Source organism: Hevea brasiliensis, chromosome 15 (assembly GCF_030052815.1).
Source record: "Hevea brasiliensis isolate MT/VB/25A 57/8 chromosome 15, ASM3005281v1, whole genome shotgun sequence".
Lineage (NCBI taxonomy): Eukaryota > Viridiplantae > Streptophyta > Magnoliopsida > Malpighiales > Euphorbiaceae > Hevea > Hevea brasiliensis.
Window position 1 is genome coordinate 60,958,960 of NC_079507.1, and position 51,655 is coordinate 61,010,614.

At 32.7% G+C, this 51,655-nt stretch overlaps 5 protein-coding genes and 1 long non-coding RNA gene across 10 annotated transcripts; 2 read left to right on the plus strand and 4 right to left on the minus strand.

Moving 5' to 3' along the window:
• Nucleotides 1-840: 840 nt before the first annotated feature.
• On the minus strand, nucleotides 841-3,680 carry LOC110671283 (uncharacterized). The gene is made up of 2 exons (XR_002498065.2): nucleotides 3,277-3,680; nucleotides 841-1,139 (listed from the first exon to the last, which is right to left on the minus strand). It is a non-coding gene; the product is annotated as an uncharacterized LOC110671283 (long non-coding RNA).
• Nucleotides 3,681-6,772: 3,092 nt separating this feature from the next.
• On the minus strand, nucleotides 6,773-16,928 carry LOC110671294 (SH3 domain-containing protein 3). 3 transcript variants are annotated; one of them, XM_058136140.1, is made up of 11 exons: nucleotides 15,773-15,901; nucleotides 12,725-13,327; nucleotides 12,088-12,611; nucleotides 10,093-10,162; nucleotides 9,841-9,986; nucleotides 9,333-9,434; nucleotides 9,003-9,200; nucleotides 8,842-8,904; nucleotides 8,653-8,757; nucleotides 7,687-7,761; nucleotides 6,773-6,976 (listed from the first exon to the last, which is right to left on the minus strand). In XM_058136140.1, exons 3-11 carry the CDS (start codon nucleotides 12,208-12,210, stop codon nucleotides 6,857-6,859), a joined length of 1,002 nt encoding a protein of 333 aa, XP_057992123.1. In that variant the 5' UTR covers nucleotides 12,211-12,611; nucleotides 12,725-13,327; nucleotides 15,773-15,901; the 3' UTR covers nucleotides 6,773-6,856. The 3 variants fall into 3 exon arrangements, with proteins under 3 accessions (XP_057992123.1, XP_021689406.2, XP_057992122.1); XM_021833714.2 differs by lacking the exons at nucleotides 12,088-12,611; nucleotides 12,725-13,327 and adding an exon at nucleotides 16,660-16,928; XM_058136139.1 differs by having other exon boundaries at nucleotides 12,088-13,327.
• Nucleotides 16,929-21,996: 5,068 nt separating this feature from the next.
• LOC110644751 (uncharacterized) lies at nucleotides 21,997-25,473 on the plus strand. Its single transcript, XM_021797673.2, has 4 exons — nucleotides 21,997-22,321; nucleotides 23,067-24,043; nucleotides 24,147-24,245; nucleotides 25,104-25,473. The coding sequence occupies exons 1-3, from the start codon at nucleotides 22,216-22,218 to the stop codon at nucleotides 24,237-24,239; spliced, it is 1,176 nt and encodes a 391-aa protein (XP_021653365.2). The 5' UTR covers nucleotides 21,997-22,215; the 3' UTR covers nucleotides 24,240-24,245; nucleotides 25,104-25,473.
• A 773-nt stretch (nucleotides 25,474-26,246) lies between these two features.
• On the minus strand, nucleotides 26,247-27,928 carry LOC110644748 (membrane protein PM19L). Its single transcript, XM_021797670.2, has 4 exons — nucleotides 27,082-27,928; nucleotides 26,776-26,995; nucleotides 26,652-26,697; nucleotides 26,247-26,511 (listed from the first exon to the last, which is right to left on the minus strand). The coding sequence occupies exons 1-4, from the start codon at nucleotides 27,206-27,208 to the stop codon at nucleotides 26,416-26,418; spliced, it is 489 nt and encodes a 162-aa protein (XP_021653362.1). The 5' UTR covers nucleotides 27,209-27,928; the 3' UTR covers nucleotides 26,247-26,415.
• A 12,735-nt stretch (nucleotides 27,929-40,663) lies between these two features.
• On the plus strand, nucleotides 40,664-44,715 carry LOC110644737 (xyloglucan endotransglucosylase protein 1). Of its 2 annotated transcripts, XR_009144061.1 has the most exons (4): nucleotides 40,664-41,006; nucleotides 41,134-41,330; nucleotides 41,453-42,561; nucleotides 44,078-44,715. XR_009144061.1 is itself a non-coding variant. In XM_021797659.2 (3 exons), the coding sequence occupies exons 1-3, from the start codon at nucleotides 40,734-40,736 to the stop codon at nucleotides 41,820-41,822; spliced, it is 840 nt and encodes a 279-aa protein (XP_021653351.2). In that variant the 5' UTR covers nucleotides 40,664-40,733; the 3' UTR covers nucleotides 41,823-43,403. The 2 variants fall into 2 exon arrangements, 1 of the variants encoding a protein (XP_021653351.2); XM_021797659.2 differs by lacking the exon at nucleotides 44,078-44,715 and having other exon boundaries at nucleotides 41,453-43,403.
• Nucleotides 44,716-44,906: 191 nt separating this feature from the next.
• LOC110644736 (transcription factor GTE12) lies at nucleotides 44,907-50,281 on the minus strand. 2 transcript variants are annotated; one of them, XM_021797658.2, is made up of 11 exons: nucleotides 50,068-50,281; nucleotides 48,530-49,279; nucleotides 47,588-47,645; nucleotides 47,379-47,516; nucleotides 47,224-47,288; nucleotides 47,085-47,145; nucleotides 46,907-46,990; nucleotides 46,688-46,809; nucleotides 46,450-46,516; nucleotides 45,484-45,605; nucleotides 44,907-45,350 (listed from the first exon to the last, which is right to left on the minus strand). In XM_021797658.2, exons 2-11 carry the CDS (start codon nucleotides 49,268-49,270, stop codon nucleotides 45,108-45,110), a joined length of 1,701 nt encoding a protein of 566 aa, XP_021653350.1. In that variant the 5' UTR covers nucleotides 49,271-49,279; nucleotides 50,068-50,281; the 3' UTR covers nucleotides 44,907-45,107. The 2 variants fall into 2 exon arrangements, with proteins under 2 accessions (XP_021653350.1, XP_057991840.1); XM_058135857.1 differs by lacking the exon at nucleotides 50,068-50,281 and adding an exon at nucleotides 50,014-50,034.
• Between the last annotated feature and the right edge of the window lie 1,374 nt (nucleotides 50,282-51,655).

Sequence of the window (51,655 nt, forward strand, 5' to 3'; positions counted from 1 at the left end):
GGGCTTCTGCTTGGTCTGCTGAGTTGTTCTCTTTGGTGTTGGGTCTAGGGGTTTGCTTTGCACATTGAGAGGGCGTTCTTTGCTTTGGCTATTTTACATCTTTGGTATTTGCTTTTACACTACAACTGAGAAAGCCTTCTTAATGGCCTATGGAGTGTCAGAGCTTGTTGGTGGAAAGCAGAGCCAATGCTTTTGGTTGAGTTATTGTGATGGGAAGGGCGACTGTGGATTGCTCCTTATGTTGCTGGCTTTTTGTTGGCTTCATTCCTCTACTCAACATCTCGAATGGTGGCAAGCTCTAGTGGTGATCGGCGGCTTCTTCACTGTTTAATGCTCTTCCTCGTAACCTAGGCTTCTAGGTTGGGTTTAAGTCTGATTTGTGGCTTGGAATTTTTGGTTGGAATTAGTTTGATGTATTTTATTGGACCTGTTACTAACCGTATGTGGGCTTCCTTTGTTCTCCAGTTTTTTCTAGACCCAAGTTATTTTCTCTTGCCCTTATGGGTTTTTAATGCAATATTACTTGTTATTAAAAAAAAAAAAAAAGCATTGTTGATGAATGAAGTGGAAATAACTGATAAAAGTAAAACAATCATATGATTATATAATATTTTATTGGCAACAAGCATTATATTAATTTTCTTTTCTTTTCTTTTTAAACAAGGTTTACATTAAGGGAGAGAAAATGAAGTCCTGTACAAAGTGCAATGCTTTCAATGCATATATTGTGTTCCGCGTCAGTGATTTTGGGCCTCAAGTCCACAAACAGATACAATACTCAAAACTTTTGATGCTTTCTCTTATCATATAATTAAAATATAGCACACAACTACTACTGGATTTTGGGAGGCAGACCAATGCATCATACGATTGGAAGATAGAATATATCAAAGCACAACAAAAGTGAAAAAGATTAAAACATTGTTTGTATCAGCTAAAAATTTCAGAACGCACTAAAAATTTACAGTAACTGTCAATTATTATACATTTACCCTATGCTACACGGACCGATGGCTTCATTCCCTACTCCATATCTCAATTATGTCAATGCATAAATTCGGCAGAACTTAAAAGTAATATTTCATGTTCAAAGTTCACAGGGATGATAATCTTCAACTGCATCAATACTGTCTTTGAACCTAACAAGATGAGGAAAAATAAAGAGTTACGATCTAAACCTACAGTATAGCAAATATAAAATACAAAAATCATTTTTTTTCCAGCAAAAATTATCAAAACCCCAAACACCTGGCATAACCCAAAATGCTTATTACAAAGTTTAAGCTGCAAAAGTGCAAGGTCTCTAGCAGCCATTTAGAACAGTAGATGCCAACATATTTAAACATCTCAAGAAATCTTTTAACCAAAATCCCCACCCTAAAAGAAGACAAACAATGGTGGGGAACTGGGGATTGAGACAAGGAGGGCACAGGCCTCCTTCCAACAACCACAACCACAACCACCACCCCCCTTGCACCTTCACCCTCCACACCGTACCCCTTAGTTAGAGAATTGCCACTGTAGAAAAAAGAACTACTTATATTCACAAGGGAATAGACTTCAAATACTTTTTGGGTAATATTTACTCCATCAGTAAGCTGGATAATATAGATGGAAGCTATCTTGTAGTTTATTTACTCCATCAGAAACACAAGACAAGGCAGGAGGGGCAGATTACTTGCAGTAAGCTGAATGATATTGGAGCCACTAGCAAAGTGTCCATTTCATCAAAAGTTTGTCAGAGTAGGATATTCACACAAGTTTGCTACACAAGAAGCGCACGTTCTGTTTATGAAAGGAAAACCTCTCAGTGAGTTACGAACACACCCAGTTCACAAATGCTGTAATAACTATATGTAATCACATTTCAAGGATTTGATATTTCTAATACTTAACAACATCATCTTCTCAAGTCAGTTCACCCCATACATGAAATGCACAACCAAAAATACAAAAACTCCAATCACATTGACCAGGTCCAGCTAGAAGACCAATTGATTGTAAATGGAGTTATGCAACAACCAGTGACTCTACTTCATCCCATCATCTTGCAAATGAGGGAAACCATTTAAACTCGCAGCCCATAAGAAATAATTGAACTAATTACCAGGTGAAGTGGTAAAAGAAACTATGCAAGTGTATCTCCAGGGCCTTATTATTTGCACACTGGTCACTTGTGCATAAAGCCATAAACCAATAAAATAACAACACAACCATTCATTTCCTTAATATTAATTTGCGTAATAAAACCATTAAGATTCACAGTGCAAATGACTCACCATAAAAAAAAACAAAAAAAATGCAATTCATACACATCTTTACCACTGATGATGCTCCATTTTGGGGCCTACTCTCCTAAATATTAACCAATAATAGTTGTTGCTCATCAATTGGACAAAAGGCCTAGACATGCCGCTTTCAAAAGACTGAACATAACTAGATCTCCATTATTTGTCCTCCTTTTTCACTGCTAAAACCACAATATTGAGAATTGCATAGAGAATGAACTGCCTGGTAAAAAACTTCGCTCTGCATGGACAAAGTTTAAATCTCTTTTTTGGACAACATTTTTTACACATTGTTCAATTCCATACAAAGGCTTGTAAGGGAGTTACTTTCCACATTCACTATAGCAGTAACAATGCAGATTACATATATCTTTTAACTCATATAACCTTCTCTCTACAAACAAAGCATATATAAGATCACCAAAATTGACAGGATAATGAACTTGGTAGAGCCAATTCGCACAAATAACACACACCAAAGTCTCCTGGTCTTTTCAATGTGCCACATGGCAAGTGAAAATAACCTCCTTTCTTCCCTCAAATCAACTATACTTTCATCTAAAATAAAATTATTGGAACAAAAGGATAGAATAGTTCAACGCTAGGAGACGGAGTAACAGCATAACGTCAAATAGCAGTTCTAGTGCATTATCAAAACCTATAGAGCAGAAGGAAGAACCCAAATTACCATGAACCCAGAAAAAACCTTAAAGCCCACCACACAATCAAGAGTCACCAAGCAACAGAAAAATGTAAAATTCAAATAAAAATCAAGAGATTCTTTTAACAAATTAAACAAAGCCCAAATTTTTAACATTTGATAATAAGCCAAAAATAATAGAAGCTCAGACACAAAACACGACGACAGTCGAAAAAAAAAGGGGAGCAAAGAAAAGCCTTCAATTCTGCAGTTTCAAAATCCTAACAAAAAATGGTTGAAGCATAAGCATGTACGCGTAAACGAGACCTGAAGGGAAAAAGAAGTAACCTTTTGGGGAGAAACCAGCTCTCAGGGAACTGCACAAGCATGAGAAGAAGACCATGAAAAGTGAGAGCTTGAAGGTTAATCGAAGCGCACATCTTCAACTGTATGACACCTAGTTGTGTAGAGAAAGGGGGAAAAGAAAAAGGTTCAATCTAAAAGAGAAGGATATGGGCTGAAGGAAAGTGAAGAGGATGGTGGCTTTTGTGGAGATAGAGGTGAGTGGGGTAGGGCTTAAAAATTGCACGACAACCGAGGCTGGCAGTGCAGCGAGGAGGATTTGGGACAATGGGGGGGTGGCTTGGTTGCGTATCCGAGGTGTCTTTCGTTGTCTGTTTGAATATGAAACCCCCCCGCCTTTCTCTTTCTTCTCATTTTATCTTCCTCGCGCGTCTACCTCACGACTTCCTTTTTTTATTCTGCACAAATTATCTTTTTGACCACCACAATTTTTTTTTTATTTACATGATTATTTGTGCTGCTTTACGTATTTAAATTAAATATTTAAAAAGACAAATCATAGTTTTATCGCTAAAGTTTGATAAAAAAATTTTAAAATTCACACGTTTTGTCCTTTATATTTTAATAAATTTATATATTAAATCATGTTATTAGAATCACATTTAAGTGGAAGTTAATTTTAATAAAAAAATAAAATATTTTTTTATTATACTTTTAATAAAGTTTAACAAAATCTACGATACATATATTTTTAAAAATTACCTATTTAATTTTTAATATTTTAAAAAAATCTCATAAATTAGTCCATTCATAAAATTTTAATCCAAAATACTGTTAATTTAAAAAAAAATAAAATGTCCTTCATTTATATATTTTAATATGAAATAAAATAGTTCGCGGGTTTTTATTTATTAACAAAATAATCCTTGATGATAAAATTAAAAATTTTAGTTATTTTAATTTTACAAATTAAAAATTTGTAAATTACATGTTAAATTTTTAACATAAGTAATAGCTAATTTACAAAATAACTATTAATTACAAAATTAATTAATAGGTGAAATTTTACAAAAATAACAAATAAATTATATTTGTGTTTTACATTATATTGTTAAAATGTATTGATGAATTTGTAATTAACAAAAATATAAGGATGTTAAAGTAATTAATTCATACTTTAATCATTATAATTGTTTACAAACTAATCCTTATATGTTTATTAATTATAAAAATATATAGACTTATTTGTAAATAATTATAATATTTAGGGATTGTTTTGTAAAATATATGAATGATTTCATAATTAATCAAAATTTATGAGTACTTTAAAGTAATTAATCTATATTTTTAATAATTATAACTTACAAAAATTAATATGTAGATTTTACTAAATCTCATAAATTAAACTGTTTCCAATAGAAAATATTGTAAAGGGTATTTTAATAATTTTTGTTAAAATTAATAGCTATAGGAGTGTGATTTGAAAGATAAGAACTAATCTATAGGCTTATTAAAATGTCAAGGATTAAATATATGGGTTTTAAAATATATGGACTAATCTGTAAATTTTACTAAAGTTCATGGACTATTTGTAAATTACCTATTTAAAAATAATACTTTGTATTTTTTTATTTATTTTTAACTATTAAATTAGTTAGTGTGGGTAATAAAGAGTGTAGAAACATTCACCATTAATGGATTAATGTTAAACTTAACCTAACTTGATTTAATGGTTAAAAATATAATATCAATCTGACAGAATCAGATTAAAAATCCCAATCCCCAATCTCTTGCCTAACAATAAAAAACAAAATTAATGTTAAGCAAAAAAAAAAAAAAAAAAAAGAAACGAAAGAAAGGTAAAATCAAAACTTCACATCTCTCATCATTTTATTTTAAAATTAAAATTAATTACCATAGAATTCAATGAACGCATAAAAAAATTATTGGAAATAGGATTTTTTTTTTTTTAATTATTTTACTCGAATGTAACTAACTTAGGGTTAAGAAATTGTAACTTGCAATGAAGAATTGAGTGCTGATTGGAGAAAAAGTTGTCATAATGAAAATGGTAAGAAAATTGCATGGTTATTTGGGGTATTTGGATTCATATGGTTAAAGGAAGAGCAGAATGTTTGAAGCTAGAAAGCAATAGGGAACACTGCTTTAGCCTTTAAGGTGACAAAATTAGTGGGTGTTCCCTGTTTTTAACAAGAGTACAAGTGCCTTTCTTGTCATGGATGTTCTGTTAGTGACAAAAATGATACTCGTAGGTCTAACCATTTGAAATTTTGGTCATATGTGTTCCTCATGCATGGGATTTTTGTCAACATTTGTAAAAATGTAGATGCAATCACTTTATCAAAATTTCTTATTTTTAAGCTATCTTAGTAATCCTGAAGCAAGGAATCAATTTCTTATTTAATTTTAATTTTATTTATGAAAAAGCAAGTCAAGTGGCAATTGATGCAGCTGGGAGCATTAGCATCATTTTGTGCTGAGAAGAAGGTGATGGGGTTGTACCAAAAAAAAAAATGTGGTGGTCCTCCTCCTGTACAAAAAAGGAGTTGGCCTTAGCCTTGTTTGTGGTGCTGGTTTTGGCTTCTCATTCTTACACTCTACTGTACAAATGCATTATGTAACAACTAGTTCAGCTCCAGTTGCGCATGAAAAGGTGTTGGAGAAAAATTGTCGCGCATAAAATAAGTGCAAAGATATTATTGAGTGACTTATAAGTGAGAAAGTGTGGGCTCTAACATTAGCTAATTGGTGTACGTAGTTTATTTTAAAGCAAAAAAATGAGTTTGGCTTTTTAAATATCATGTTCTCTCGTATGATTCATTCGCTCAGCTTGAATCTGTCTGCAGATAGTTGATTTGGTGGTTGAGAGTGGGAGTGGAAAATCAACGGTAATTAGCCTTGTAGAGAGATTTCATGATCCCGTTTATGGTCACCTACACGTAGAAAATGTGGAAATCAAGGAGTTCTACTTCAAACTAAGCTGGCTGAGACGACAAATGGGATTAGTAGGCCAAGAACCACTACTCTTCAATGAAACCATCCCTGCAAACAATGCTTATGAACTCATAGGAAAGATTTTGAACCCAAGAAAAACAGCATTCTATTATCTGGCGTGTAGCTGAGATTTGCAGTCATGGAAGGTGAATAGTTTAGTACTCTCTCAATTTCAAGCTTGTCACTACACAGGATATATGAAGTACAACTACAGAGCTCTGCACTTAATATAGCATATATGAAGTACGGTGGCTTATCAAAACGTCAGATAGCAAATAATATGACTCAAACACCATAATGTTAGCCGGTAAGAATTCTAAGAGAATTCATTTGATGATAAATAAGGAAGAGCTTTTATTGAACAAACACATTTTTTAAGCTTCTAAACAAGCAAAAGTTTGACTATTGCACATAAGACTTCCAATATTCAATGAAAGAATATACATTCAAATGAAGTAACGAGCACCAGAAACATGAGAATGCAACAAGCTTCATTCTTTCTAATTTGTTCCTTTTTATAAAAAAAAATTTAAATTCCACTCTGATTTGTAGTAGTACTTTTTGAATTTGGTAGGAAAAAGTTTACTAGCCACCGGGCACTCGTGTAAGACTAGTAAACTTGAGCAGCCCCATTGTTGGTGGGAATTCTCTGGCGCTTCTCCACATATTCTGAAGGGAACCAGCCAGCTTTTCCTTTACTTTCTCCTTCTGACCATCCAGTTGGACTCACCTGGAATTACACAAGAGGCCTCAGAAAAATGCCACAAGCAACTAGAAAGTCGGTAAATTTTGATTTCTCATATATATATATATATATATATATATATATATATATATATATATATATATATTCTTCTCATTTCCCTTTCTCAGCCCACCCTTCTTCACTTCCCTAAAAAGAGAGAAAATTATTCTCTCCCTCCCTTCAATTCCTATTCCTCCACTTTCTCCTCCCAACCTTCTAACTTTTTTCCAGACAGGGGTAGTGATCTTTTTGGGTGGTTGGGGAACATGGGTGTGACAGGTTGCATTTGTGGTTTTATTTCTACTTTCTAGTGATAAGAAGGGTTTGTCTGAACAGAACAGGTGACTTTTCTTTGAGGTTTGATTTGACAGTCATCGACTCAAGTATCAGTCGTACAGAGTGAGAAAGAAAATGAGGGAAGCCGGGAAAAGTGTGGAAAAAAAGATCCAGCCAGGGAAAAATGTCTCCCTTCAAAGCATGTCATGGATATTTCAATGATAAGCTGTCAGCCAAATCATCACCGGAAGGGACGCTTGGCTTTTGGAAAATCATTATATAGCACTATCTCAGTTCACCTTTCTTCCATCCTAATTGAAAGAGCGGATGGCAATTCCAACTGCACAACCTAGATCTACCTATTTGTTAGGAAAATGCTGTCCCTATGAAATTTTACATCTCAAATGAAAGCAGAATACCTTTCGCACAACAACATAATCACCCACGGCCAAGCTCAGCTCCTTCTCTGTTTCTGCAATGAAGGGATGTGTTGCCTGCAAGAGGTAAACAAGACATTTACAATCGTGTTCCAAGTGTCCAAATATGCAGTGTAGAGTATGAAGTGATAATGAGGCATCCTACTATTCGCAAAATTCTGACTTTATACCTAATGCTATCTCCTTTCTGTGCTGATTTCATAGAAGCTGCCACATTTTCTCCTTTAATAATGAAAACTCCATACATTTAAGAAGGATTAGGAATACAAAACATTTAAGGATCAAAGTATTACCTGGTGTATTCTCAATGTATCAAGATGGTAAACTTTCTATCCATAAAAGAGGTATAAGGACTTGGCTTGATTTATTCTTTGAATGAGTAAAACTCCTGTTGCTAAATTTATTTTCTTGTTTTGACCATTAGAACTGGTAATTAAAGCTTTTGAGTCTCTACATTTGACAGTATCACTTTTCGGAAATGCAGCAAGATTTCACGAATCTGTCAGTCTGTCTGAGTTTGAGGACTTTATAAATCTGTCAAGAACCTAACCGGCAATACTGGGGCCCTAAGGACAGCATCCATTTCACTCATCCCATTGCAAAAGCTGAGATCATACAAAAGGTCCAACCTATCCTATAAACATCTGTATCATACCAGTTCAATAAACATGAAGGGTAGTCAGAAATGGGATTATATGGTCAATAATAATAACCCCAATGATGGTAAGAGGCTTTTACATTAGGTGAACAGCTCATTAGTCCAGGATTTCAAGCTAAACTCAAAAAGCTCACCACCAAGCCCCTTGATGCTATTTCACCAAACCATCATCTAGCACTTTATGTAAGCTACATGTTATTATGATATACAAGTTGCAGAAGAACTAAATTCCTTTGAAGAGACTTGCACATCCATCCTTCAAAGTTGAAAGTTAGGAGTTGGAAACTTACTTCGGCCAAGAAGTACATGGTTTTCTCTGAGCCATTCTCTGATGAAATTACAGGAGATGAAATCACTGGAGGAGCAGACTCTTTCCGCTGTTTCTCTGAGACCATCTGACACAAATTCCAGGCCAAGACATAAGGTTATATATTCCTCATATGGATGAAAGTTTCTCCCTGAAAACCACTTGAACTAACCTCAGCTTCAACCTCACTGAGAATGGCAGCAATTCTCAGATGGTAATTCTTTTCTCCTTCAACCTTCAAATATGTGAGCTTAAATGAATATCAATTTTCAAAATAGTTGCAAAGCTTCAGAAGTGGAAAATCATATCAAGAAAATTTAGGTGCATGCATACCATGGCGACAATCCTCTGAAAAGTCAATCTTTGCTGTTGTGCTTCAACAGCAGCCAAAGCAGCTGCAGCTTCTTTACCAAGAACAGCCATGTTTGCTTTTAGTTCTTGCATCTTTGCTTCTGCTGCATGCAGCTTTGCAACATTTTCTGGAATTGGAGATTCTCTCACCCTTGATTGTCTTCTGGAAACCTCTGCTGCCTGTTTGCTTTTAATAGTCCACACAAGTTATGAATTTATTTAGGTAAATGCTATAGCTAGGGAGCATAAAGTGAATTTCCAAGCACAAGGATAATATATTACCAATACATAAGAGTCAAGTTTTCTAATTACCTGTGTCTCTGCTTCCTGTCTCATCCGACTATAACGTTGAGCAAGATGGCGTGCATCTTCCAGAGGAGCACCAGTAATCATTGCTCGCAAGGGATCTAAAACCTGGATCAAAACAATTACATTTGAGGTTCATCTTTAATTGAAGTTCAAACAAATATTATGGCACAGTTTCTATATAACAAACTAATCATTAATACAAAACACAAAGCAAAATTTGTCTTAAAGCAGAAAACAAAAAAGTACGAGCAAAAGTAGAATTAAGGATCAAAGTTATTTTCTAGGTTTGAAGATGAGCCTAATTGGGGCGTTAAAGCAACTTTTCCCACTCAAGAGAAGCTGAACAAAGGAAAACAGTCCACAGTGCTAAGCCAGATTAGTTTGAGATTGAGACTCATTAAATATGTCAAAAGCATAATCACTGGAAAAACAATGATTAAATCCGACTAAGAAGTTATCACCTAAAGAATACAAAACTCAGCCCATCTATGTACAGCGTGAAAAAGTCAACCTGTGAAGATAACAATCGATTCAAGTCTTCTTGCTCTTTCTCCACATGTTTAAGAGCATCACCATAGATGGCTACTGCCTTAGCTAGCACATTATCTTTAGCATTCTCAGTTCCATATCTGCAGCAATCCTCAGACAATTTGGTTCCTATCACAAAAATAAATACTTATGAAGCCCACAACAAATTCATTCTATTCAAGTTTAAATTCCCTTATGATAATAAACTAAGGTCAAAATATTAACTGATTTTCACCTGCTTCAATATGTTTGTACCCAATGGCTGTAAATGTTTCTGCTGCTTTAACAATATCCTTCTGAAAATCCTGAAATGAACAATATCACACACATTTACGAAGTGATAACAAGTAAACTGTGAGAAAATAGAACAGAAAAAGAATATTGAGAATGATTGAAGAGCTTGATTATTCCCTCAAGCCAATGATGTCAATTTATAATCTGTATAGGACAACTAAATAAGAAATACAATCCTAATTAAATACGTAATTATAGCCACGATTCTAGCACCTAAACATATTCACACAATCACTACAGATACACATATCCTAACTATTTATAGTACATATCTTAACACTCCCCCTCAAGCTGGAGCGTACAAATCACATGCTCCAAGCTTGTTACAAATATATTCAATCAGAGAGCCTCTGAGAGATTTTGTCAGGATATCTATTAATTGGTCATTTAAGCTAACAAAACTAGTGGCAATACACCCAGATTCAATCTTTTGTCTGATGAAATGACAATCCACCTCTATATGTTTCATTCTCTCATGAAACACTGGATTAGAGGCAATGTGAAGTGCAACTTGATTGTCACAGATTAGCTGCATTTGTTTAAGTTCCCCATACTTTAACTTTTGAAGAAGTTGTTTCAACCATATAAATTCACAAGTTGCCAAAGCTATAGTTCGATATTCTACTTCTGCACTTGACCTAGCAACCACATCTTGCTTTTTACTTTTTCAAGAAATCAAATTACCTCCAATCATAATGCAATATCCTGAAGTAGACCGTCTGTCTGAAGGAGAACCTGCCTAATCTGCATCAGAGTAACTAATAATCTATTAATGACCCCTATCTTCATATAATAGGCTTTGTCTTGGAGCTCCTTTAATATATTTGAGTATCCGAATAATTGCATCCCAATGACTACTACATGATGCTTGAAGGAACTGACTGACCACACTTACAGCAAATGAGATGTCTGGGCGTGTGATTGTAAGATAATTGAGTTTTCCAACCAATCTCCGGTATCTACCAAGATCCTCCAATAGCTCCCCCTGTCCAGGAACAAGTTTGACATTTGGATCCATAGGAGCATCTGCGTGTCTACAGTCTAACATGCCCGTCTCTGTCAGTATATCCAAAGCATATTTCCTTTGAAAAATAACGATACCTGTCTTGGATTGTGTCACCTCAATCCCCAAGAAATACTTTAGCTTCCCAAGATCTTTAGTCTAAAAATGACTGGACAAGTGTTGTTTGAGTTTTGAGATCCCAACATGATCATTTTCTGTAATAACGTCATCAACATAAACAACGAGATAAATGCACTTATCATGGCCATTATGGTGGAAAAATACTAAATGGTCAGGTTCACTCCAAGACATTTCAAATTGTTGGACTACAGTACTGAACCGTCCAAACCATGCTCTCGGAGATTATTTCAAGCCATATAAAGAACGTCGTAGGCGATACACCAAACCAGACTCTCCCTGAGCAGCAACCAACAAACCCTGGTGGTTGCTCCATATAAACTTCCTCAGCTAGCTTGCCATGTAAAATGGCATTTTTGATATCCAATTGCTGAAGTGGCCAGTGATGGATGGCAACTAAGGAAATAAGAAGGCGAACCGAGGCAATCTTAGCCACAGGAGAGCAGGTATCACTATAATCGAGGCCAAAGATCTGAGTATAGCCCTTTGCAACAAGACCAGCTTTAAGTCTATCAATCTGGCTATCAGGCCCCACCTTGACTGTATAAACCCATCAACAGCCAACAATAGATTTGCCCTTCGGTAGTGACACCAAATCCCAAGTGTCATTGTTATGGAGAGCAGTCATCTCTTCAACCATTGCATTACACCATCCTGGATGTTCCAAAGCTTCTCTAACAGTCTTAGGTACAAATATATTAGACAAAGTGATGACAAAAGCATAGTAGAAAAGAGACAAACGATGATAACTCACAAAATTATAAATAGAATGAGGATTTCGAGACCAACGAATACTTTTTCGGATTGCAATGAGAGGAGTAACATCGTCTGTTGAAGGCAAGACCGGAATAGGTGAAGATGAAGGAGGGCAAGAGTCACCAGGAGCTGGTGTTGTACTTGTATCAAGCAAAGGAGCATCAATGGTGTTAGTGGGAGGATGAGAACGACGTGAGTAGACGTGTAGAAGTGGTGGACTGATTGTGGAGGAAGAGTAGGAACTGGTAAGGCGGTGGAGGAAGAATAGGAACTGGTAAGGCAGTGGGAATAAAAACCTTAGATGCTGTGTTGAAGGAAAAATAGGGAGATGTTTCAAAGAATGTTACATCAGCTAACACAAAGTATTTATTTGTAAGTGGATTGTAGCATTTGTAACCTTTTTGAAGTCTAGAATTTCCCAAAAAGACACATTTTATTGATTTGGACTGAAGTTTGTCTTTGCCAGGAGTGTGATCATGAACAAAACAAATACAACCAAATACACATAGGGACAACTGATGGACATCTTGGTCGGGAAACAAAATGGAATGAGGACTCTGATTCTGCAAAACAGAAGAAGGAATTCTGTTAATTAAGTAACAAGCAGTAAGAATAGCATCTTCTCAAAAACGAAGAGGAACATTATGGTGAATGAGTAAAGTGCAGCTATCTCAACTAGATGACGATTCTTTCGTTCGGCAACCCCATTTTGTTGAGGGGTATAAGCACATGAAGTTTGGTAAGTAATACCCTGAGAAGATAAGAAATGAGTAAAGGGAGTAGACAAATATTCTTTTGCATTGTCACTACGAAGTATTTTAATAGAAACACCAAATTGATTACGTATTTCAGTAGAGAATTTTTGAAATATAAAGAATAATTCAGAATGAGACTTCATTAAAAATAACAAAGTGCAACGAGAATAATCATCAACAAAAGTAAAAAAATAATGAAATCTCAAAGTTGTACTGACACGACTTTGACCCCAAATGTCTGAATGGATAATTTCAAACATGAACTTAGCACTATTATTGACTCGCTTGGGAAAGAAAACACAACTTTGTTTCCCAAGTTGACAGGACTCACATTCAAAAGAAGATAAACTAGAAAGATTAGGAACTCATTTTTGTAATTTGGCAAGACTCGGATGGCCCAGACGATTGTGAAGAAGATCAGCGAAACTGGTAGAGGCAAAAGCAACTCGAGAATTTGAAGTAGAAAGATGGCACAACCCTTGTGACTCACATCCTACTCCAATCATCTTTTCCGTACTCCGGTCCTGCACAACAACAGAGTCAGCTATAAAGGTGAAGAACAATTGAGATTTTTAGTCAATTTACTAATGGAGATTAAATTATATGGGCATTCTAGAGAGAATAAAACTGTGATTAAAGGAATAGATGGAAAGATTTTTACTTCTCCTATGCCCTTAACTAAAATTTGTAAACCATTAACCAAAGTAACTTTAGAAAAAACCAGAGGAGAAACTAGAGATGAGAAAAGACTTTTGTTACCAGATATATGATCAGAAGCACCAGAGTCTAGGATCCATGGACCGGTGAGCGAAGATTGCGTTAGAAAAGCAAAGGAATTACCAGAATGAGCACTGTTAGAAGATTGTTGTTTGACTGTTTGATATTGCAAATACTCCTTGTAATCAGCTCCAGTTAATATGATAGAATCTGACACCTGATCCTTTCAATCAGGTAATGGAAGAATACCATTTTTATCGGATTGAGCCATATGAGCAGTTGATCGGCCCACGTTATTTGACTGAATGGGGCGTGGTGGTCGACCATGAAGGGCCCAACAAGTGTCTCGAGTGTGATTACTCTTATCACAATAAGTGCAATGGAGCCTTTTACCCTTGCCTCTCTGATAAGTACCCTGTCTCGGTTGGTTTCCACTTTGTTCAGCTAAAACTGAAGATTCAATTCCGGAGAAATTATTCCTATTAAGTGAGATGCGTAGAAGCCTAGCAGACACATCCTCTAGAGTAGGAATAACCGGACTAGTTAATACCTGGTCTCTAACAGAATCAAGGTAAGGTCTTAGCCCAATCAATGCCAAAACCATCAAGAACCTGTTCCGTTGTTGCTCAGAAATATTATCAGTACATGGCATGATAGAATTAAATTCATCTTTCAGTGATTCTACCTGTCCCAAATAACTAGACATATCTTGTTGATTTTACTATAGATGAACCATATATAAATACGCTGCACATCATTTGTATATAAGGTTTTCTCCTTAGTCCAGACTTTGCAACAGGTTTTACAAGACTGAAAAATATTAAGTAATTTTGGGTCTAGAGAATGCCATAAGAGACTACATAATTGAGCATCAATCTTAGTCCAATTAGCTCTATTTGTTAAAGCTATATCTATGGCATTTTTAATCAAGTGGTCATCATACCCCTGCCCCATAAACCATAATTCCACTGATGCAGCCAAAGACATATAATTTTGAGTTCCTACTAATTTAACAATAGTAATAGCTGGTGAATTACCAATGGAAGAAAATATGAGTTTGAGAATCTCAGAACCTGTGTTGGATATGGGTGTGAGAATCTCAGAATCTGTGTTGGAGGCTGTATTGGAGGACTCCTCAATCTCAGACATGTTAGTAAGAGAAGCACACTGAAATGTCGCTTAGAAATACGTCAGAAAAGCCTACTGTATGAAGAGGTAGTGACAAAAAAGTGAGAATCGGGTGACGGGATCAGCGTGGTTAAGGCTGATCCTGGGCTTGGCAATCCACTAGGCTAGGCTGTGACAGCCACGGACTCCCAAAAAGTGACCGGAAAAAGAGGAAAAGTTCCTCCCTATGAGGACTTTGTTTCAGATTTCAAATCAGACACACCAAGGGCTCTGATACACCATTTGAGAAAATAGAACAGAAGAAGAATATTGAGAATAACTGAAGAGCTTAATTATTCCCTCAAGCCAATGGTGTCAATTTATAATCTGTACAGGACAACTAAATAGGAAATACAATCCTAATTAAATACGTAATTACAACCACGATTCTAGCACCTAAATATATTCACACAATCACTACAGATACACATATCCTAGCTATTTATGGTACATATCTTAACATAAACATTTGCAAGGAAATGAAACAATTAAAGCATATTCAATATCCAAGAAAGCCAATAAAAGAACTTCATGGAGTTAGTGAACCAAGGACAATTGGACAATGTTCTACAGAATAAGGACTCATATAAATGTAGACCCAATTAACATCAACAAAATCAACGCATGCAGCCTCCATCTAAATAGCATTATCTTATTCCTTAAGCCTCACATGTTGCATTGCAAAGTAAAGCAAGAAATAACCAGTTCAAGGAGCATAACATTTAAATGAATTTTTCCATAACAAAAGCATCCTCTCATCAGTGTTTCCATTCTTTTGAGCAAAATTCTGAAAGGCTAAGCATTAATTTTCACTAATGAAATATCAGCGTCATTTTTTAAAGAGTATAACATATGATTAAAGTAAAAACCGTTCAACCATGTTTCCATTCTTTGAAGAAAAAATTATCAAAGGCTAAGCACTTCCCCTTAAGAATTAATGTTCACTAATGAAATATCACCTTCATTTCTAAAGAAATTATGTGAAATAATAAAACCTGAAGCAGAATCAGCTGCTATATTGGTGAAAGATAACAAAAATAACTTTTATATCAATATTTAATCTCGCGAGGGTAAAACTAACCCACCTTCCCTGCACGAGTCAACCTGTACAATTTCTCCAGCTGTTGATGCCTCTGCATCTCAAGCTCATCAATAACCATAACATCTGAGCTTTCATAACCAGTCCCACTGAACTGTTTTATAACAGCCTGAACCTGAAATCCAAATTATTGAATTAAATGAAGCTATTTTTATAGTAAAAATATATAAATATTCTAGAGTACGCAAAAATAAGAAAACAGTAGCACTGCCCGGTGTTTACTAATTCATTTAATACTTTCAACACATACTTAAACATAAGAATATAAATGTAACATATTAAGCTTCTAAATGATAATCACGCAAAGTGTGTCTCGGCTTGTGGATTCACAAGCTACATGCTTAATCAAAGTAACTTGGAATCAGAATTAATTCATGAAATGAACACCGTCAATGAGCTCAAATCAATAAAATTCCAATTCCATCACACACAGAGAGAGAGAGAGAGAGAGAGAGAGAGAGAGAGAGAGAGAGACCACTGGAAATGCATTCTATATTTAGTACCACGAAGTGTCTAAGCTAGACCAAATTACAAGATATTAGCACTTGTTCTAAAGAAAATCATCTCACTCTCTGTTTCGTTTCCATGTGGAGCTATCATATTTGGCCCAGAGCGTGTACTAAATCACAATTAACTACGATCTTTTAAAATTTTAGCCCATTTTTTGACAAATCCTTAGTTGAGTCCAATTATTTCTCATTCTTTAATAGAAAACCCAAAACAGCAAAAACTAAAGCATGCCCGACAATTTCCACTAATTCCTCTCCCTTTCCTCGCATCTTCCCAGGAACCAAGCATTAATCAAACAAAAAGCATGGACCAAAAGCATGAAAATCAGAGAGTGAAAAGAAAAGGGTATGCAAAAGAATTTACTTGTTGTTGCTTAGCTACTTGTTCTCTTAGCTTGCTGGCTTGTTTCCTTAATGCATCCATTTCTCTGGTTTGTTGCTGTTAATGGTAAACACCCTCTTCAAGATAACAAAACTTGGTCCTTTTCAAGTGGGTTTTATCTGGATTTGGATCAGAGAAGGATTAGATCTGAGATGGGTAAAGAAAGAGATAGAGAGGCTCTTTTCATTCCACAGTTGAAGCAGAGCATTTCTTCCTCTTGCAACCCATCATTGGACCTTGTCATAAAACGGCTGTGTTTTTTTTTATTATTATTATTGTTGAATAATATTTATATGGGCCCAATCGTGGGGCCATTAAAATAGTGGCTTTTCACTGGCCTTGTATGATCGGATGGGCCTAAGACAAAAAAACCAAAAAATAATAAAAGAAATTATTTATTCCTTTTGTGAAAAAGTGAACATTCTTACAAAGGAAATAAAGTTAATTTCATATACTGTCACTTAATTTTAAGAATTAGTTTTTTTTTAATTATAATTTATATCATAAAAATATATAAATTTTAATTTAATATCATTAAAAGTTTCTCTAACTAAATTGTGCATTAAGTATTCTCGTAAGCGGAGCCACGTTAGGGCCAAGGAGCACTGAGGCCCCCTAGAATTTATGAATTTTTTAGGGGTATATTAGTAATTTTTACTAAATTAAAATGAATATATCACTTTTTTTTTTGTCATAGACTTTGATAAGCTAATACTTATTATTTTATACTATTAATGTATAGTTAGTGGACTAAATAGCTCATTTTCTGACCTAGAGATAATCATAGATTATTTTATTTTTTATTTATTTTGTCTCCAATTCTTGTCCTTTTAAGGAGATAAAGTTATTGACTGCTTGTCATTATAATTACATCCTTAATTATATTTTTTTTTAATCAAGAAAAAAAAGTACAACATATATCATAATTATAATCAAATAAAAATATAATTATAAAAATAAAATCTCTTTTTTTAAGGAAAATAAATAAAGTATATACTTGTACACCAAAACGTATGATAGGAGATTAACCATATCTTTTTTAAATTTATATTTTAATATACCAAATAAAATTAATGTTAAATTTATATTTTTATGTTATTAATTATAAAATTAAATTATCAAAGAAAAATTGATCATTAATCTTATTAGTTACATGAAAATCTACTTTACAATATAATAAGTGATGAATTATTATATGATTGTTTGATGAACTACATTAAAAAATATATATTTGTAAGTATTGACAAAAAAATTATTATGATTAATTATATTTCAATTAATCAAAAATAAATGATAATCATTATAATTTACTTATAATATCTTATTAACTTCTTATTATAAATTCTCTTTATCAACTTATATCTATTTCATATATGTTATTTTTATAAATTATATATTTTAATTTGACTCCCTTAAAGGAATTCCTGCATTCGTAATTGAGTATTTTAATAAATATTGATTTGAATAATATCTTAGATGGATTATACAAAATAAAAAAAAAAATCAAAATTTAATATGTTAAAAGATTAAAAAAAAAGGTGAAATAAAAGAAATACAGATAATATTTTAACCTTACAGAAAAAAATATTTTATTTTATCATGTCTAATCTATTTAGGCATGTTTAAATTAATTTATGATTAAGATATGCAATAAAATATAATAAAAATGATTTAAATTGTATTAAATTAAAATTTAAATATTTTTGATATACAAATTAAAATTAATAGACAATGATGAAATAATTTTAATGTGAAGTGAAATTTGATTATTTAAAAAAAAAACAATATAATTATTTTTATTTTTTTTAATTTTTAATAATAAATATCTATAAAAATATTTCTAAACGTGCTGGAAGGGGGAAAAAGATAGGAGTATTATATAATTTTGGAATGGATGTAATATTGGCATGTTGTTACACAGCTTCCACTTGAATAATGAGTTGAAATATTCCCAATAATTTTGGATATTTTTGACAAAAATGCAAGGAATGTTTTTTTTTTTTTTTTTGTCATATAAGTTATTGAAAATTTACTTTATCCACTGCTTCCAATTATTCAAACTTTCTGTCTCCTCAAAATTAAAAAAAAAAAAAAATCAAACTTTTTGAAAATGAAAATGAAATCTGATTATGACATTTTTCACTTTCTATTTGCATTGGACAATATTATACCATTTATTTGGCATTTTTTAAAATTATTATGAAAATTATTGTTATAATTGAATATTATTAAATTTTTATTTGAAGTTAACTTTAATATATTTTAATTATAATAGTTTTAAAATAATTAAATAATTTTTAATATTTAAATAAATAAATTTAAATTCCAGTATCAAACCTGCTCTGCTGCAAGTTGGAGCGGCCGATTTATATATTTATTATATATATATTTTAATTGATTATGTATAAATATTAATATAAATATATAATTTAATAATTATTAAATTAAATATTTATATTTAATTTTATATAATTATTATATATACTTTAATTAATTTTATATAAATTTTAATATAAATATTTAATTTAATGATAATAAAATTCATTGTCATGTAATATCAACTTATATTAAAAATTAACTTATTTAATATGTTTTAGTAGTTAAATATTAATTAAAAAAATATGTGCTTATTATTAAAATTATGTTTTAAATTCACATTTCTAATCTATTTTTTAATAAATATATATAAATAAAAGAAAATCTCTATGGAAAAATAAATTATGAGGAAGCTCTTGCCCTGAGCTTGATTCTTTGCAAGCTGAGGATGGGGAGAATGACCCTCACCCCTATTCGCTATGTTATTATTCCTAAAAATATATAAGATTTTTTAGTATTATCATTAAATTTAATTATACAGTATTAAAATAATAAAATTATTTTTAATAATATTTACAAGAAATTCACTTTAAAAAAAAAAAAAAAAAAAAAAACCTTAAACTTGAATGCCAAATCAAGCTATAGAAAATCTCAACCTCTTAATCAACTTGAGAGCTGAGGCAAAATAGTTAAAAATATTCTTATTTCCTATAATTTCCCACTAAAAAGGAATTGTTAAATGTAATATTCAATAACTATAACAAGACCTATTGAAATTAAAATTAAGGAAAAAAAAAGGAAAATCTTTTTTTTTTTTTAAATAGGAACAGAATTGGTTACATCTAAACTTATTATGGCAAAATTATAGACCACCACCCACCTTCCTTTATCAAAAACCATGCCATTAATAATTTTAATATATAAATAATTTTAATTTTAATATATAAAAAATAAAATAATATCTTCTTTAATTATTTTATATTTTATTTTTTATATATTTTATTTTTATTAATTAAATATTATATCATATTTTTATTAATTTTTTCTTCTCTCAAAATTTATGATAAAAATTTCGTAATAAAAATATAATAATATAATGAGAACATTGTTTAAAGATATAGTTATTTTTTGTATATTTTAATTTTTATTAATTAAATATTATTTGATATTTTTTTAATTTTTTTTATCTATCAAAATTTTTAAATAAGAATTTCATAATAAAAATATAGTAATATAATAGAAACATGATTGAATATGATTAAATTACACGATTATTTTTATTATTTTAAATATCAAAATTTCTCTCTATATATGTATATATAAAGCAAATAAACTCTTCCAAGATCTTATCATATGGTATTCTAAGAGTATAACTTGCTATGTGACACTATAAGTAGAAACCTATTTATTCCTCTATTATATATATATATGAGATATTGCCATGTGGCATTTTAAGGGTAAAGTTTGCCATGTGGCATTATAACGAAGTCTCACATATTTATTTTAATATTTTATTTAAATTTACATTAATATTCAATTTTACATTATTCTCTTATTTTTTTTATTGTACAATTAATAAATAATTAATATTATTAAATCACTTAACATTGCATTTGTTATTGTTTACAAAAATTTATGCATAATTTATATTTGTATTAATATTTGATTTTTATTTTTTTTGATATTTTTTATAATATAATTAATAAACAATTGAAATAAAATTTTATTTTTATATGTTACTTTTTAGCTATTTTAATATTTTCACATATATATATAATTTATTAATTATTATTTTTTCATTTGATATTATTATATTAATGTTTTATTTTTTTTAATAAATAATGTTATATGTATGATTTAAAATGATAAAATAATAAATTATATTTTGTGGCCATTGATTATAACTTATGGTTACTATTTTTATAACTTATGACTACTGAATGGCCAAATTTTAAATGCCAAAATTAATTGTATAATGTTTTTGAATTAAAATTATTTAATGATTGAATTAAATTTATTTTGAATTTTTCTTCATATTTTTTCTATAAATAGTAAGTATTTTGTATCATTTATAAACTACAAAACTTTATTCTATCATCTAATGCTTTCATATTGTTATTTGATTTGTTATATATTATTTTTTTTTGCATATATATATAAATATGAGATTCCAATTTTGATTCTGCATATATTTTCTTTTTATCTTTATTTTTTTATTTGTCTGTATTATTGATATTATGATGACACTTTTATATTTTCTTAATAATTTTTATTTATTTATTTTTATGAGCAATGACATATTTTAATTATATATATTAACTAATTTATTTTTTATAAAAAATAATTGCAAAAAGTGATAAAATTGAAATTTAATTGAAAATTTAAATTAGATAAGTTTAATTTAAAAATAATGTATTAAAGTCACATGCTATAAATTTTAATAATTAAATTATACAAAAATATTAGATATAGTTTTAATAAGAAAGTAAAATTTAAAATTTAAATTACATATAAAAATTAATTTTTATTAAATTTTTGTTATACACAAGTATTTAGTTAGTTTTGTTATATAATTAAAAAAAAGAGTAAAAAAAATTAAATAAAAAATAATATGTGACAATATTATCAACAGTATCATATAATAATATCAAGAAAAATAATGTGGCGTGCCATTTGAGAACATATATATATATATATATATATATATATATATATATATGTGTGCCCCACGCCCAAAGGCTCTCCTTTTTGAATGCGTTCACATTCATTTGAATTTTGAGTAAAAGCTCACAGACGCACAAACGCTAGCCCTCAATCAAACAATTGATTTTGAAAATATAGATTTTGTCAAGTTTTAATGATTAACTTATTTTATTTTAAAAATATAAAAATTAAATTATAAATTTTTACAAATTTTAAGGATTGAATTGAAATTTGCCCTAACATTAATCCCTTACCGTTCTTTTGTCTTCATCTCTACCCACATAAAAACAAAACCCAAACAGTGCTACTACAATCCAGCAAGAGACTGAGAGGGAAACAGAACAAATTCTAAACGCCATATTACTGGATGGTCCTTATCTCCGCTCGTACTTGTACCATTTTTGAGCTTTTACACTGGATACAAAGAGGGAGAGAGGAGGCTAGGGGACATCACACGATCCGGTCATAATCTTTTTATCGCTGTTGCCCCACGAGAAGAGAGAAAGGGGACGATCAATCATGCCATCGGGTGCGAAGAAGAGAAAAGCAGCTAAGAAAAAGAAGGAACAGCAGTCCATCAATAACAGCAACAATTCTTCTTCTGTCGACAATAGTAGCCCTCGAGGTAGTATTTTAAAGGCCTTCACTTTTTTTTTTTGGGTACAAAGGACCCATCGCTGCAATCCAGTACTTGCCTATCTGTCACTTTATCATTCACTCGACTAGTATTTCTTTTAGACGTTTGATTTAGTGTGTGCTGTGAATCTGAGGCAGTGGCTATTTTTTAGGGAGCCCTGTTCTCCTTGCGTTTGATAAGATTCCTCACAGTTGGATTGATTTAATTTGCTTTGTTGATTTTTACCAATGGGTATTTGCTGATGACCCTTGTTTTGGTGATTTTCTTGTATTTATGGTGGTTTTGCTTTTTTTTTTTTTTTTATCAGTTAGGATTAATGGGTGCTTGTTGATTTTTGGGAATAAACATTTTTTTGAGTCCTTTGTTTTGCTTGATTTGATTTGAATTATGAGCTTTCCTTTAATAGCTACTTGCAAGTGAAAAATGACCCCCTCTCCTTTTTTCCAATCGATTGTGATTTGTGATTGATTATTCGTGTTTAATCATCTTAACTATCTTTACTCAGCCGCATTTGCAACCCTGGCCTAGTGATTAATTTGGGGTAATTGGTATTTGTTAATCTCCCTGGCTTGACGAGACTTTTCCTTAGAATTCTTTTACTTAGTACCTCCTACTTTACTCAATATAAATATTCACAAGTATAATTGGAATTTCTTAGTTCCTGTTCTTAGAAGTTTGTTGAAACTCTTTTCCTTCTCACGAATTTGTTGTGTTTTTGATCAAATGGTATTAGGAAATGATGATCCAAAAAGCCAGGATGAGAGGGAGAGCGATGGTGGTGAGGTTGGTTCCCCTGCATCACGGGAACACAATAGTGAGCAGCATTCATTTAATGAGGAGAATGAAGAATCTGAGAAGACAGACTCATCGTCATTTGCCTCTGAATGCAAGCCTGTTGAGGGAGTCGCTAAGGATGCAGAAGGAAGCCAAAAAGTTGGAGTAGAGGATGACACTGTTGTTACAACTGAGAGAGAACTGAACCGTGAACAGTATATGGAGAGTAAAGAAGTTAGCGTGGAGCATGTTGAGTCTGCAAAGGAGTCGCATGATGGAGATGACAAAAGCTCTAGCAATAGTAGTTCTGATGATGAGTCTCGAGTTTTTGACATGAAATGGAAGGAGGAAGCCCATAATTCAGCTTCCGGTAACATGGAAAAGGTATTTCCTGAAGAGGAGACACAGGTTTTGGAAATTGAAAAATCAATTAAGGAAGCAACTGGTAATTCTGTTGCAGATACTGCCCATACTGTTGTTTTGGTTACACCTGTGGTGCCTCTGTCTGATGTGGCAAAACATGTGATGGAAGGTGTTGAAGTTGAGAATTCAGAGGTTCTGTGTGTTGTTGAACCAGGGTTAAAAGAAAATGAGGATAAATTGCTACTGGAGTCCAGTGATGTTGTATCTAGTTTGGTACCAAAGAAAAATAAGGATAGCTTTTTCTCCCTTTTGGATGAAAATGTTGGGCCATCAACAAATGTTGTTAGTTCTACTGTAAATGGAAATGAGAATAAGGTATTGACATCGCCAGGTGCTCATAGTTCTGAAACTAGCATTTATGCAGAAAATGTCAATGACTTAGGGACTTTGAATGGTACTGTAATTGGAAATGAGGCTAAGACGTTAACATCATCAGGGACTTGCACTTCTGAAACTAGTAATGAAACCAATAATACCAAAGATACAAGGATTTCTGAGTATACTGAAACCCAGGTATTGCCTCTGCCCTTGCTCTTCTTCGGTTATATCATAATTTTTCTTAGTTTGAATTGTTCCATTGATGACAACTGTTTTGCTTCTCCAAATTGGTATGCAGCCTCTTGTACCTCCAGCTGCACAAGTATCACAGAGAACCTCCTGGACAAGTTGCTGTGGTTTATTTGATGTTTTTACTGGCTCCAACAGATAATTTCAGGTTAGGATTATCTATCAATTTATGTGCATCAAAAACCATCCTTTCATTTTTGCATGACTTGTTTAGTTTTGAGAGTATGTGATTATTCAAGTACTGGGATTGGTTGATGTCCACTGCATAATCTTGTATACTAGGTTATAAATTTTGCAGATACTTTATGCTTCTTGTTCTTTTCTTTCGTACCTTGTTAAAGATGCAAGAATTTTAATTTTATTTACCACCTGCTTTGTTGGTATTCAATTGCTTAGTAATGTTAATTTTGCAAATCATCATTTAAATTTCATGATTGTTTAATGTCACATAAGATGTTATGGTATTGCAAGTAACTCTGGCCTAGTTTTCATTGTTTTGTGGTTGTCACTGTTGACCATCCTTCGTGGCACTTCCCTCAACTCAATCCTTTTCTGTCACAACTGTGTTGTATGGGCTGCCTGGTCAGTTCGAAAATGATGTTGAGGGCCATTTGTCACCATATATTCAATTATGCAGCTTTCACAATTTTTTTTTTTTTGGCTTTTCTCCTTTAAGAGTTATTGAAGAAGTAGACTCCTCTTCGCTTTTCTATTTATTATTGCTTAAATTTGCTTCAAAAATCATCTAAGCTCTAAAGGGGTAATGATGTCTTGGATTTATCATTATTTGCATAGGGCATAGGTGAACAATGAGTGAATATGCTCCAGTTCTGAGATCTTTTCATTCTCCTCATATTACATATTGCCTGTGTTCTTTTTAATTTTTTATATGCTATGTATTAATTTCCTTATCCTTTTTATATGATAACAATTGTGCTTATCTAAAAAGAAATCATTTGGATTGAATCACGTGTTAACATCCTCTATAAATTTGCTTTTGATGCAGAAACAGAGCATGCTAGTGCTCCAATGGACTGATAAGTTCATGAAACTTGAGAAGGATTTAGCTAGTAGAAGTTTGTAGTAGCTCAGATTGGAGTCTTGTCAAAAAGTTTTCCCTATAAATAATGGGCAAGAAACCTGGATAGACATACAATTATCGTACACTGCAAATAGTGATATTGTCATCATTGGTCGGCTGCTTGGTTTACTGTGCTTAATTTTCTTTTCTATTGATTTTCCGTGTGTTTATAGACAGCGTGTTGTACGTATTTCGTTTTGCATTTCAGGCGGATGTATGGCTTCAAAACTAACACTTTTAGTATGAGATCAATGTTGTCTCTTGATTATTGCAAATTTCAGTGGCATCAGTTGAAGTTGTGGACTGATTATTGCACTTTTTTAATCTACTGGATACGTAATCTACAATATATTGTGTTAAGAGATGGATTACGAATGTTTTTATGTTTGCTTTCTTTTTTCAAGCATTGAATTATGAGAGCTGGACAGCACAACAGACTAATGAAATGAATGTTTTAGTTAGTATACTAAACGAGGGGATGCTTTCATAAATTATAATCCTCATTGATAAAAGTGAGGAGCACAAATGGACAGGAGGCGGTTGTAGATAATACATATTTTGATGAGGTCTGATGGCTCTGATACGTTACCTGATTTAATAAATCATTTATTAACCAAGGAATCAGTGCTGCTAGTCGATACATAAGTCTGGAGATTTGAATGGTTGTACAAATGGTAATACTATCTTTGGTTAAGGTGCTTTTGGGCATTAGTAGTTATCAGTTGTTAACCGAAAGTAATATCTAAACGCTATGCCACCACAAAAAATATAAGTAAAGAAGATGGTGTTTTGACTGGATCAAAATACTAAACGTTATATTAAAAGTTGACATCAAATAAATATAAACAGTTTCCTTGAATATAGTTACTTTATAAGATCTTCAACCTTGTTTGAGAGTGCAAAGAGCATTCTAGGCTAATTATGCTCAGCTTGGTTGGTCTTCCACGATCTTTAAATGTGGGTTTATCCATTAATAAAATGTTAAATGGATTTATTAAACCATGATGTAGGCAACGAAACAAGCACACATTGGAATAAAGTAGTTGCACACCAATTCCTTTTTATTTGATGATTAATACCAATTCAAATCACACCATCTATCCATAGTATACCGATACCCTTGGCTATTCTTGTACTTCTCACGAGGGTAGAGAGGGAAAAAAAATTAAAATAAAAAAAAGAAAAAGAAAAATTTTGGCAACACATCGTGCGTACATGCATCAGGGGACTCAAACTTTCATGTTGTTCCCCTGATTGCTGAGGCACCATGAATGGCTCCTATGTACAGAAGCTGTGTAGCTGAAAGGATTATCAGAAATGCTTCCATGGTTCTCTGCAGAAAGAGAAATGTGTCAAAAATTGCATTACTTTGACGTAAGTAACGTGTCAAAAATTGCATGAATTTGACGTAACAAGTGCAGTTGAATCTTGTAATAAACTTGGAATCAAAACAAGGCCGTCTCTAATTCTTACCAGACGGGCATTCCTGTTATGGAGTTCAATCTCTTTGCAGCCAAACCTGTGCGAATATTGCTACAAGTTAGCGAAAAGATTATGTTATATAAAATTGAAGTTTGCAAGTTTAGAAATTGCTTACCCCATGGCGAGAAGAGTGAGACTCCAAGCAATGGTGGCAACCGAGGCAGCAGCTGGCAAGCTATCAGCATTCCAAGAACGGATGTGGTTAATACCAGCTAATGCTGAAGCAACACCAACAACTCCAGCGATCAAAGCAAATGTGACAAAGAATCCGGTGGCAGCATTTCCCATTGGGAAGTATATAGGCGAGAAATGCGCCGGAAGGTCAAATCCAGGTCCTGCAGTGTTGTTCACAGCATCACATTCATGAATAAAAACATTACCAAGATTTTGAAATCTTTCAAGTAACTAGGTATTGATTTACCTATGATGAAACCATGATCAATAGCTCTATTCATAGCCCAACCGCCAATGCCTAAGATTATGACATATATGCAGAAATTCAAGACCAGAAGCAGAGAGGCAACAGGCTTCAGCTGGCTATTGGCCATTATTTTCTGTACTAGAAGATATGATTAATGATGAAAAAGCTGTGGAAAGAGGAAAGAATTAGGAGTTTTTTTCAAGACTAAAAGTGTAATGCAGGAAAGGCTAATTATCAGGTACATGTGTTTTGTGCCAGGGGATGGGTCTTATAAATGGCATTGCATCAAGGAGCGAGCGAGCTTCAGGTTCTTTGCTTGTTAAGGGTGTTGGTTCTAAAGGCTTCTGTGGGGCATAAAGGTGATCATACTTCATTCTCGAGGCAAGCCTCAAGAACCCAGATGCTTGGTTCATTTTAGTTGTTCACGGGGGGAAGTAATATTCTTTACCAGTTGGCAAGGGGCTCAGGGTTCGGTGCCAAATTATGTGGACCCCATTTCATTCTCTTGTTTTCTTTTGAACGAAAGCAAACCAGAATAAATGTCTCCGAAAAACAAAAAGTTCAAGGTGTCGTTGTTAAGTTGGGATATTGCTTTGGTGAATTTATCTCTGCATCATTGATAACATTTTATTCAAACTGCAAACAGGTGCAGAAAGCTGACCAGGTATTTAGTGAGACATTGTGGTTATATGGACTGCTCTTTTTAACAGGATATGATTTGAATTTCTGAATATTTTATAGCTCCCACCCTCTCTGTTAGAAAATTTTTTAAAAGTTGGACAGGTTGGGAAGGAAATTAAAGCAATTTGGTTATGTTCCTGATCAAAGATTTGCCTTGCATGATGTGGATGATGAGCAAAAAGCAATAGATGTTGTCTTATTGATAGTGAAAGGTGGCAATTGGATTTGCTTTGGTTAGTACCGTGGAGGGAAGTACAGTAATAGGGATGAAGAGTCTCCGAATATGTGGAGATTGCCACTATGCCATAAGGCTTATGTCAAAAATTGTAAGGCTTGAGATTGTTGTCACAGATTCTAGTCGTTTAAAGGGAGAAGAAGGCGAAAATGAAAATGGGAAGGAAGTGATAGTTCTCTGATTTAACGACTGTTAAAGAATGACCGAGGGCCATATTTTTACATATTTAAATCTTGATAAATGAGGTGGAGGGTTTCTTTCTTGAATTTCTCATGTTCTAGAATCTCTGGGTTTGGCAGTGTGCAATGAAACGTGCTATAAGGACCCTCAGCAGACAGTTTCGTCAAGTTGTTGCTTGAATTTGGGAGTAATCGTAAGATAGATTTGGTTTGGTCTATGGCTTATTTTTTATTTATGTAATTATAAAATAAGTTAGAAATTTTTTACTGTGATACATCTTAATTCACTTTGAATATATATAATGAAATTATGAGTAATTTTTATAGTTCATCATTGAACTTTATTATGTATTTCATTTTTATTCCTTAACTTTAATTTGTTATTAAAAAATTTCAAAATTTTAATTTTGTTTTATAAAAATTCATTTGATCTGCCATAACAGTTTTCATATTCAAAACATAATGAAATTATCTTTTTATTTCCTTTATTTTCACAATAAAAAATATTAGCCGTTTCAATCATGAACCTATCTAAAAAATATCAATATTATTACAGTGAATTGCTTCTTGGAAAGAAAAAAGATTTAACATTCACTAGAAAATATTGAAACTATATTTGTAGGTATTACATTGTAACTTAGAAGGACCTTTTAATCTAAAAATCTATTGTTGTAGGTTAAAAAGATTTTTTATAAAATAAAATTAAAGTTTAGAAATTTCTTTACTAACAAATTAAAATTAAAAAATAGAAGTAAAAATAAAATAAAATTCAAGAATGAGCTATAAAATTAGCCCGAAATTATTAAAAGGTAAAGGGACATCATGCTTCATATATATACTTAAATTCAACACTGCTAAATGAGTAATTTGCATTCAACTATTAGACTAAGTCATACTAAATGATGCTTCAAATGAGTCTTAATCTCTTGTGACAATTGACAAGACTAATATTTGATTATGTATTGAGCTATTAACGTAATATGATTTAAATTTTTTTTTTTTACATAATGTATAAACATATATAATTATTTTAAACAAATATTTTTGCTACTCCTAAGGTTGGTAAAGCTAAAGGTGTCCACGGTCCGGTTTTGAATCGGAATTGAATCAGAATTGATTTAGTCAAAATTAAACCAAAATAGTCAAAATTGGAACCAGCTTCAAACCGGACGGAAACCGTCCTTCTGTGGTTTGGTTCAGGTTCATATTTTTTAAGAACCATGAACCAACGGTTCCGAACCGGATTAAACCGGGATTTAAATATAAAAAAATTCAATAAATATGTTACATCACTCTTAATTCATTTATATACATCATTAATTCTCTACATAATTATTCTCTGCATTTTGTTCAATTCTTAATATTTTTTCGATTTTCTCAAATTCTCTAAATAATTATTTTCTACACTCATTTTAATTTTCAATACTCTCTCAATTTTCCTACTTTATTATTTTATATGCTTACTGAAATTTTTAATACTATCTCAATTACTTTGTTATTACTTTAAATCCTCAACAAAATTTTCAATACCCTCTATTTTAATTTTTTTTCTCTTTTATAATTTTTTATTATAAATTATTATATAATTTTAAAAAAAGGCAAGTAATAGAACTAGAAATTTTTTTCCTCTAAACCCTAAAGGGATATATAGGTAAAATTAAATTCATACACTTTTTACTAATTTCTTTAAAAAAGATTAATTCATCTCTAATTTTTTAATCAGGGTCAAGTCTTTATTTATTAAATTTTTCTTAAAGATAAATTATTTTATTTCTTTTTTTTTGTCTTATTTTATTTTGATTGAAAGATTTATAAAAAAAATTAAAATATTTTTACAAATATAACTTAAATTTTGAATCAATAAATTTTTTTTCTAATTTTTTTTGTCTAAGCTACCATTAAACCATCCCTAAACCGCTTTCAAACCGTCCTCCAAACTGTTTTGAACCGTTTTTTTTTTAACCACCCTTAAAACCGTTTTAAACAGGGGCTCAAACTGAAACCGGCAGTTCAGGAACTGTCCTCCAAATTGTCCCCTGACGATTTGGTTCAAGTTCATGATTTTATTGAACTTAAATCGACGGTTCGAGAATCAAAACCAGTGATTCCTGAACCGTGACCACTCCTACGTAAAGCTATCCAAAGAGGCTCGGTTTGGTTCTTGAAACTACAGAGGTGTGACAATGATGACTGGTGACATGATCTCTAACGGCGCTGTGCTCCTCACTCTAGGGTTCTGTGGTTTATGGCTAGGCCTTTATCTTTGGGTTGGGTAGCTGGAGTGAATTCCATTGAATTGGGCCTATGAGCGGAAATCCTTACATGTAATTGGCTGTTGACTTTTTTTAATTGAACATATTCTGCTTTTTAGTTATTTTGACATACTTATTATTGTATATATAATTAAAATATAATATAATTAATTTAACTTCATTAGATTTCTCAATTTTTTATTAATAGGTCATTTAATTACTTTAAATTATGATTAGATTATTACTTTTTCATTATTTATTTGTAAGTTAAAAATTATTAATGATTACTCTCTTAATGCTATAATAAGTAAGCATTATGACTTAGTAAATTATAATATATTTATTCCATAAACATATCTATAATTTTATTTTCATTTTATTCCTTTTACACTACCTTTATATTTATCAGATTATTAATATTAATATTATTTTTAAAATAATATTAATATTATTAAATAAATATAATGTTTGAGTGTATTATATTTTTTAATATATTAAAAGGATATTAAATAATTTTAATAATATTAAATTATTCCATATCTGCAATCAATATTTTATTATATTGCTATAGTTTTTAATTATTTTATTATGAAATTTTAATTGAAAATTTTGAAAGATAAAAAATTTAGTTTACATAAAAAAATAATAAAAATAAAATATAAAATAATCACCAATAAATATTAAATATTAATTTATTTTCATAATATAATAAAATTAAAATATATATAAATTAAAATTATTATTGGTGACGTGCTTTTGCACTAGGACCATATAAAATGGGCATGTGTGGTCGGCTGACCACAGATAAGCATGCGCTAATTGACAATTTTGAAAATGGTTGCATCTTTTCGGACGTGAAACTTTTCTACATGTCATGCCGTGGAAAGTTGTCATTTGTCAATACAGTCATTCAAAGTTTGTTTGTACGGTTGGCTGCTTCAGAATTCGGTATGTTGTCTATAAATCTTTCTGGGTTTAAGCTCTAAGCTTTCCTTTAAGGACTGGTTCATAACAGCTCTCGTCGTTTTTTATTAACTATATTTTCATGCTTACAGATAGAATTGTCAAAAACAGGACGTCCCATAACCCGAAAGCAGGAATGATTGCTGGCTCTGTCTCAGTAAGCATTATTATTATTATTGTGCTAATTTTACATACGGGGAGAAATCTTAGAAAAATGGTAAATATGAATATAGACACAGCTAATATATGTTGTTTTATAGTATTTGCTCTCCAGATATTTATGTTTCATGTTTTATATGTCTGGTTTGGGTCATGTTCGATGGCCAGTTAGTTTGTTCCATTTTAACCTGGGTACTAATTATGCCCAATATTAGGGATGGCAAGCGCCCCAACGGGACTGGGATAGGTAGGGAACCGATAGCAACGGAGTGCTACTGGAGTCGTGTGGGGGAGAGTGTCAGGTCTCAATGGGATAGAGATAGACAAGGGTTTCTCAATCCCATATCAAATAAGAAAGGGGTCGATCCAAGAGACAAGTGCGGTCTGTTATGTAGCTTATTTGTGTCTGGCTAGCAATATGAGGAATCTTGGCAAGGCATTTTAGAGGATGTCTACGTGTGGAAGTGGGCGAGTGTTTTGGCAAATTGGTGGCCAACAAGTTGCTTAAGTGTTTGCGTTGGGCGAGCACGACAAATGGTGTGTGGGCTCCTATGTGCGAGGGAGTGTGACAAGTTGTGCGGGGAAGCGACATGAACGCGCACAAATGAGGGCGTTTACGAGATGAGGTGCGGGAGAATGTACGGTTCGGCAATTTTCCACTCCTGTTCTTAGCAGTTGGCAATGTCGTCACAAGTTAACTCTTGCCCTATGCAGCTGACAATTATGAATCTATACAGGTACATGCGAGAAACCTCGAAGATGTTTAATATTTGGGCCTAAGTGAGCTTGTGAGTTGCAGCCTGTGGATGTTAGGCCACATTTTATAGCTGGGAATTGCTTGTGTGTTCTTAGGAGGTACAAGGAATCTAAAGAGAAGTTCTTGTTGGCCCTGGAGGCAGCTGAGGTGAGTGGGAATCAATGGGCTTACTTGCTTCCTCAGATATATGTCAATCTTGGTATTGCACTAGAAGGTGAGGGTATGGTTTTAAGTGCCTATGAATATTACAGAGAAGCTGCTATTCTTTCCCTACTCACTTAGAGCACTGAAACTTTTGGGTAGTGCTTTATTCGGGGTAGGGGAATATATGGCGGCTGTTAAGGCCTTGGAAGAGGCTATTTTTATGAAATCGGATTATGCTAATGCCCATTGTGATCTGGCTTCTGCATTGCACGCCATGGGTGAAGATGAGAAGGCCATAGAGGTGTTTCAAAAGGCTATTGATTTAAAACCCAGCCATGTGGATGCTTTGTATAATTTGGGTGGACTTTATATGGACTTGGGCAGGTTTCAGAGAGCTTCTGAAATGTATACCAGGTTGTTAGCTGTGTGGCCAAACCATTGGCGGACACAGCTCAATAAGGCTTTCTTGTTGTTGGGGCCTGGTGAAACTGAGGATGCTAAGAAAGCTTTGAAAGAAGTTTGAAAATGACAAAGTGGTATCAGAGCAGGCCCCAGATGATCCGAATCACGCCAAGCACCCCAACTGGACTGAGGTAGGCAGGGTCCACACTATTTTGTATTCCATACATATTAACTTTCAAGTACAAGGTATATATATAGGAGTTTAGGCTACCTCTCAAGTTCTAATTACGTGAACGTAAGTTAATATCCATTCACGAATCATCCAAGAAACCCAAAAAAACACATACTTTGAACTATTACATTAATTATATTTAATCACCAAGAAAAAACTAAAGACAAATGAACCTAGACATATATAGGAAATTACAAATTATTTTTTCAACGCTCCCTCTTAATTTGCAATTTTCTTTTTCACTCCAAGACTAGCACGTAATCTTTGAAAAACCTCAAACTTGAGTCTCTTGGTAAAGATATCTGCAATTTGATCTTGAGACTTCACATACTTGAGCTCTACTTCCTTTTTAGCAATGCATTCTCTAATAAAATGATACCTTGTATCTATATGCTTGCTTCGATCATAAAATACCGGATTCCTAGTGAGAGCTTATGCGGACTTATTATTAATGCAAATCTCTGTGGCTCCCTCTTGAGTTAAATGAAGCTCCTTTAACAATCTTCTAAACCAAATAGCATGACAAGTACAGGAAGTTGCCACCACATATTCCAATTCACAAGTTGACAACGTAACAATGGATTGCTTTTCAGAACTCCATGTAATTGCACAATCACCCATAAAAAATACAAAACTAGTTGTACTTTTTCTATCATTAACATCTCTAGCAAAATTACTATCACAAAATCCCACAAGCTTGAACTCATTAGATGAAGAATAAAATAACCCAAAATCAATGGTACCTTTAAGGTAACGTAGAATTCTTTTAGCAACATTCATGTGAGAGGAGATAGGAGCTTCCATAAAACACACTTACTAACCCAACTGCAAAGAGAATATCGGGTCTTGAGAATGTCAAGTATCTCAAGCTTCTCACAAGGCTTTTAAAGAGAGTGTAATTTACCTTTTCTCCACTATCGAATTTTGACAACTTATTTCCACATTCCATAGGTGTGTTCACAAGATTGCAATCAAGCATTTTGAATTTCTCCAAAATTTTCTTTGCATATCCTTCTTGAGAAATAAAAATGTCATCTTCCATTTGCTTCACCTCTAGGCCTAAATAGTAAGTCATGAGACCAATGTCGGTCATCTTAAATTCAAGAGTCATTGTTTTCTTGAATTCTTCAATAAAGTTTGAATTGTTGCATGTGAAAAATGAGATCATCCACATATAAACAAACAATTAAAATATCACCATTAGCATACAGCTTCACATAAAGAGCATATTCATGAAGACAACGTATAAACCTATTATCTTGAAAGTGCTTATCAATCTGGCTATTCCATGCTCTTGGTGCTTGTTTTAGCCCATACAAAGCTTTCTTTAATCTCAACACTTTATCTTCATACCCTTCAACCACGAAACCCAATGGTTGTTTTGCATAAACCTCCTCTTCAAGATAGCCATTGAGAAAAGCCGACTTCACATCAAGTTGAAAGATTTTCCACTTCATTTGTGATGAAATAGCTATGAGCAAATGAATAGTCTCCATGCGTACAATTGGTGCAAACACCTCTTCATAATTTTCTTTTGTAAGGCGAGGGAATTGAAAAGAAAGAAGACCATTGCTAGCCATTTCTCAAATTGTTCAAGATTAAAGAAAGAGGCTCTGATACCACTTTGTTCGAAAAGAAAGAGGAGAGAAAACACTATTTTGTATTCCACGCATATTAACTTTCAAGTACAAGGGGTATATATATGAGTTTAGGCAACCTCTCAAGTTCTAATTACATGAATCTAAGTTAATATACATTCATGAAAACCCAAAAAGATACATACTTTGAACTATTACATTAATTATATTTAATCACCAAGAAAAAACTAAAAGACAAATGAACCTAGACATATATAGGAAATTGCAAATTATTTTTTCAACAAACATGGATTTGTGATCGTTTAACATGACCACCATATCTGAAGCAACTAATAGCTTTTCAAGCAGCAACAAGCTTGGTAAAGGTGGTTTTGGACCTGTTTATAAGGTGACAAAATAAATGTGCTTCTTAAACAAGATTTATCTTCTCTTTTTTACTATTATTTTTAAAGAAATAAAAAATGTCTAAGCTCTTTAAATGTTTAGGGTACATTGGTGGAGGGGCAAGAAATACCAGTGAAAAGGCTTTCCAAGAATTCTAGCCAGGGATTGAATGAGTTCAAAAATGAAGTTATATTAATTGCTAAACTACAGCACCGCAATCTCCTAAAGCTTCTTGGTTGCTGCATTCATGGGGATGAAAAAATGTTAATATATGAATATATGCCCAACAAAAGCCTGGACTACTTTATTTTTGGTTTGAACCTTCCAGATTAACAACATTTATCTTTTTTGCACTAATTATTTTGTTTTCAGCTCAAGTAGGTGTTGAACATAGTAAAATAGATGGGATATTGTTTAGATCAAACAATAAGCAAATTGCTAGATTGGTATAAGCAAGTTCACATTATTGGCAGAATTACTACAGTACTTCTTTATCTTCATCAAGACTCAAGACTGAGGATTGTTCATAGAGATCTAAAAGCCAATAATATTCTATTGGACAGTGACATGAACTTAAAAATTTCAGACTTTGGCCTCACAAGAACATTTCAAGCAGATCAAATTAAGGTCAATACAAGAAGAGTAGTTGGAACATAATATCTTTATAATTATTTTGTGGCTCTCATTAGCGTGTTAAAATTTTTTTTCTTTCTTGTAATTTGCAATGGCTACACGTCTCCTGAATATGCAATGAACGGACTCTTCTACATGAAATCTGATGTTTTTAGTTTTGGCATCTTGGTTTTGAAGATACTGAGTGGAATGAAAAATAGAGGATTTTGTCATCCAGAGCATGACCTTAACCTTCTTGGGCATGTAAGCAAAGCATATGCATAGCATGCACTTCATAAGCATGAAGAACAGACACTTAAAATAGCGTGCCATAAAACTGAGACAATTGTAATGTTTAAATGAACAAAATTTTACAAGTTAAGGCAACATTGTCAGAGATCATATGCAAATTAGATTGACATCAAGCCTATGCTGATGCATCACTTTGACTTGTTTCAGGCATGGATGCTATGGATTAAAGGGACTCCACTGGAACTAATTGATGAATATTTAACAGTCTCTTGCACTTTATCTGAAGTGGTAAGATGCATTAATGTGGCTCTAGTATGCATGCAAAAAAGACCGAATGATAGGCCGAGCATGTTGTCTGTGGTCGTAATGTTGAGCAGTGAGAATCCATTGCCTCAGCCGAAATAGCCTAGATTTTTTATGGAAAGGATTCCTCCTGAAGCAGACACTTCATTAAACAAACACCAACCTTGCTCTGCTAATGAAGTTTTTGTGACATTGTTAGAACCAAGGTAAACTATCAATACTGCCCGAAACTTAAAGTGAAAATGGGAACATTTTGTAATCAAACAATCACTCAAGACTCAAGTGATATTGTTAAGGATGATGAAAGATGGTTTTGAGAAGAATATAATAATATCAAATGTTTGATAAGCTTCTGATTATATCCATAATGAAACCTTAGAAATCAAGTATTTCAAGTGTCCTATAGTTCACCTTGATACTGGAATTGTGATTATGGCGAATATTACTGGATTCTTATCTTTTAATGACTGAATCGAGTAATATACAATGGTAAAAGTGAGTGTCCGACCTACATATGATAACTCAAGCTTTATCCAAGTATCCTTCCAGTTAGCAAGTACTCAGATGCCTGCCCATAAGTAACATTTTCATGGGTTGTAGTAGCAATAACAATTCATATAAACTCTTTTAACTTGCTAACATTTTATGATGAGTTGTGTACACAAAAGATCTCTTCTTGAAGTGAAATAGTAAAATTACTTGTCACTGAAAAACTATCTTATAATTAAATTGTTGTGAAAAAATCATACACACACAAAATAAAGAATATAAAATTTAACATGGTTTGGCGTAAGCCTATTCCACCAAATAAATTCACTATTAAGGAAAAATAATTAAAATCACTAATTATTTTTCTCACCCTCAAAATCACTCAAACAAAAACTCACAAAATTCAACACACCTCTTCACTTTGTGGGCTCTCTACAATACATTCCATATAATGGCTAACCAACTATTCATATATATAGACCACTAAAACCTAGTCCTTTTAGGACTTTAATTATTAAACTTCATAATTTAAATTCTACTAAACTTTCCAAACAATTATACTTCCTAATTCCAATTGGACTTGGACTCTAACAATCTCCACCTCCAAGTCAAATGGAATTAATCTTTACAATTCCTGTAAAAGTCAATTTTCTCTTGGGTACTTCCTTGCACTCTTGATAATTGATGTTGCCTCATGCTTCCACTTGCATTCTTCCAATCAATGTGCTTCCTTCTAATTTGTAAAGATTATTTGTACCAATCTTCTCACCCTTCATGATCACAAGAGCACCTCAGCTAACTCTTATGACTCCACCATGAATTGAACACCCATAACTCAAAGAATCTAATTTACCCAAGGAAATTAAGTTCCTTTAAAATTTAGGAACATATCTCACTTCATTGAACACTTTTACTTGATTACCATGCAACTTGATCTTCACTCTTCCAATACCTTCAACTTCCATCTTATTCCCCTAGTTTCACTTTTTCTCCTTTCTTTTCTTCAATCACATCAAACCACTCATTCTCTGAGTAAATATGGAATGGACAAGCAGAATCCATTAACCACTCATCTTGTAATGGATCTTTTGCCTTTTCCTTATCATCATCCACATTCAAACATTCCCCATCAACACGATCATCCATTGCAATTGCAGCAATTCCTTCTTTTTCTTTTCAATGACTCTTTTTGAATTGTTTAAATTCTGTAAGATCTTCCTTCATCTTCACACAACGGTATTGAATGTGACCCTTCTTATGACAGTAGTAACATTCTCTATCTTGATGGCCTACTCGTGGTCTTGAGTTTGATCTACTATTCCTTCTCTAATTATTTCCACGTGGATTGTTTCTACCATGACTAGAACCAGCAACAAAAGCTCTACCTTCATTACTACTACTTGTCTTCTTGAATTTTTCATCATCCAAGATAACAACAGTAACCTCCTCCACCTTTAAAGTCTCATTCCCAACTGTTAGAGCTGTCACCAAGCTTTTATAAGAGTGTGGGAGAGAGGTTAAAAGCAAGAGGGCTTTATCTTCTTCATTAACCTTCACACCAACACTAGCCAATTGGGTAATTAATTTATTAAAATTATTAAGATGATCCTTTATATCGGTACCTTCATCCTTTCTGAGTTGGTACAACTCCTTCTTCAAGTACAAATGATTTGTGAGTAATTTTGACATGTATAGGCTCTCCAATTTCTTCCACAAAACAACAGATGAGGTCTTCTTCAAGACATTGTACTTCACATCTGGGGCTAATGTCAATATAATCGTACTCACAATCCTTTGTTAAAGCTCTTCTCAATCATCATCTTTAATGGTCGCTGATTTCTTCTCGTTTAATGCTTTAATTAATCATTGTTGTACAAGGACATCTTTCACGGTGCTTTGCCATAAACAAAAATTATTTTTCCAATCGAACGACTCCACCTCAAATTTTGTACTCACTATCTTTAACATCTCAAACCACAGCTCTGATATCACTTGTTGTGTAAAATCACATACTCACAAAATAAAGAACATAAAATTTAACGTGATTTGGCATAAGCCTACTCCACCAAACAAATTCACTATCAAGAAAAAATAATTATAACCACTAATTATTTTTCTCACTTTCAAAATCACTTAAACAAAAACTCACGAAATTCAATACACCTCTCCATTTTGTAGGCTCTCTGCAATACATTTCATATAATGGCTAACTAATTATTTATATATATAAGTTACTAAAACTTAATCTTTTTAAGACTTTAATTATTAAATTTTATAATTTAAATTCTGTTAAATTTTTTAAATTAATTATACTTTTTAAATTAATTATACTTCCTAATTTCAATTAGACTTGAACTTCAACACAGATTTACAGAATGGGCATTTTCAATCACAGCTCATCAGTTGCACTAATCATTAGCATGAATGAGTAATGGCATTCTGTGTGGAGTGTGGAATGCCCGTAATTATTAGGCTGGCAGGCATAAAAGTATGTGTTCATAGTCAAATTTGATGTGTCCACCTACAATTTCTTTGCGCTCGTTTTATAATATAGCAGTCTAATATGCCCTATATGAAATGTTAGATCAATAAATAATAACCATATATACATAAATGGATTGGCTTACTATTTCATGTAATATACTTATATGGTTTAGCTTTATAATATAATTTTTCCTTTAATTTTAAATATTTTTTCAATTTTTTTCTAATTATTTACACAATTATTTTTTACACTTTTTTAATTCTCGATACTCTATCAATTTTATTACTTTATTATTTTATATATTCACTAAAATTTTTAATATCATATACCTCGATTACTTTGTTATTATTTTATACCCTTAATAAAATTTCTAATACCCTTTATTTTAATTTTATTCTCTTTTAAATTATTTTTTTAATTATCAAATTTTATCACATCATTTTTTCTAAAAGACGAGCAATAAATTAGAAACTTAATAAATAGGAACTTAATTTTTACAAAATTAAGTTCAAGCATTTTCTTTTTTAAAATTTTTTAAGAAAAAAAAAATCAATTTCATCTCTTTTTATTTCTCTAATTTTTTAATTAAGTCAAAGTCTTTACTTAATAAATTTTCTTAAAAAGACAAATTAATTTTATTCTTTTCTTCTTAATTTATTTTTATTGAAAGATTTTTAACAAAAATTAAAATATTTTTATAAACATAACTTAATTTCAAATCGATAAATTTTTTCTTTCAATTTTTTGGTTTAAATTACGCTCTAAACTATTTTGAACCGTCCTCTATAATGGTTTGAACTAAGGTTTGAACAAGAACCAACTCTCCTATGGTAATTTAGCTCAGGTTGAACCTAAACCAGTGATTCTTAGACCAAGGCCACACCCCACCGAGCGAATACAAGAATTTTCTTGTTGGAGACATTCCAGATCCTAGCTCTCCTATGGTAATTTAGCTCAGGTTGAACCTAAACTAGTGATTCTTAGACCAAGGCCATACCCCACCGAGTGAATACAAGAATTTTCTTGTTGGAGACATTCCAGATCCTAGCTCTCCTATGGTAATTTAGCTCAGGTTGAACCTAAACTAGTGATTCTTAGACCAAGGCCACACCCCACCGAGTGAATACAAGAATTTTCTTGTTGGAGACATTCCAGATCCTAGCTACGTGGAAAAGGGAAGTAATGAGCAAGCATTGTCAATTATGTGTATGTATCATTGCCTTGTTTGAAAATGTGTATGGGATACACCGCTATTAAGCTCATGACAAAGTTAATTAATCTCTAACCAAATTCTCCCGTCCTACTGGGGATTAAACCATGTTTAATTAGTCTTGTCCCTAATCCTTAATCTCCTATCTATAGCATGTTTGATTATTCCAGCTTAATTTTAAGGCATTATCTATATATATATGCAGTCCTCAAAAAAGTCCTTGTTTAGGGCCAGGGACTCAAGGACTGGCGAGGAGAAGAAGAGGGGGGTCTATATTATTATCTGTCTCTCTCTTCATTCGTTCCTTCCATCAACATGGGAAATGGAGTTGCAGTAATATTTTTGTTTTCCCTCCTTCTGGCGCGTTCTTTCCTTGCAGCTTCTGCAGATAATTTCAATCAAGATGTAGGCGTAACATGGGGTGATGGTCGCGGCCAGATTTTCAATGGAGGAAATCTTATCTCGCTGACTCTTGACAAGATCTCTGGCTCTGGCTTCCAGTCCAAGAACGAATACCTCTTTGGAAGGTTTGATGTGCAAATGAAGCTTGTCCCTCGCAACTCTGCAGGCACCGTCACCACATTCTATGTAATTAATTCTTCCACCTTCCAATTTTAAAAACAAGAATAACAATAATCATATTAATTAATTATATAGGTAATTATTAATTGTAATTTGCATGGGTTTTGTTTTCCTCCATATAATTTGGTTGCAGTTGTCATCTGATCCAAGTCCAACCCATGACGAGATTGATCTTGAATTCTTGGGTAACTTGAGTGGGTCTCCTTACACCGTCCATACTAATGTGTACACCCAAGGAAAAGGGAATAGGGAGCAAGAATTCGATCTCTGGTTCGATCCAACTAAAGATTTTCACACATACTCTATAATATGGAACCCCCAACGCATCATGTAAGATACTGCACAATAACCTAATTAAATAATTTAATTTTAATTGGTCTTAATTGTCCAAAATGTGAAGAAGGAAGAAAAAAAAAAGATGATTTATACATGTTGTACGTGTTGGCATGCAGTATCTACGTAGATTACATTCCCATAAGAGTGTTCGAGAATGAAGAAGCAATTGGAGTTCCATTCGCGAAGAGCCAGCCCATGAGGGTTTATGGAACCATATGGGATGGAGAACAATGGGCAACGAGAGGAGGACAAGTGAAAACAGATTGGTCAGGTGCTCCATTCACTGCCTATTACAGAAATTTCAATGTCCAGAGTGCCAATTCTGTTGGAAACAAACCTTGGCTAACTCGAGGAATCACTACAAAGGATCGAAATTGGCTTCGATGGGCCAAAAGAAATCACATGATCTATAACTATTGCACCGATCGCAACCGTCATACTCCCCGTCCTGAATGTCACCGGCGACGGAAATCTAGATCCTTGTAGACAAATTTTTGTTGCTTCAATTATGAGATTGGAAACCAATTACCATCCATGAACAAGAGAAAATTTGTGACTGAATCACTTGTATGATTCGAAGCACAGACATATTTCCCAGAATGAATATCTAAAATTTGGGTCGCCGAGTCAAGTACTTTTGGAAAAGAGCTTATTAGGTGAACTAATTTCTCACGTAGAGTCTACTTTTTAAAAATAAATAAATAAATAATAAGAAAGGATTACCCTTTATAATATAGTCCAGCCCAATGGGTCTAATCATTTGGGCTTTAGCAAAAAGTTTAGGCCCAAGGATCTTACCCAAAGAGATTTCGATTCCGGGTTATATTTGTACTTGATCCGACTCTAACCCATCGAGATTTGGATCGGATCATTCTGTCAACAATCGAACCTACCGAGAGCAAGAAGACGCAGCTGAGAAAACTAACGCGAAAATGGCGGTGGAAGAGGAACGAAAATCGTCGACGCCAACTACAGAAGAAACACCGAATCCAAACTCTAAACCTAGGGCAAGACGATGTTAACGATGATGCGCTGGAAGAAGGAGAGATTGTCGGAGATGAGGAATCATCGGCCAAGAAACCAAGCGCTGTAAGTTAACAGCCGCACCTTCTCGAGTTCCAATGGACGTTCTGGTTCGATAACCCTTTAGCTAAGGCCAAGCAATCACCTGAGGATATTCTATGCGTTCTGTCTATACTTTTGCTGCTGTCGAGGAGTTTTGGAGGTCTTCTTCTCTTCTTTCATTGCTCTTCTTTTGGTTTAATTTTGCTTCTATTTCTGGATTCCTTTATTTTTTGCTTGGTTGATGATAAAATTGATGGAAGGAAAGGAGAGGGAATTGAGATTCCAAGGTTTTGGTTTATTCATTGAGGAAATAGAGGTCTGATGAACGTACTTTCTCGTAAGGGAAGTTATGGAACGCCTTTGAGACAAAGAATGAGCAATCGTGTTTATGTGGAAAATTGTAGTTTCAGTTCATTGCGAAATTGCAAAATTGCGGAATCAGAAATGATTTAGAGGTGTTAGAAATGCTATCTTGATTTTCTTGCGTAATCAATGATAGATATTTGCTATTAGTGCATTGTGACCTCATTAAGAAATAATTGTCTCCAAATCTATATTTTCTTTGCCATCTGCTTGTTATTAAATCAGATGCTTCCTTTTGTTTCTATTGGATTATCTGACAACAATTAGAGATTCTTTTTCTTTAAGGGGCAAATTTAGTTAGGTATTTGTTAAAATGAATGAAAATTTCTCTTGTGATGTAGTATTCTTCCAGACTGATGGGTGTTAAGTGATGCCTAGAAGTAAACAATATTTTATTGGGAGTTTTTAATTTTGGATTTGTGAAAATGTAGTTCTTGAATTGCCCAAGCGGCGTGACCATTAACTTGTACTTTAAATTGCTGGATATTGTTTGTATCCAATTTTAAGCATACGCCTTCATGTCTGTATGTTTCATGGAATAATTGGACGTGGAAATTTAGGCAATTGGACAGATTTTTTAATTATACAATCAAATGTTCATTGAGGACTAGGAATCTAAACATGGATAATTCTTTTCAATTCGGATCTTTGTTCTTATCATGATCATTCTCTTTCCCCTTCGGGACGAAGGGTATATTATATATATGTACTCCCTGCAAAGAGCAATTTTATATCTGCATAATTGTACTCATGCATATAAAATTCAAAAATTTAGATGAATTCATGGGACTAAAATCTTTTCATTGTATTTGGCCTCTCTGTTATCATAAAGTTATGATTGTTCTTTGAAAACCACTTTAATATTTCATATGAAGACAGAAATATGAATATCTTTTAGGCGTTTTTTTTTCTTAAGTAATTTACCTTATTGCGACATACATGCAACTGAACTGGAATCTAATAAACTGCCGAGGAGTTTTTGTTCATCCTAGGAATGATATGCCATTTAGGTGATAGAATGAGTTTCTAGCAACTCCATTCTTAGCAAGTAGGACACTTGCTGGAATTTGTATTTTGCATTCGAGTTGTGCAATGTTCACAGAAACAGTGAAGTATTCTAAGGTCTTTGCAATCTACTTTGTGTCTCTTGCTCATTACATCTATGATCCTCGTCCACAGAGTGAAAAAAGTAACTATCATTCTGGACTAATGAACCCTTTATACGCACATTTACTCAGAAAAAAAAAAAAAGTTCACATTTTAACCATTAACTTCCTCATTTACCTGTCCTGATATAGAAATCACTCTGACAGTGAAATTATGCTGTATCCATCGTATTCATCCTAGCAAGCTGGCTTTGGGGGCTGACTTTCATTTTTTCAAGAATAAAATTGAGCCAAAGTGAGAGGATCCTGTTTGTGCCAGTGGAGGGAAGTGGACTGTAACTTTTGGCCAAGGGAAATCTGATACCAATTGGTTATATACGGGGTGTTTCTACATTGTTGTGAGCTATTAAATAACACTGACTGCTATACGATGGAGCTTCTTATTCTATTTACATTCTTTTATTAGTTGCTGTCCATGATTGGAGAACAGTTTGATCATGGAGATGAAATCTGTGGAGCAGTTGTCAGTGTCAGAATTAAGCACGAAAAGATAGCTCTTTGGACCAAGAATGCTTCAAATGAAGCTGCTCTTCTGAGGAGAAAAAGAATGAATGCTTATCAAATTCAGTTTAGTTATGTACTTGAAGGTGTTGTATATAGTGGAACTTCATATAGAACTGTCAATTATGTTGTTTGTTGTAAATGTTATTTGTATTAGAAATACTGGATGCATAAGAATTAGGTTATTATAAATAGGGCTTTTAATATCTCTCCTCGGCAGTGAAAAAGCATGCGGTAGTTTGTGAATGTAGGCACACTTGCCAAATTACACATTCTTTTGTTCATTTTTCTCGCAATTTTTCTAAACGGAAACTGTGCCTGACCAGATTTAGCTCGATATTCTTAGTTCCTTGCCTGCATTAATTTCCACAAAACAATTAAAATCCATCGGTGAGACTATGACAAGTGCCAGTACAATGCTTTCCATAATTCTTTTTTTCTTTCCTTTCTTTGCTAACTAAAAGCTATGATCAAGTTTAGAAAGTCAACGATTTAACTATTTTATATTCATCCTATAAATACTGGTGTTAATTACAAAGTCACCCTCACCCCCACCCTTTCCTACAAAAACATACTCATTTACAAATAATGTTTCTCTTTCCCCTCTCACTGCCAACCTTTTAACAGACAGGAAAAGAAAAAGGAAAATAGAAGTTCTTATTAAAGATTCAAATATTCATGGAAATATTTCTCCTTCCTCTTCGTCTCCATTTACTACCATCTCATCCTCATCCCAAATATCATCCTTTATGAACAAACCCAATCGCTCCAGCGGGCTCCCAGTGTAAGCTGCTTCCATCTCTCCGTTTGTCACCCGTTTACTGCCAATGCGAAAATGATAGGAAAGGGAACCTCCACTAAGCTTCTCGAGTTCTTTCAGAATCTCCAGGTTCTGCTCAATATCAGCAGTTTTTTCCATCTATATGGAGAGGGACAATAAAAAAAAAAGCAGGGGCAGAATTTCATTAGACTACCATCTATGTAAAATTTATCAGAAAGTAATTAAACCTTAGAATTTTTTTTTCCAAGACACATTTTGCTAAAGTGCAAACCTTCTGCAATGCAATTCGAGCAGCTTCTCTTTCTTTCTCCCTTTGTTTTTTCAATTCAATTTCTTCCCTCATTCGTGAGGCAGCTTCAGCGGCTCTGATTTGAGCTTCAATCCAAGCCTTCTCTGTAGTGTTACAAAACCATAATTTGTTGTTAATGCTAAAGTACTTGAATATAACACTACACATACAAAGGTCAGCATCCAGCATTGACACCAACATAATCAGAAATTCTTCACCAGCTAATAAAGAGAAATTTCTTGGATTGACAAATATGTTAATGTGATCACTTCACACATTCACATTTTGAATAATTTTAGATTTAAAAGCAAAGCCACAGGTCTTTACAAAATCAAATATCATTAATTGTTAATTTACTCCATTTGGAAATCATCCAAATATGGTATCTAACTGCTTATCTAAACTTACATTGCATTGTATTCCAAGGTCAACCAAACAAAACCTCTAGAAGAACATGACAATGAAGAGAACAGTAATGATAACATAAAAGTCTAGAAGCATAACTTCCACTTGATAGTATGCATACAAAATTTCACATAACTTGCAATTTTAGGACTCCATCATCCCTCAATATTTCATCAAACATATCTTAAATATTCAGGATATCAGGCCTTTTCAATAAGAATTAAGTAGTTCAACAACAAAAACAAAATCTGACAACTAAGGATTTCCTTGCTAAATTTAACTATACTATCATTGCATTTATCAGAAAACTTCAATTTCCACAACATTTCCCCTGCCAATCCATTTAAACACGGAGCAAGAAACATGTTAGAGCACACTAGAAGAATCCTAAAGGAACTAAGAAAGAAAGGTGTTATTGTTTTGTTTGTAATTGTTGTGTCTGAAAGGGGGCCACAAGACAAGAAACAGACAGCAACACCTTGATGCCTAAATAAACCATTACATTCAATTGGTAATATTTAGATAGAAAGTTGCTTAAATCACCTTCACGCTGCCTCCTTTCCAACCTTTCCTTCTCCTGCTGCATCTTCACTGGATCACCCTTATCACCCTTATAACAAGAAAGAGTCCACATGAAAAATTAGGGACTAAACCATTATTCCTTCTTGCTCACATTGAGTAGAGACACTAGACAGTACAATTTAACATAAAATCCAATTCCCTCACCCACAAATGACAAAGAATGAAAGAAATAAGGAATAAGAGGGGCCTTGGGCCTTACATGATCTAGTAGTGTCTTATGCTGTGCTTTTAAGATAGTCTCTGCAAACCGGTGCCTTACTATTGCAGCACGAAGGGCCTTTGTTGGAGACAGTTGTACATCATAAATAGGAGGTCCCAGTCCTAAACCAAATAAGGAAGGAAAAACCTTTAATGTAGCTGACATGATAAAGTTAACAGTTAAGCCTCAACCCTGACTTTATAAATAAGATAAACTGACCTTCTCCAGATGTTACATCAGTTGCAGAAGTCATACGCTGAGAGCTCAGGCATGCATTTTCATCATCCAAAGCACTTACAGCCCCTTTACATAGATCCAAGCAGCAACCCAAATCATCAGGTCACCCAACACTAAGCATTATAATATCAGAAAATCACAAAGCATAAGATTCACTCACCATCAGAATCCGGATCTGACTTGCTCATTTGTGAAGTTGACATGCTTTCACGCTTAATACCCTATATTTGAACACAATTTCAATAATACATTGCAGTGCATACTAAGCAGAAGTCAGGAAAATGGACCCTACGAAATACCAGTTTCGCGACATCAGTGCCACATGCATTATCATCTCTGCCTGATGACCTCTCAGAAGATATATCTACACAAAGGTGAGTTTTAAGTAAGGTTGTCAAATAAATTAATGGGTTTTGAAAACAATAAAACCAAGGGAAAAAGATCAAGTAACAACCGGAGGAAGCATGGGTTGAATCACTTGGAAAGCAACATTGAGAAGCACTCCGACCACTTGCACCACATTCATTAACCACTGGGCTCAATGATGGCTTAACACTGATAGAGCAACAAACATTTCTGCCGCTACTAGTGCCTATAAGACACACTGCCAATTAGCTCCAACAAAGAGCCATAAAGCAGAAACTGTACTCTGCAACTTCATACCTTTGTAAGAATTTTGGTGTAATGCCCTGTGTATTTCCATTGGTTTAGAAAGCTTTACCTATATACAAAGCACAATTAAATGGATGATTCAATATATCCAACAGGAATATATTAACACAAGGAGACAGACAGACACACACACATTCATGATTTTAAATATGGGCCGTTACATTTAAATTTGTAACTGTAAAAGCCGTTAAGTAATGATCATTAAAGGTAACAGTTTTCCAGCTAAATTCTCTGCTTTTTTTTTTTTTTTTTTTTTTGATAAATGGTGTGTGTGTTTTTTTTTTGGGCAAAAAACTATCTTGGCCTTTTCATTTCCTCTATAGGCAATTAATCCATTTTCTCTCAACCAACTGTTAAGTAGTGATCCTAAGCCGGTGCTCTAGATCATCAAAAAAACAAGGTAGAAGTGAAGGAGATTAAAGAGTGAATTAATTTTTTTTTTTTTTAACTTTTAACTATCTTGAAATATTTTTAGGCAAATACATAAATAATTAGAAAATAATATCATAAAAAGTTTTAGGCTTTAATAATATTTGCTAAATATAAATATAGACACTCATTTTGGCGATACTTAGGTTAGTTATTTACTATCCTTTTAGCTATTTAGGTTTTAAATTGATTAATACTAATGTTGTATAAGAAAGGTGAATTTAATGTCTTTGTTTGATATATTTTTGCTCATTATTTAGTAGTATATCTTAGTTTTAATTATATGTTGAATATTTATTCATTTCATGAACTTAGTAAATTTTTCAAAAAAATTTTGCGTGGCGACAGCCATTACCATGAATGACATTTGCAAGCCGGTTTCCTTTACTTGCAATAGCCATCGCGGCTGCTGTTTAAAACCATGACACACATGCACATGCGCACATTCTTTCATAAGAAGGTGATGGAAAAAATACAAAGATCATTATGTAAGAAGCAACTTACTTCTGCAGCTCTTGCATTTAAAGAACTCCTCATTGTCTCATTTTCAGATAGTTTTGACTTCTTGGGTAAACCAGAGTTGCGCAAAGGGGGTGTTTCAGGACAATTCTGCCTTGTACCACTAATTTCCTTTGGCTTCCCACTCAAAATTTTTCCATCACCAGACTTAGACCTTTGGCATTTCCATTTTCCCTCCAGGGACTTCCATTTTGTCTCAAAAATCTTATTCATTGACTCTGCCATTTGGTGAACATAATTTGTTGGAGGATTATATAGCATAGCATTTGAGAAAGTCAGTCTGACATCAGCTGCGAACTCTTCAGCTCCAGAATACTGATTCTTTTCCAGCTTTGATTTTATTGTCCCTAAATCCATAGGATTTGATATAATTGAAAAATAGTCGGGAATATTCAGTGCCACTGGATCCACCGGTTCCCTAAAAGCCCAGCCAGATGGATTATTTATAAGAGATTTTAAAAGGGAAAAACACTGATGGGTGACACTGCGATCCATCTTCCGCTTCTTCTCTGGTTGACCCTCTACCATGCATGATGGGCCACGCTTATTAGCCCCAGGCACCACAGGCTTCAACCTTGTACTCTGGGTGTCACAGGCCCTGGAACCATAATTCTTGTCCGCATTACGCCCAGATTCACATGTCTTTATCCCAGAAACAGCTTCTGTTCTTTGGGTAGAAAACTTTATTTTTAACTTCTTTGCTATTACAGTTTCAGCAGCAATCATTCTTAACAACTGCAAGAAAACAAGAGCAGCACCGCCTTAGATTTCCAGGTTACAGATACCGTAAAATTGAACTCGGACACTAACAATGGATGAGCTGAGAGCTTCTCAACTCCACTCAACTCAACTAAGCCTTTATTCAAAAATTTGGGGTTGGCTTATTTAATTAAAAAAAAAAAACTAAAAATAGAATCCTTACAAGGGAATACGAATACAGATCGTATCAAAGAGGGGAAAAAGACGAAGCTTCAATTTTTATCTAGATAGCAATATTGGATTGGATTAACTAAGCGAACTAGAACGCCATGACCTCAATACCGAATTGGATTAGAGAAACAAATCAAAATCAGGAAGTAGTTTGACATAAGTTTTTACTTCGCTACGAAACTACAAAAGTTCAAAAATCACAAATAAGGACGCCGTAATCTATTAACAAACTCTAAGCACTTGAAAAGAGAGAGAGAGGGAAAAAAAAAACACTTTAAGGTTTGTAAAGGGAAACATAGAGTTAGACTTCCCAGAAAACAGAAACCAAAATCTTTCTTGCAATCTAAAACGTAAATTCTCTCAAAAAATATTACAAAAAAGAAACTCATCGAAATTAAAACAAATCACCATACAGAAATATACCAGCCAACAATCCATTCAAAAATTTATAGATTATCCGTAGTTAACCTACTGAGAACTGTAAACTTCTCGCTACATACTCTTATCAAATCAGGAAAACAAAGAAAGAGATTCAATACCCAAGGTCAACATATAAACGCATCGAAAGCCCCATAGCTTAACAATAAACTTACCGAACTAGAACAAGAGACCGTGAAAACACTAGATCGCGATGATAGAGAGCTAAAGGAAAGAAAGGGAGAGAGAAGCGAAGGGTTTTGAGTAGAGCATAGAGAGTGATAACTAGGGTTTCTCGCCCTCTATCTCTAACTCGCTCATTGACGCGAGCAAGACTTTGATCGAGTTTATCTATGGAAGATCCGCAAGTGTTACCGAGTTCCCCCGTAATTACGTTTCTGCCCTCAATGTCGGTTAGTGTGTTTTTTTTCTTTTCCAACTTGGTATTTTTTTGGAAAAACAATGCGGGTTTAGAATATTATATTTTCAAAAAAAAAAATGAAATATTGTTAAATTTAAGTTATGTAATATTTTTATCAATTTAGTTTTTAATAAAAATTAATAATTATTATAGTAATTAAAAATTAAATATGAAATGAAAATTATTTGTTATAGGAAGTATTAAAATATTTTTATTATTAATAATAAAAATTATAAAATAAATGAATTTTAAATATATTTTCATCTATTTTCAAAATATAAAACCTAAGTATTAATTATAATATAGTGTAAAAAGAAAAAAAATACATTTATGGTAATTTTTTATGGTTATTTTATTTTTTTATTTTTTTATACTTTATTTTTTAATCATTATATTAGATATTATCAATCCATGTAAGGATAATTATTGATAAAATAAATTTTACTTTAGTTAAAAAAAATATTATGATAGAGACTCACTTCACTTAAATAATTAGTAAATGATGCATATTTCCATATGAGAGTAATTATTTTATATATTTAATAAGTTATTTAAAAATAATTGATAGTGTATCATTTGTTTAGAAAATTATTAATTTATCAAAAATAAAGGTGAAAAATGCTACAAAATCTTTTAATTTAATTAAAATCTTTTTATAATTACTTTCTTTTAAAGTGACTAATAAGTAATATTAAAAAATATAAAATATAAATATAATAACAATTTTAAATGAGATTGTGATAATTTTTTTACTTTATTCATAAATGAATAACTAATATTAAGGGTGTTTTAAGCATTTTTTTTATTTAATCGTGACATTAAGAGAATACTTAATTTGACTTATAAGTTAGTTAAATTTATTTATAAATATAAAATCATAAGTAGATTAGTATTTAATTTGATTTATAAATTAAAAAATTTACTTAACATAAGTAAAAATATTTTACTTATAATTTATATATTTATTTTAAAATTACTTTTTAGTAAAATAAAATAAAATATTATATTATCTTAAAAAATTTAAAAATATTAACATTATCTTTATTTTAATAATTTAAATATTTAATTATATATTTTTTTAATAATTTTAATCAATTAAATTACTTTTAAACATATTTTAATTAAATATTTAAATTTTTTAAAATTATTTTAAAATAATTTTACTAAATAACTAATTATTTATTTTTAATTTAATTTATAAATTAAAAAATATATTTTAAAACAAAAATTAAAAACAACCAAATTAAACACCCTTCAATAATTTGAGCTATGAAAATAAAGAATCCTTTATAAATATGTATAATATTTTAGAGCACATTCACTTACTTATTGGTTGTGGCCCG

What these genes read in the sequence shown, in the direction of transcription:
- LOC110644736 (XM_021797658.2), bottom strand. Translation starts at nt 49,270, where the DNA reads ATGATTGCTGCTGAAACTGTAATAGCAAAGAAGTTAAAAATAAAGTTT. An exon ending in TAAATGCAAGAGCTGCAGAA is followed by an intron (nt 47,646 to 48,529) that starts GTAAGTTGCTTC and finishes CTTTGTATATAG; the next exon opens with GTAAAGCTTTCTAAACCAAT. An exon ending in TTCAACCCATGCTTCCTCCG is followed by an intron (nt 47,289 to 47,378) that starts GTTGTTACTTGA and finishes ACCTTTGTGTAG; the next exon opens with ATATATCTTCTGAGAGGTCA.
- LOC110644751 (XM_021797673.2), top strand. Translation starts at nt 22,216, where the DNA reads ATGCCATCGGGTGCGAAGAAGAGAAAAGCAGCTAAGAAAAAGAAGGAA. An exon ending in CGACAATAGTAGCCCTCGAG is followed by an intron (nt 22,322 to 23,066) that starts GTAGTATTTTAA and finishes AAATGGTATTAG; the next exon opens with GAAATGATGATCCAAAAAGC. An exon ending in CTGAGTATACTGAAACCCAG is followed by an intron (nt 24,044 to 24,146) that starts GTATTGCCTCTG and finishes ATTGGTATGCAG; the next exon opens with CCTCTTGTACCTCCAGCTGC.
- LOC110671294 (XM_021833714.2), bottom strand. Translation starts at nt 16,719, where the DNA reads ATGGATGCATTAAGGAAACAAGCCAGCAAGCTAAGAGAACAAGTAGCT. An exon ending in GGTTGACTCGTGCAGGGAAG is followed by an intron (nt 10,163 to 15,772) that starts GTGGGTTAGTTT and finishes TGTTCATTTCAG; the next exon opens with GATTTTCAGAAGGATATTGT. An exon ending in ATCGATTGTTATCTTCACAG is followed by an intron (nt 9,435 to 9,840) that starts GTTGACTTTTTC and finishes GTTTTGATCCAG; the next exon opens with GTTTTAGATCCCTTGCGAGC.
- LOC110644748 (XM_021797670.2), bottom strand. Translation starts at nt 27,208, where the DNA reads ATGGCCAATAGCCAGCTGAAGCCTGTTGCCTCTCTGCTTCTGGTCTTG. An exon ending in CTCACTCTTCTCGCCATGGG is followed by an intron (nt 26,698 to 26,775) that starts GTAAGCAATTTC and finishes ATATTCGCACAG; the next exon opens with GTTTGGCTGCAAAGAGATTG. An exon ending in ATAACAGGAATGCCCGTCTG is followed by an intron (nt 26,512 to 26,651) that starts GTAAGAATTAGA and finishes CTCTTTCTGCAG; the next exon opens with AGAACCATGGAAGCATTTCT.
- LOC110644737 (XM_021797659.2), top strand. Translation starts at nt 40,734, where the DNA reads ATGGGAAATGGAGTTGCAGTAATATTTTTGTTTTCCCTCCTTCTGGCG. An exon ending in GCACCGTCACCACATTCTAT is followed by an intron (nt 41,007 to 41,133) that starts GTAATTAATTCT and finishes ATTTGGTTGCAG; the next exon opens with TTGTCATCTGATCCAAGTCC. An exon ending in TGGAACCCCCAACGCATCAT is followed by an intron (nt 41,331 to 41,452) that starts GTAAGATACTGC and finishes GTTGGCATGCAG; the next exon opens with TATCTACGTAGATTACATTC.